General features: G+C 35.8%; 1 protein-coding gene and 1 long non-coding RNA gene across 2 annotated transcripts in view; both read left to right on the top strand.

The window, feature by feature from the left end:
- LOC135155965 (uncharacterized) overlaps positions 1 to 2,755 on the top strand; it is a 5,451-nt gene extending 2,696 nt beyond the window's left edge. The window contains exons 2-3 of the long non-coding RNA XR_010295100.1: positions 1 to 2,044; positions 2,406 to 2,755. The exon at positions 1 to 2,044 is cut by the window's left edge and continues 233 nt beyond it. This is a non-coding gene — a long non-coding RNA (uncharacterized LOC135155965). The remainder of the gene's footprint in view (positions 2,045 to 2,405) is intronic.
- A 15,915-nt stretch (positions 2,756 to 18,670) lies between these two features.
- Positions 18,671 to 62,987, top strand: LOC129271998 (solute carrier family 4 member 11-like). The gene is made up of 16 exons (XM_064107062.1): positions 18,671 to 18,680; positions 20,333 to 20,417; positions 27,791 to 28,008; positions 29,553 to 29,660; positions 33,068 to 33,189; positions 37,875 to 38,088; positions 39,254 to 39,367; positions 49,051 to 49,183; positions 53,501 to 53,574; positions 54,454 to 54,721; positions 55,376 to 55,482; positions 55,912 to 56,077; positions 57,155 to 57,328; positions 58,210 to 58,405; positions 59,378 to 59,547; positions 61,253 to 62,987. Exons 1-16 carry the CDS (start codon positions 18,671 to 18,673, stop codon positions 61,314 to 61,316), a joined length of 2,223 nt encoding a protein of 740 aa, XP_063963132.1. The 3' UTR covers positions 61,317 to 62,987.
- The last annotated feature ends 9,102 nt before the right edge of the window (positions 62,988 to 72,089 follow it).

The following is a 72,089-nucleotide window of genomic DNA, read 5'->3' as shown; positions in this document are numbered from 1 at the left end:
GAATCTTAGACCATTCAAGAATCCAAAGTGACCCTTATTCTAGCCAAGGTGTTGGCAGGAGGTGACCTGGAAAAGACCAACATGATCTTGGTTTAAGGTCAGGCTGCATTGATGATGGGTGATTTTCATTCTAGAATATGAAATTTAGCCCAATTAAAAATCAGTAGTGACCCTTCTCTTTTACATGATGTTGGCTGGAAACGAATGCTCTGATATGATCATGAAGGAAGGTCAAGCTGCATTGATGATCCATGATTGTGATTCTCAATGGAAGATATGAATTTTAGACAAATCTATAATCTTTAATAGTGACCCTTATCCTAGCCAAGGTGTAGGCTGGAGATGAAAGGACTTAGATGATCTTGATGGAGGTCAGACTACATCGATGACCCACTATGATCCTCAGGCTCGGATTTAAATTATGAAAAAGGCTTAAACCAGTGTACAAACCATAGTCTTCCTCTCTTTATAGTCAAGATATGTTGAGGATTAGGAATCAAGAATCTGACATGATAATGAATAAAGGTCATTTTCAGTCATTAATATGCTAGTTGACCATTTTTAATCCATGGTGACCCTTTGATGTGCAAGATCTTGGTTGAATATTAAAATTAAAGTAATTTATTAGTTGACTTTACTAAATATTTTTTTTTACTGCAAAGTCATCTTTCTCAGAGAATCAGCTACATCTCTGCTTTGTTAAAAGCACAGTACTTTAACCTTTGCTCACATGACTTAACTGACATTAAATCCTCAAAGAATTTGGTGAAGAATGTCACCAGAGCCACTCTAATGTTGCCACCCAATCAGTCTCGTCACTCAGAGGGGAACATGTGACGAGCCCTCGCCATCATGTTTCGGGTGACACAAATGAGCGTAGTGTTTACGTCATATTCCATGCAGATGTTGTAATTATATGTGGCGTTGAGAAGTTTGAACCGGCTTTATTTATATTCACCTGGGCTCCCTCTTTTCCATTCCTTCTGTTTCGGTTCAGAAAAAAAAATGAAGGAAATATGCCTAAGGCTCGACTGAGATTTGGAAAGGAGAAGGTGAATGCGTAAGTTGTGCTAATCGATATCACTCGCATTTGCATTGAAATCAGTGCAAATAGATCTGCCAATTTCAATATTTCCACGTTTTGTTTGCTAACCTCTCTCCTAAAACCCAAGTTGCTTTTGACCAAGTTAGAAGATGATATGGTTGATCACAATGTCAATGTTTTATATCGCCTTACTCATAAATATTCATACAAAGGAGTGTGGCCCCTTTGTAGATAAAATAGAGAATTGGCTGTGAGATTAGATTTTGAAAGAAACTTTTTTAAAGTGATTGTGAAATGTAGATTATAATGTCCTTTAAACTGAGTAGTGTATAGGATGATGTGATGTTATTTAGTCTCCAAACCAAGCTTTATGAACAATTTTATGAAACCAACCACCAGATGTGTCATGCAGTTTTCAGGCAAAAATCTTAAGAGGGCCATGATAGTCTATTTTCAGGCAGTAATTTATGTTATTTTTGTAAAGACGGAAAGAAGTTTTCTTAAAATTATTCATTTTCAACAATCTAGGCAACACTGTAAAGTGCTTTGTTGTATTCAAGTCTTATGTTTCCTCAAAGAAGATTTTCTGTCATCAATCTACTCCTTATTCATGAAAAAAGAGAGGGAGATGTGTACATCAAACATCACTTACAATACCTCTCAAATTGATATAGATCTTGCCCAAATGAACAGTCTTTGAAGAAAAGAATAAATTCATCAGTCCTGGTTATTTATAGCGGATTGCTTTCATGATAAAAGCATCCTAAGTGTAATAACAGAGAGATGATATATTCATTCATCGGCTATCGTTCTCTCTCTCTTGCGAATCCTCCTGCCGCCGCCGCCGTTACTCAAGAAAAAAGCTTCATAAATTTATTCACTATGTAGAACTCACTCATAATATTACTCTTCCCAAGGTGTTTATTCTCTTGATGAAAAACAAAAGAATTTGGTTGCTATGTATCTCAGTTTGGTTTTAGATCTTAAAGCCTTTATTAAGTTTGGATTTATAATAATAATACATAGGATTTATATAGCGTCTTTTCCATTTTGATTAAATGCTCAAGGCGCTTTAGGAGAGCGAAACATAAAAGTAAAGAGAACTAGGAGAAGTACCAAAAAAAAAAAGGTAAATTAAAAATGAGGAAAAATGACTGTCTTCAAACCTAGTACCTGCTGGTGAACAAATGAAATTTTAGGTTGCCCTTAAAAGATGTTGCAGAGTTTGAGTTCTTCAGCTCCTGTGGTAGTGAATTCCACAGGGCTGGTCCGGCATGAGCAAAGGCTCGATCGCCCCAGGATTTTTTAGATAGTGGGATTTGCAAGAGACTAGATTGGGATGATCGCAGTGTGCGTGCAGGTTGATAATATATAATATATAAAGGTTATTTACAGATGTATATTCAAAATTTGTGAATCAATTCTTCACTTTCAGATAAGATGAAAGAGTATACCATAGATCATGCACTATGGGGAAAAGATGCAATTGAAAATCTATTCTTTGTGGGTGATTGTACAATATAAATTAAAAACAAGGAGGGAAGGCAAACTAAAACATGAAATAGGAAAGGGGTAAGAATGAAAAAGATAGAGGGAGAGAGAAAGAAATAATAGAGAGGGGGCAGAAATTGAGGAAAAAGAATAGTGGGAGACAGTGAGAAAGGGAAATGAAGAAAATGGAGAAATAGAAAAATAGAGAGGAAAGAGACCAAAAGAAATAGAGAACTTTTATTGTTAGACCATGTTTTTTCATATATTTATATTACATATTTGTTAGTGAATATATTTATCATTTAGGGAGGGAGATAGAGAGGTAGATGAAAAAAGGCATGGCAGTATAGTCGAATTAGTCTGCTAGACATTTCATGAAACAAATCAGTTGGTGGAGACTTAGTATGTTGCATGTTGCCGTGAGCTGAGTAGCGGGCAAGTACGTAAGCAGAAAATTAATTCTGTTTTATTTGAGCCCAAGTTGAATAAGATCTTCTCATGTGCACAATGTGTTTTATTCCTGTCTTCCGACATAAATTCAATCAAAGCATTAAATGGTACACCTCATTTCATTGTAAATTTGTTTATGGCCTAATTTCCCAAATTGCGTTCATGTGAGAATAAGAAGCAAATGCAAGGCTTTCTTTTGGCCTGAAGTTGATCTGCATGAAATATATTTCATTGAAAACAAATTATGTAATCTCCAATCTAAAAAGATGTCATAAACACTTTTTTTTAAATCAATGTTTTTTAAATTCACTATACCCTGACTGACCCTTTTCCCAGTTCATGTTTTTATGCTCATGGCACTCCAAACAATTTTTTACCCCGGTCATAACCAAGCGACCAAATTAAAGGAGAATGAAACTCTTGGAGCAAGTTAGCTTTTGTGAAAGCAGAAAAATCAAAGAATAAGATCAACAAAAGTTTGAGTAAAATAGGACTAGCAATAGAAGAGTTATGAGCATTTGAATGTCGAGATCACTAATGCTATGGAGATCCTCCCATTGGCAACGCAACCAAGATCTATGATATCACAGATGAACAACTCTCCCCTTTTGGACACTGAAAATATACCCCAAAACATCTCTTTTTGCTCATTCTAATCATATGACAAACGATTCATCAATGATATAATGTTGTGAAACCTCTGTACTTGTCCTCTCATATAAAGAGAACACTTCACCTTGTGATATATTCTATAAAAGTTATAATATAAGTGAAATAAGTACTAAAGCAATGAGGGAGTTGTACGTGTGTGACATCACAGATCTTGGTCGCATTGCCAATGGGAGGATCTACATGGCATTAGTGATCTCAATATTCAAATGCTCATAACTTTCTTATTATTCATTCAATCTTCCTCAAACTTTCAACAATATTTTTCTTTGATTTTTCTCTTTGATATGGATTCAGCTGGTTTCAAGGGTTTCATTCTCCTTTAACTATGTTCAAAGATATATTAGGTACCCATTTACACCTGTGGAGCATTTCATGAACATTTTTTGTTCGACAAGATGTCAGATCTTACAACTTTTCTTGATTTTGGTTGGCTAAGAAGCTCTGTTACCAGGATAACTGTCCAATAAAGCAGGATCTTTCACAAGTCCCTTTCATGAAATGCTCCCCTGGGTGAAGAGTGGAATATGTAGACTAGTGTCCAGGTGGGATTTGAACCTTGGACCTTGTGGTTCTAGGTCCAGTAACTTACCCACTGATCCACACAACACACACATAGGTCCTGTAACATAGAGTTTTGCAATTGATTGTTATACTGATTTCTCAAATTGATTGCATAGATGATTATGTAATAATAATAATAATGATGATAATAATGATGATAATAATTATATAGCATTTATGAGGCGCCGATTTATCGAGTTGCCTGTTCAATGGTGCACTATTTATTACCCCGGCTTTGGCTCTAGCTGCTAAAGACGCTTGGTGTATTCTAGGAATTATTCCTGCCGGGTACCCATTCACCTCGCCCATTCACGTCACCTGGGTTGAGTGCAGCACAATTTGAGTAATTTGTTTAACGAAGGAAAACAAGCCATGGCTGGGAATCGAACCCACGTCCCTCTGATTAAAAGATGAAAGTCGTAACCACTAGACCACGATGTCCCCGCGTATGTAAATAGGGTCAAATTCACAAAAAAGTGGAAGATTCGTCTCTCAAGAATGAGAAAGTATATTGAAAGTGAATTGAAAGTGAATGGAAAGGGGTATTAAAATAATAGAAAGAAAATGATGAGGAAGGAAGTGCTTGCCTTCCAGAAATCCTACAGCTGCCAAAGATACAATATATCTGTGGCATTCGTCTGGACTGTGTTGTACAGTTGCCAGACAAGGAAACCCCTTTAAGAAAATGCCTGCAAGTGGTTGTAATTGAATCTTATGTGAGTAGCACTGGCATGGGGCCCTTGCTGTCTGCTTCTTCAGTACACATCATATGTATGCGCACTCCGCAGAATATGTGCTTGGCCCGTTGACACTGGAGTAAAAAAAAGTCCGAATTCAATTTATTGCCATGCTAAGCATTACAAATTTGTTAATGTACAATCTGATTTTTACTCTTAATGAAATATTTAGACATAATGGAGAATCGTTAAAAATTCTTGAATAAGTTTTCATTTGATTATTCTCAACTTTAGTATCAAATTGATAAATGATACAATAGAAATGGTCACAGTGTGTGTAAGACTAGTTACTTTTTTTTTTTGGTATTATTTTTTTCAAATTTTCTGCATCAAACGTCAGGCATTTATTACTGATGCAATAAAAATGGCCAGTTTTGTTGAATTATTTACTCTTTCTTATATATTTTGTATTACTTGCATGCTATGCAATGCATCATCATAAGTTATACATGTATGGCTACATACCACAAAATGTCACCTTTCTCTTCGACCTTCGTGACAATGGAATATTGATAATTGATGCAATAGAAATGGCCAGAGTTTGTGTAAGACTAGTTACTTTTTCCTTTTTTTGTATTATTTTTTTCAAATTTTCTGCATCAAATGTCAGGCATTTATTACTGATGCAATAGAAATGGCCAGTTTTGTTGAATTATTTACTCTTATATCTTTTTATTACTTGCATGCCATGCAATGCATCATAAGTTATACATGTATGGCTAAATACCACAAAATGTCACCTTTCTCTTCAACCTTCGTGACAATTGAATATTGATAATTGATGCAATAGAAATGGCCAGAGTTTGTGTCAAATTATTCACTCTTTCTTCAACTACTAATTATTTTGTTTGATTCTTAGCACTCATAAAAAGTCGGCAGGAAAAAAAAGTAAAATGTCACCTTTTTCTGTACCACCTTGGAGGCAATGAAAATTGATAATTGACGTAATAGAAATGAACATGAGTTGTGTTTAATTATTCACTCTTTTTCTTTCTGTATTCTTTACAATGGTTAGTGCTGTGTGTTAAAATTGTAGGGCGAAACCACAGAATGTCCTTTTCTTTTCAACCTCTCCTCTGCACGGGCCAGTGAAAAAAAATTCACTGATGCAATGGAAATGATCAATTTGTGTAAATTATTCAGTGTTTGTCTAATGTATTTTGTATTATTTCCAGTGCTTTGTATCAAAAGTCATTGGGCAAAATAACAGTAAATCACTTTTTCTTTTCAGCCTCTGGGACAATGAAATATTGATTACTGATGCAATGGTCACAGTTTTTTTTTTTTTTCCTTCTGATATATTGTGTATGATTCTTGAGGAGGACTCCACACCAAAAATTGTGAGGCAATTTCTCAAAATTTCACCTTTTCTCTTCAGTCTTTTAAATAATTCATGCTAAGAGAAATGGTCAGGGTATGTATAGAATTTGTCACTTTTTCTTCCAATATCCTTTGTATGGAATTATGTTAGTATGCATCAAAAGGTATAATGCCAAACCACAAAATGTTACTGTATCCCGAATCCATTGTAAGAACGACTGCCCCATTGCAAATTCTCAATGTCTCTGATGATCACATGAATGCGTAATGAATAGTCATGTGACCCGATGCCAAGCTGCTATATTTGAGGCTGTGGAGGTGCAAAGAAAATAATGCCAGACAACGGGGGAGTATAGTGGAGGGGGCGGATGGGGCGACATGAAAGGGCAGAAAGTTTCCTGACAGAAAGTTTCCTCCCCTTTGGCTATATTCTGTATCCGGTTTAGGAATAGCGTTGATTACACTTTGTTGATGAAGGCGCTGAATTGTAATGGTAGTGTATATAAGAATCTGGAGTGGAGTCATTCACACCCGGAAAATTGTTTTGGAAATGTAATTGTCTTCACCTTGCATCCATTTAACACATCGTTTTTGAACTTCTTGTGTTGAATGTAAACTTCTTGTCTTCTTGTGGAACATTCCTGCAAACCCTTAAAAGCTCAAATGCTAGGAATCCACATTAGCTTTCACATACTACCAGGTACCAATTTAACAAGTGGTGGAGAGTGGCAAAGTGTAGATTGGCGTCTTGACAAAGGATGCTATAGTGGCAGGATGAGATTTGAACACATGACCCTCGTAACACAAGGACAAGTCAGAATGACTACACCACAATACCTGTATTGATGTAGAAATAGAACACGTGTCTAGGTGTGTGTGTGTCTGTGTTTGAGTTTTAACATACATGTATCAATCAGATTTGATTAATTACATCTGGGACCGACATTTAACATCACTATCAGAAATATGTGACCTGGGCTCAAACCTCTGCATCAATTTGTACCTTCCCAAATGTAACTACAACCCCTTGAGACTAGGTAATCTCAGGGGAGTGTTTTAGAAACAGATTTAGTCTGTGATTTTCACTGTCAAATTTGCTCTGAGCCAATCAGCTGCAAGGATTTGTGCAGCTAAGAACAGTAGTCACTGAAAAATCATGGAATATTTGTTTGTTGAAATGCTCCCCAGTTCTCCAATCAGTCTTCCAATATTTAGAGAACTCTATCAAGATATTTACAATACAAAACTTACAGAGATGGAAAGAGGCATATCCATTTGTCCATAGGTGGCTAGGAAGGCGTGTGTGGGTATCCAGAGGGCCAATTACTGATGAAGTGCGCTTGATGTGCTGGCAAAGTGGCAATTACCAGGTCCTGTCAGGCTGAATTTACAGAGGCATTTTCCATTATTGCTTAGTGAGAAAACTAAGGGGGTGTGTCCTGAAACAAATAAAGCAATGATTTTTTTTCCACAGACATATTTTCACAGAGCCACTTACATACAAATATTTCAGTAGCTTTTAACATAATTCAGTTAAAATCACTATTTAAAAAAAAATGAAATGCTCCCCTAAACTTACCTCTAAGCATTGTAATCTTAATTGTAGCAGGCATATATGTCTCGTCCCTGATTTTAGTGGTTACTAGTTATGCATTATACCCAGGGTTTATTCGCTAATATCGTATAAAATAGTGTTTTTACAGTTCTAAATAATTATGGTGAAATACCTAGCAGACTCTTCGTATTCAAAAAGAGCGATATCATTCTCAAAGTTTTAATGATTTTACATCATTTAAAAACATGCACTGTCCAAGATGAATATATAAGACTTTTGCATTCGTCTGATTTTTTAAATCGTGGCTAAGAATTCAATTTCATGTCCAATAAAGACGTAGCTCATGTATATCCGGGGTGTCTGAATATTGTTGGAGCAATAGGGGAAGCAGAGTGAGGTTTATATTTTGAAAATGTCATTGAAATAGTTCAGTAGCATCAGTATTCTACAATAACACTATGAATTGATTTTCCAGTAAAACAGAAAGAAAGAAAATATGTAATGTATGGTTGCCATGGTGTAAAAGTGAGTTGTTTGTAACAGGTCATTCCAGAAACGACTTTTCTTTGGGGCTATATTTGCTCTTAGCTTCCCCGCCCCTGGCTCTGTGTTGGGAAAAAGTTTCCAGACATTCATCAGTTTTATTCTCTTGTGTGTATAGTAATGGATACGAAATAGGGTTTTATATGACCTCAATTTTTGTTTTACTTTGCCTCAAGAATTAAGAAGGAAAGAAATATCAAATGGGAATAGAGAGTTAATCTGTTTTAGCAATTTGACCAACAATTATCCTGTAGGAATTGAATAGCTTCCTTTGCACCTTTGATGCCCATACATAAAAAGTGTGGGAATAGAACTTAACAATGATATTGAGGGATTGTATGCAGGTTTAAGAAAAAATGAATATGACGATCATTTACTTTTGATTAAAAAGTTAACATTCAAGTTTATTGGTAAATAGTGATCATGTACAGGTCTTTGAAAAATAACAATAATTCTTTCCTTGTATGTTTGTATATAGAAGGCAGAATGAACAGACATTTTGAATAGTTTAACATTTGTCGGCTTTCTTTGTGACACTTGATGTGGAAAGATAAAAGAAACATATAATGTCTATCTACTCATCATCTCTACTCATACTTATTAATGATATTCTATGCTCTGGGGTCCATAACAGAAAGCTTAATAGCAATGATCGTAGAACATTTTTCTACGGAATCAATTAATGATATTCTATGCTCTGGGGCCCTAACACAAAGCTTAGCAATGATCGTAGAACATTTTTCTACGATTGATTCCATTGACTACAACGTACAATCAATCATAAAAATCAAGCGTACGTTTAATCGCTAACCTTTGTGTAACGGGACCCTGGTGTCTGTTTCTTTCATTGTTTTCACATGAATGTGTTTCCATTCCTTGTTATTGATGCATGTATCAGATAGTCTAGTCTGTTCAAAGCATTTCCCTGGCTCTTTTGCCTGTGGTTTTGCGGTCTCTTTATGCCAGTCAGATTTTTCGAGAGATAAATCAAATTCCCTGATCACCCACATAACAAAGTTTTGTAAATTATTCCAATTCCAGATTTCCTCTGTAATGAGTTTTTTGAAAAAAATCAAAATCGCTTTCATGTTCTGTCATTGATTTGATTAAAAAAAAAAACCTGTTCCCATCAACTGATTTAGCTGGAAATGAATGTATTTTTCTTCTTTTTAAAAAGTTTTTTAGAAAAATCTATTTTTTAATTTAAAAAATCAACCTAAGCTAGCTTGGATCCAATATATGTCATGTACAATCATGTACAGTGCATTTTAATATATTTTGGAGTGCAATGTATTGTGTTCATGTCATTTTCACCCTGGTCAGCACAAACATTTTGTCATTACTCATCTGGTTTCTGCTTGAATTTCCAAGGTTCCCTTGAAAATTAGGTAAAGATTTTTGTTTGTACATATTTGAAAAGCCAGTGACTGTGCTATTCTAGTCAAATGAGCTGTTTGATAACTCTTAATATCCAGGGAAGTCATAAACATTGCACATGTTTTTACTACCTCATTTACTTTGTAATAAATAACATGAAGAAAAACAAATCCTACCATTTAAACTTAACTTTACAGATATTCAGACACATTATCTTGGTGGTGCTGTTAAACCTCAATCAATCAATCAATCAATCATGTTTTAGTGAATATGCTCATTCTTCAGAGGATCCCTTTAAACATGAAAAGTTATAAAAAAAAGTCCTTTCATATCTAAATAAGATAACCTAAAATCACTCACATATTTCATTGTAAAGTCCTCCATCAAGTAGCCAGTTATTTCACATCTACCATAGATGATGATGTATAACAGCTTCTGTTATGCACATTTCATTAAGCCACATCATCATAGACAAGCGATATTATATCATATCAATGACATGCTAACAGAGCATGCCACATTATATTAATTAATTTTGCTCATGGTTTAAAATCAGTTTCTGTTTGCATGAGTAGTGTAGGGTATAAAGTGTTCATTCACATTAGAAAAAAGATTGTATTGGGTCTGTAAGTGTTACTTAAATTGTATATGGTACAGATATAGCACCAGACCACTGTGTTGAGTCAAATTGACTCTTAAGTTGGCTTCAGCTTATTGGAGTCACCTCAGGCACCAATGTTTTCAATGAACAGCTTCTGGACTGTGTCTTGAACACTTTCTCTCCTTGTTATCAGAAACATAAGCCCTGTTTCACAAATTTATGTTATTAATTTTATTTAATAATCAATCACAAGTTAACTACATGTATAGGATGTCAGCAACATCGTCATTAATACAAAATCGGGAAGAGCATACAAGATGAAGAAGTATGAGAGCTGGCTTTCTATTGTTGAGATTGATTGGATCAATCACAACTCTTTGTAAGACAGGGCCCTGGTATTGAATGATTCATGGGAACTCTTTACGTGTTTGGACATAAACATGTATGATTGATGTCTTCCTGAGGTATTTTATGGCTTCTCAATCAGTATTCTTATCTCATTCAAACACTTGCATGCATTCATAATACTACAGTCACACCAACTACTGGGTCCCGTTTCATAAAGACTTTTTCTAAAGACAAATGTACAGTTTCTATATCAAATTTGCTATCAGCCAATCAGATTTAAGTTTTCAGTAGCTTTTAACTGCTATTGCAAATTTCCAATTATAACAAGTTTTATGAAATGGATCCCCAGATTAATTAAAGCTGTAATCATGGATAGTTTGGAGTGGTTTTGGCTGGTGCAACTATTGCATGACAAAACCACAATTACTCAGGAGAGAGGCAGAGAGTTATTTGCCAAAATAAATGCTTAAACTTATATTGGTTTGTGAACTTGTAATAATTGGGGGATTTCAAATTCTGTGTAGAAAACTAGTATTTTTGTTTTCACACCAGCAAGACTCCAGATTTGAAATAATGAACAATAATTTGTGAGGATTTGGAATAGCGGTCCACCTGCACCCTCCCCCTCCCACAATCAGTTATATATCAGGAGAAGAGACCGGCGGGTCATAGTGATTCAGTTCACTTTTCTCCTCCCAGGCACAGGTGATGTCAAAGAAGTAATAGTAATAATAATGATGATAGTAAATAATTTCTGGAAACCTACATTTGGCATTAACGATGATGAAGCGCAGTTACATCCAACACCAGCACTGTACTTGAAATTTCCCATTGACTTTTTATAATACAAAATTCACAAAAAGTGGACAATCACCAAAATCCTAGGCTTGTACATTTCATTTTAAAATTGTAGATTAATAATGATATCTCATGATGAACATCATATTAATGGGCATCTTCAGTACTCTTACAGTGTGTATCGCTGTTTCTTTTGTATCATGGTCATTTGGAAGAAGAGCTATTCACCTGCCGTATGTATTCTACTAAGAATCTGTTAAGGTTTGAGTTTCAGAAATTTATGTCTTGTCATAAGCCTCTGTGACTTATTCTTAAATGAAGAGAAAAAGGGGAAAGGAAAAAAGAGAAATCATTTGGGGACACCTTATCAGACGAGACAGCCTGCTGATTGAAACAACAAGTTTGTTTTATTAGCTCGTTAGAGACAACTGTTTAGTCTGAACAACTTCGATACAGAAAGAAATGCACAGGTCATATAATGTCAACATGAAGGAGGTCACATGACTGCTGTGTTTTACTAGACCACAAAAGAGTCAAGATGGTGTAATCTGTAATTCTCTTTCATATCAATATGTGACTAACAGTTAAACATTTTTAATCTGCTTTTTTATCTGTAAAATTGGATGGGATATGGCCAGGAAAATGTGATATTTTTCCCTCCTGGGACAGTTTTTCTTCTAAGCATAATTCTAAATGGTGTTTCAATGTGAACCCCATTGAAATTTACAGGGATTGTAATCATTATTATTTTAATGTTATGGCACACCCCCTTCTGTCAGTTGTTGAGTTTGACATGATCGAGTGAATGCGCACTGTTCCATTTCAGTATTTGATTCTGAAAAAACAGTGATGGTATCAAATGCCAAAAGATGTTATCACCTGTAATAGAGTCACCTTTATCATAGGCAGTACCAGGCCCCTTTCTCTTTTCATTTTTTTATTATCGAACTCTATCTGCAGTCCCACATACCCAAAATAGAGTATGTATATGAATGGTTTGCAGGTGCGGGCCTAGGGGTACTAACACAATTATTACCACTGACAGTCCAACTGTATCACTTAGCATGTGTTTTTACTCATCTGATTTCTGGTGCACGGCCCCTGGCGATAAAACACTTATGACTTCTTGCTCGACTTGATGTCATGGAGTACAATGTATGCCCCATCGAAGGCTTGGATACATAGCTAGCATGTTCCGCCACTCATGCATGACACTGGGGTCTGTTCCCATAACCATGATGGCAGGTTGAGTTCTAATGATGATGCCCCATAAAATGCTTGGATACATTATTAGCATGTTCTGCCTCTCATGCATGACATTGGGGTCTGTTCCCATAATGATGATCACTGGAGAGTGTTTCATGAAGAATTTTGTTGGTGAGTTTCCCTGACAAATTTGCTATGAGCTAATCAGATGCAAGGGTAGGTTATGTCATGAAATGCTTCCCAGATTTTTTAGATGAGTTATGTACCATTATCAGCGATGCCAACCCTCCCAATTCCAATGCAAGGCTCCCCCAAAATGGCCCCATCTTCAGCCTTACTGTCAACATATTTTCTTCAGATAATTGTGTTTAATTTTTTTTATCCTCTACCTTCATTTTTGTTAAAATGTTTTGAGCTGTTTTATGTGTTTTTCTTAAACATGTTTAATAACTAATTCCAAATAAGGCTCTGATTGCACCAGAGAGCATCTTCCAACCCATAGCTCGACCGGAAGCAATCAAGATGCGTTCTATGCCCACATAATTTGATGTTAAAATTCTCCCCAACTCTAATTTCCAAAAGTTGCTATTTCTGCATCATCTCAAAGATATGATGCCGAGATACTGAGAAGTTTTTCCTCATCAAGATGAAAAATTAAAAGTGGCGGCAAAAGAAGGGAGACCGTAAGTTTTAACTCACATGCATGTAGGATATGTTAACAATTCTTGGCTTTGTAACTTTTCTATGATTGATCAGTCACAATCATCAATGCAATCAATCTTAGAAATCAGTCCCATCATCACCCAGCTTTATGATATGGGATCCCTGTTGTGCAATAAAACAAATGGGGGACCTTTTTGGCCTTTGAAGGAATGCCTGATAAATCAACGAGGAGTCACCCCAAGTCCTTATATTAAAAGCTTATCCAAGACCCTCAAAAGGCGGTGCTGCACCATCCCAAGTTTGCTCAATCTCGAGATTTTAGCCCGATCGGCCCTCTTTGCGATTAATCTCGAGATTCAAGAAACCCCGTCTCCACCATCGCAAGAAGAGCGATTCCTGCTCGAGCGAGGCATCAATGCATTATGGTCTGACGCCATGAATAAATAATCCCGAGTGCGTCTGCACCTGCGAATTAGCGCGATAATTCGTAAAATAGCGCGCAATTTTGCAAATAATCCCAAGTTGACCTGGGATTGCAATCTCGAGATCAATCCTACGAACTAGCGCGATAATTGCATCTCCATTACAAATCTCGAGATTGTTCAGATCGGGATAATTTGCCAGATCAGAAATAGCGCGCTAATTTGAAAACTCGGGATGGTGCAGACGGCCCTTTATTCAAGGTCAATTGATTTACAAGTACCACCCTTGGCTCTATTCTTTAATAGTAGGTGCACGCACATGGTGAGGCATAATCACCTTGGCATTGGGCATTGGTCTACAGCTGCATTCAATCAACGATTAGTTTTATACAAGAAACATGCTTTATAAGGACGTTTAGTTAAAATCATGGCTTCGCTCAACCCCTTTACGTTGATTGTAATGAAGTCTTTTAAAGTATCAAGATGTAGTGCTAAAGAATTTGAGTTTTGAAGGCCAATCATTCTCAACCATAGACAGCTTTAAAATTCATATTTGAAGCATATCCTCTAGACCTTGGTCAGAACAGTTGTCATGCATGAGTGCTCAGTCTTTTCTAGAAAATGTGATGGAAGGACATAAATTGCAGGGACTAATTTGCCTGGTTTCACATTGCAATTTTGCATTGCACTTTGTGAATTGATGAAATATTTCCCTAATATTGTAGCATAAAATGCTGATCAAATTTAAGAATTCATACTTTTTTTAACATTGAGGGAAAAGAGGAAAAAACAAATAAAAATAGAAAAAGAAATAAGGAAGAAAAGGAGAGGTGTCGGACATTTTGCTCTATAATTCCCCTATAAATCCATCAAGACACAACATGATGCCACACATAGGTTGTCTTGTACCCATATATCCCAGCACTGCCCCAGGAATACCACTCCTTGAGTTGGGAATAAGATCTGGCTTCCTCAGATCCTGAATTACTAATATCCCACTCTATAGACACATTGGTTCACTGTGCGTGTATCTGCTGTCACTGAGGCAGTATAAATGTATTGCATCCCAGTGGCCCATGAAGCCTACCTATAGGAACTGTCACACCTACAGGGTGTTTCACAAAGACTCGGGTGTGACAGTCATGCTTAATGCCGACGCCCACATCGGGGGAAAAAATTACACGGGGCTCAGAGCAATTTCTCCCCCAAAGAAATGCTCAAAAGAGCATGAAAATATAAAACAGAGCCTCAGAAAATTTCCATTTACGTCAATGTTACAGCTTATCCAATGTCTCGTATTTAGGCACTAGGTTGTGAAAAGTGCCCCCCCCCCCTCAAGTAAGGAATGAATTTTTGCCTGGCGCACACTATATAGCGTGTGTCCTATCAGCATGATCTGACCAATGATGTAATGTGTTATACTACATAGCTTATGTAGGTTCGAATCAGTGATAGGTCAATACGCCATCACGTGATCATAGCTGCGAGGATCGCATTTGGTATATTCGAGGTTTTGACGTCACCTCAGTGAATATAACTGCGTTGTATTTTCAATTGCGGCGTTATATTCACTAAGGTGACGTCACTCGCTGCTTACAAGTTGCGTAATCATATGTACGCGCTATAGTGTTAATGCGTCGATTGCATGAAGAACGCGCTTGACGTATTTTCTATTTTTTTCTATTATGACGTACACGGATCAGAGCTGTCGCAACAATTTCGGGTTGGGGCCAGATGATGAAGGCAATCTCTGATGGCGAATCCACATAGACTATATAATATAACAGATATTGCCTGGTCTATCGTTTTAATAAATAACATTTCAACTCCCCTCCGAAGCTATATTTTTCCCTCGGGAGAATATTTTCCCTCAGCGCTGCGCGCTTCGGGCAAAATATAATCCCTTGGGAAAAATATAACTCCGTCGGGGAGAGGAAATGTTATATTCAAACTCTAGGTAGGCAATATCTGTATAATATTCCACTCCCAACTGGAATGTAAGTTTACATGTATCTGTAAGGTTGCATTTAAATATTTATGAAACACCCTTATGGTGGGTGTTTCATGAAAGCGTTTGTAAAGAGTGAGTGAGAAAGACAAAAACACGAGAAATAGAGGTGGGATAATAATTTTGTCTTTATCATGAGCAGATGTGAATATCCTGATCCAGGTAGACTTTGCTATCCAAGCAAATTTGTACTCCTAAACTCTAACAGTTACTATTATGATAACTTTGCCATTCAATTTTAACTACCATGGTAATGCTGATTATCAGCCAATCAGAATCAAGGATTCCATGCAAGTTACCATAGTATTCCATAATGGTAAACTTGCATGCAATGGGGCCCAGGAGTAATTTTTGGGGTATAATTTTGAAACACTATACTGCAATATAGCATTCACACAATGATATGATAATGTGATGCATATACCAAATTCTAACCTTTTTATGGCACATCAGCACACCTTGACCTTGAGAAGATAAACAAAGTATCTGATAGAAATTCCACAAAAATTCATGAATTTTTTGTTCCCGCTTATCTGCATTAGATATGAATGTATTGTGCAATGTAAGCTGTATTCATGATTCATTTTTAAACAAAAAATCATGGACACACTTCCTAATTTATACTTGTATCTTGAACACTGTTCTGTAAAAGAGCACTCAAATAGTATACAAATAATGAATGTTTATGAGTGCACTGGACAGAATACTTCATGAGGTGAAAGATTGCAGGAATGAAAAGAACATTCATTATTTGGTTTATATGACACCTAAAAAAAGACTCTTTTTCGTATGAAATTAATGAATTTCGATGCAGAATATGCCCATGCAGTGCAAGCTCGCGGTCTGTCGCGTACGTACAACATGCACACTGCAAATACGTCTTTGCTTGTGGTGCCTGCAGTCTCGGTGCGTGTGTGCAATGGACAAAATCGTATGGATCCAAAATTGCACGATGAATGGATCCAAAATTGCATGGCTGATGACACTATTGTAAAATGGGCTGAATGATCGATATCAAACAACCAATCAAATGACAAGGATCTATCTAGGCGTCATATAAATGTTGATATGGTCCTTGCCAAAGTCTAACTTTTTTTAATCCAGCACATATAAATAGTAAATAGATAGATGATAAGGAATAGATATTGTGATTGAAGGCCTGTCTCATCATTCTGTACAAGCTTTGTGTGTGTGACTTGTGGGTGACTACTTTAGGGACAGTGATTTTCCGTTTCAAAAAATTGCCTTTTCCGTTTCAGAAAATCTCAAATTCCGTTTCAGCATGTCAGAAAACGGAAATTCCGTTTCCCCATAGACTTTGTACACACGGAAAAGTGACAATTCCGTTTACACATTTACATGCACACTCGCACTGGTCAAAATTTGTATCTGCTACTGTAACAACAACACAATAAAATCCGTTCTAATCGGATCTATGCGGGTGAATAAAATATTTTAACACACCCATTTTGCATGCATACATCCTCACCTTTCATATTATTAGCATTATTTCACGGTGAAATGATATTTGATCGATAATTTTGGGGGTTTTTGGACATCGTTATCATCAGTCATCGTCTTTTCCCAATCCGCCATCTTGGATTTTAAGACCACGATATCGTGCTGTTACATCTTCAAACGTAGAGGGCAGCAACACGCAACTGTGTACATGTAGTTGAACGATACATGTGTGCATGTGAAGCCCAACCCGGCCGGCCGGGTACGGGTACGGTGCGGGGTACAATCGAGTGTGCTGATGTCGAGTGCAGTCACGATGTGTGAATTGTCATGATAGTAGCGAAGTGAGATCGTGTTTTCTGGGTTTTTTTGGCCATTTATTATTCTCATTTTGTTGTGATTTTGGAGTAATTTCTGTTGCTATTCTGTGTATTTTGAAGGAAAATACGTTTTCCGTGATTTTCCGTTTGAAATGCCATTTTCCGTTTCAAAAGGCCCTTTCCGTGAATTCCGTCCGTTTTCCGCGATCGCGGAAAATCACTGTCCCTACTACTTTTGCTAATCGTAAGTCGCCCACATTGACGGCATCTCATACATATCTCGCACACGGTTGCCAGCAGGAGCACATTCAAGTCTGATTTGTCCACATAAAAGTTTAAGCATTTCGTTATAGGGGATATGTGGGTGATTGGCCGCAAATCACATGGAAGGATGTGACAGGGCCGTGTAACATGAACTCTTCTTTGATAGAGCTCAATGATTATTTTATCATAATATACATGTACAGTGGACTGATAGATCTTTAACTAGGATGATAGATACAGATAGAGAGAGATAGAGAGGCTTAGATAAAGCTTTGGAATGCATGCAGGCATGCACTGCTGATAGAGCAATTTAACATGATTACACACTTGGCAGAGCTCTGTTATGATTTCATGTCATGTTTTAGCCCCGTCAGTATACATGTAAGATGTTTGAAAATGTAATGGGTTCATCTCGGTCATTGGTATATATCAGCTCAGTGTATGGGGTTACCCAGGCCAAGTATAACACTACAATGCAATCTGGCTTACAAATATAAGTTCGATGTCTGCACATTTAAAAAGCGATATTAGTGCTTAGTTGTTAAGTTCATATGTTTACCAACCAAAATCTTATTCATTATTCAGTGTATACAACATACATCATACTTCAACACAAGAAGGGCATTAGATCATGCTAGTTAACATAGCTCTATCACCAACATTCTTTCTCTACCGTGATTAGGTTGGTTAATATATGAATTAACCTTATCAACCGTTGGTTAGAAATATTCCCACTTGCTGTGCAATATTAGGCAGTGGGTACAAACCAAGCACCCCTCTGTTGGAATGCACCCCCTTAATGACGTCAAGAGAAACTGAGTAGCTTGATTGATGGCAATGTGTAAGATCATCATGATGCCCGGACAGGATGGGCTAGCTACCCCTTTTTTTCCTGCTCCAATTAGACCTTTTCCCCTGTCATTTTCCTCTGTCTTCTTGATAACATGATTTTTTTTGTTATCAGCATAATGGAAATTTAGCCGCTAGGTGTGCTAGTGCAGAGTAAAAAAACTACCGGCAGGACGACAGTGAAAATGAAAACAAATTTGTTGACATTTTTTGTGGCTCATTTTACAGCAAAAGATACAAATTGTATTCTGTTCAAGTCACCCAGAAACCTTCCTCTGTTTTTTATTACTAATATCATGATAGATTTAAGATATTGTATGAAAAATGAAAATTATAACTGGAGATGGCTTCTTGTTGTCTTTAGAAGTAATAATTAGTATTCGTTTTTGTAAAACTATATACCCTCAAACAGCTTAAAAGTTGCTCAGATACTGCAGTACATCTAAACAAATCTCTTTGAGAGGTGTGACTAAATTTGTCATGATGTTGCTATTATGAAGTGAGTTATCACCTCCCTATCTAATACCTGTTTAATAATTACTCCTGTTCTCTTTCTTTTTCTTTCTCGTTTTAACTATTAAAGCTAGGAGGTGGAATTTATTGATATGTTTTTCTTATTCTGCTTTTATGAGAATGTTCATTACATCAGGGGGAATCCCTTTTATGACAAAGTGAAAGAGAGAGAGAAAGAAGGGAGTTGAAAGGAAAGATTAGGAAAGCATAGAAGACAGGTGAAGGGAGGGAGATATATGTGTTGAAGGGGGAGAAGTTTTTCCCAGGGGGGGGGGGGTTGTTTTGCAGGGGGAGAAAAAAATGAGGATTCAGTATTATTAAATAGAGAGGGGGGACCCATATCCAGGTCCAGTTATGGGAAGTTCTCATAATTTGCTTTTCAATATGAAGAATAGCAGATGCCTTTGAAAAATCTCTGTGAAAGTTCCCATATGTTTTGAACTGCCTACTAATCAGGCAATGTTCTCTACAGGGTTATAACAAACAATTTGCTATCATATTGGCAAAATTTATAGGAGTAGATACGGGTAGATTTCCTGATGAGAGAATACCAGGTATTCACAGTTTTCAAGTCTGTCTGAAAGCACCTTTAGTAGGTGATATTCAAGAAACTGTCCATTCGAACTTTTTCTGTGTTCTAATCTCAGGCATAGCAGTAGACAAATATACTTTAGCATTCAGAACTCAAACAAATTTGATACCCTCTATACACCTGTGAACAAATTTGTCTTGTGTCTTATAGTGCAATCAAATTTTGAATCCCATTTTATTTCTTTCTATCCCATTAAGTCACTTTGTCCTTCTCTTATTTTCAATGATTTTTCTTTCTATATTCTAATACATGAAAGGGTGGAAATTTATAGCATTTAAACTTATTTGTTCTCTCCTATCTTTGTAACTTATAATATATGGCAAATAGCCTTGATAAGCCTCTGTGACATTTGGTTACACCCCCATGTCCAGGTTTTCTTTTTTTATTATGAAACTTTCTAATATTTTATCATGTTTACCCTTTGAATTTGGTTTGGTGTGATTTCAATGCTTGTTTTCTTATCTTCTCATTTTAAATATGGAAAGTAAATGAACGAAAGTGAGATAATTGATCATATTTCTTTGCTCTTCTTATTCCAGTTCACGTACTTGCAAAGACCGTGCAGGGCACCAGTACAAGTGAAGGTGGTGGCTTTGACTATGATCAGTCATGGATATGCGCATTGTAAGTATTCTTCATTCATCACTGCACTTTCTTTATCATAAACATTCAGACTATTGTTTGTTTGCAGAATGTAGTCTCTTTCTTTTATTTCTTTCCTATCCAACTATTCTTATATGTCTGTGAACTGCAACCACAGACTGTAACTTGTGAAGAAATTATGAATATTATGAACAATTGTTAACATCGGGCTCACAAGGCAATATTATACCCCTTTCATAAACCCAATAAAACCAAATTATGCGGCTAATAGCAGCATAATTTGGTCGTAAAATCAGAGGAGGACAAGAGTTATCCGCATTATTCTGATGCTGCTATTATCCGCATAATAGCGGCATCGGGACAAGATTTTGAGTTTATGAACGTATTTCCAAATAATGCGGATAATTGCCATGGTGCGGTCACAAGGTCACCCTTTTCCAACACAACCGCATCGGAGGGGGCGTGTCCAGTTGTCATGACGATTATCCGCCTTTTTCAGGACGGGCGCTCGTAAAAATAATGCGGATAATTTTCGGAGTTTGTGAACGCAATTTTTATTGAATTATCCGCATTACTCTTAGGCGGCTAATTGGAGGATAGGTTTTATTGGGTTTATGAAAGGGGTATAACATAGCTCTGAATGGCGTGCCATCTGTGCAGCACATTTTGTACATGTACACATTCATTGAAAACAGCTGTACCTCATCAAATCATTATCAAGGTCGCTCTCTTCCATTTTTCCCCCTGGACCCCTTGATCAATCATCTGGGAGGGGAGAAAGTTCTCTGCAACCAGTTTTTTTACAAGATGGGGGGATTGATGAGGCACGAGGAAGCCTCCCCCCCCCCCCCCCAGTTAATAGTACATGTATGAACTCGGGATTATTCATTACATTTCCTGTATTCACGTTTATGTAGCTTGAAGAGTTCACTATTTTTATTCAGAGGTAAATGCAAAATCTACTTTTAGATATAGGAAGGATTGCAATTCACTTGGCAAAACATATCTGTAATTTTAGATAATGTGATGTCAAGTTTTAAGTATTAGGTTTGGCATTAGTATTTCAAAATTTAATCAGCATTTGTAGAAAGATTAAACAAATGAAAATTGAAGTCACAAAGTCTGGAGAAACAAGGTTTTATTATAAAGAAATCCTGATAAATAATTATTATTAAAATGATATTACATATAAATATTGATCATCCATGAATAAATATCAATTCAATCCGTTATGGGCTTGTTTCATTCATTCGTTCACATCCTTTTGATAACAAGTTGTTTTAATAGGTAACTACATGCAGTCGTGTACAAGCTGCACAATACAGACTGGGCAGTAATATTCAATTCATCCAATAATTTGTCAAAAGCATTTGCACTGAAGAACTCTAATCAAGTTTGAAGGTCATTAGTAATATTGATGGTAGACAGTGATATACAGGACAGTCTATCAGGTAGAAGGTCATGAAGCAATGACTTTGACATTTAAATTAATCTCTACCATACATGTATATTGCTTAATCATAAAAGCTGCATACATGTATCATTGTGTATTGGTGTACTTTTTGTGAATTCTATGTGGTATTGTATCCTTGATTTCTTTCTTTTTAAATAAGATATGTGGCTTTTTTTTAATCATAATTGAAGATATCAGACTTAAAAAACATATTTTGTTTTTCAGGTTAAGAATATTTCCACTAATTTCAACAAATTTGAGAAATACTTAATTCAAACTTTTTTTTAATTCCTGAATCTCCATATTAGATAAATATTAAAGATAGCAAATACAATAAATTTAATAGATATCAGTGATAATAGTATGCCACATCATAGAGTCATGGTTATGAATTTTTTGTACACTACAGGCCAACATGTATACCGCCATGGCTTGGGCAGTACACAATGGTTAGATTAATATGACCTCTATCTATGAGTATGTCTGAATATCTTCTCTCTATGGTACATTTATAGAGTTAGTTTCAGCAAATTGAGGAGCATTATATTCAGGGGCCGATCAAGGATTTACCAAAACGTGGGAGGTGGAGGGGGGAATATTGTTTTTTTACTTGAAAAGCAAACTCATGAGAGCATTTCCCCATTAAAAAAAATTGACAGAAAAGTTTACAAATTTGGCTAGGGAGGCAAGGTCCGCTGCCTCCCCCCTGCATCTGCGCCTGAGCATGTCCCACTCGGCAAAGTACTAAGACTGCCCCTGTGTGTTAATGCTAGTGCAAACAAGTTCAGTTGTAACATCATGTCACAGACGTCTAGATATCTATTGCTTGAGCTATGTGTGATGAGTTAGATTACTTTGACCTATGTTATTATATCTGAAAGCAAATTTTTCTTTCAGTTTATTCACTTAAATTAATTTCTATTTCTTTTCTTATATATTTTTTCTTTTGATTAGTATCTATTGAATTTAACAGAAGCAATGATTATACCTTTTTTAAAGCTTGAATAATGATCATTAAGCTTTCTTCTCCTCTACTTAGGCAAGGTTATTGTAATTTCTATTTTACGTGGTCTTATATCATGATTTCTACTGCATTTACATAAAGAAATCAGTCTCATGTATTCTTCCATTTTTTCTATCATTAACAATTATTCACTTAAATTGATTGGATTAATTTCTACTTTTCTGATATTTTTCTCTTAGTTTCTGTTGTATAGTACCTTTTGTTGAGCTGGCAATTATTCCTTTCAGCTTTAAAGAAAACAAAGTATATGTATGTGACACATTATCATGAAAAAATACCAGTTTTGTCTAGTTATGAAAAAGATTGTCAGGTGTTTGAAAATTAAATCCAAATTCTCCTCAGCAATAGGTTTATTTGAATAAGTAGAGAAAAATCAATCCATTTTAGTGCATTACTGATACTCCAAACAAAATTATATAGAGATATAAGAAACTTCAGAGTTTTCTTTAATTTCACTAAGCAGTTATCACCTGGGTGATATGCAAATGAGGGGTTCAAAATTGATAGAATTTTCTTTTTATAGTTCCATTCCATTACCCCAAACACTAGTTATTCATGAAGTAATCTCCCCATTATGAGATAACTTGAACATTTTAAAACAAGATGTAATTCATGTGTAATTCCCTCTAGTACCATATTGGTTCAGAATAGATATTGATGAATATTTCATTCCATTTTAGCTGCTGGGAGATAGGAGGGTGTTCAATCTATGCAATGTGCTATTAGTCAGAAGTGCGAATGGATGGTTTGGTCCCTTGGCTAACCTGGGAAGAATTTTATGAAACAAATGCACAGTGATTTCCACTGAATATTACAAGCTACCCTGGTACTAAAATCCTTGCATCTGATTGGCTCAGAGCAAATTTATCAGTAAAAATTCACTTATTTTTTGTTTCATGAAAGACTACCCATATGAACTGTATAAGTAGCACTTCCAACCTTTAAACATGCCACATATCGAAGGTTAGCAAATAAATCCAAAAGGGCATATCTTTCTTTTGAGATATTAATATCAAAAGATTTAGTAACAACTACAGATTCTGAAAACAACAAAGCCTTATTCTCGATTCAACTTCTTATTTTCCGTAAAGTGAAAAGGCATTTTACCACATCGTCATGGAGCACTCTAAGTCCCCCCCCCAAAAAAAAAAACACACAAATAAACAAACATAACTCTGAGTAACAACCTTCTGTGTGGTAGGAAATAATAATACATTTTTTTTCTCAAAATCTTTGTTTTTGACTTGGAAGGAAGAAAATAAAAGATAATGCAGAAGTCAATTTCACCATTCTATTTCTATTTTAGAAAGGTGTTAGCACAATTTTCCCAGGTCTCTCTTCCTCTCATGCTCGAAGTGGACTAATTCCCAGGTCATTTACTCCGGCAGATGGGGGCCCGGGTATCAAGTAATATCGCCAAATATATCTCCCTACGTGTGAAATTGGCTCGGAATCCCGTTTCGCGACGTCCCCCGCTCCCATCTACCGGTGGAGCAGTCTGATAAATGACTACTCTTCTTCACTGATTTGCTGTTGGGTCACTAGAGGATAACGAAAAGGGGGCAATTAAGGACCAATTGAATCATTCGATAGCAGGTGCTCCTTACACATGAGATTTCCAAAGCCAATACATCATCTGCACTCTTTAACGTGCGACTAATCGGCATCGAGAAGGGACACAAATTGCCACCGATTTGAACAATTGATCCAGATTTGAAGAATGGGGGGAAATGAAGCATGGTAGCATTGACTTTATTATGGTGAAGATATCTTAAAATTATCATCGCTAGTGGGAAATAGAATATGATGAAATATATTTGGCCATAATGTTTATCTTAATTGCATATTGCCTAGGGTGTTTATGTACTTTTTTGTGGCTACGAAAAAAAGAGGTTTTATTCTGATGAAGATAGCTTAATGGACCATAAAGACTTGCAGAAAATATATGAAATATTGCCCATAACATCCTACTTTAGTTGCCTTGAATAGGATGCATGGGTTATGATTTGGTCTGTACTGAGATTAATAGTCTTAATGATGAAGATAATTTAATGGATTGTAGTGGGTTGTAGAGGAAATAATAAATAAAATATTTTCCCGAATTTTGATTGCCTGTGAAATGATTGGGTTATTTGTATCTATGTTTATGGCTATGAAGATTATAGTCCTGTTATGAAATAAATATCTTAAAGAATTATAGAGTTGAGGAAAATGAAAAATGAAATTGTTCTTCAATTAATAGTTGCCTTTAGGATGCCTAGGTTGTTTTATTTTTATATAAAAAATAATGCAACAATGATGAAAAAAAATTTAGTAGCACAATTTTGGTCATTAATTACATGATCTTTAATTATTAAAAACTAAACCAACCATAGATTTATGAATTTTTAGTAAAAATGAAATTGGCAGAGAAGTTTGTACCTTTTTTGTCTGACCTGTGAGAACAAAAACTTGGGAAACATGTAATGAGATGTGATTGTTACAAATGTGGTCTTAAAAGAGGCAAAGTACGATAGGTGTAACTTTCATGAACAGCTTGATAAAATACCTTTTTAAATCCACCAACTCTATCTCATCTAGCATGTCTAGAGTGTTTCATCACTGGCTCACTACGACGTGTCACTCCCATTATTTACCCCATGAGCACACAACCTCGGCTCGTGTAACACGACATCACTGGGATGGCGACTGACTTGTTTACAGTAGAGATAGCAAATGTGTGAATCCTGCGCCTTTACTTGGTAGGGTGAGAGGATCAGGTGTGTTTGGTGATCAGCATGAGGGTCATTCCTACCCTGACTATATCTGTCTGTGTTGTTCTTCCTCCATGGCTTGCGGCCTTTCAAATCCCTCCGAAATTACTGATCAATAACAATTTCCTTCAACTTCCTTTCAATATGGTGCGACAAGCTCTGAATCATTTTTCATGGTGTTTAGAGATGATGAGAAATGTCACCCTACTGAATGCTACTGAAACATTGCATGCTTCAAATCTCAGAAAAAAAATGAAGTCTAGTGAACAAAGCAATGACAGCATAATGATTTCGCTTGATGTCATGATTCATCATAAATGATGTCATAATAATTTAATTATGATGTCATGAATTTGATTTTGCAACTTTGGACATAACTTTATTTGCACTTCTGTCTTTAGTCACTTGAGCTTTGAATGTGACATTTGGTACACTGTGAAAATGATTTTTGAAATTTCAAGCTTTTTTTAGCATGTCACTCTGAAAATTATATTGTTTAAACTTTAAAGCAGGTTGTTTGAACTTTTAAACAGGTTGTTTAAAAAAGTCAAATAATTGTTTAAAAGTTTAATCACTTGTTGTTAGAGTGACAGGCTTAAACAGCATGCTTTAACTTTTTTTAAACAGCATTCTTACAGTGTAAGAGAGTATAAAAGCCTGCTTAGGCACCTTCTTTGAATAGGGTGTGATAAAATGGTACCATCAGTAGGGTGTCTGGAGAAAAAAATTATTTTTCTTATTTCAAGAAAATATCATATTTTCTTTGTGAATTTGAAGAGAAATGACCTTCAGACTGACAGAAATGTAACATTTTTGAAAAAAATCCAATTATTGGCTGCAAAAAAGAAGAATGAAATTAGGTAAATTTTCAGCATTTCTCTGCCATAGACTGTGTAGTTAAGAAATGGACACACACAAATCCAAATTTTTAGCTTCCGAGAGCTATTATAAATTTATTATTAATGCCAAAAACTTGTCCATAAAGAGTCCAATAGGATTTTTTCTATCTGATGGTATGATTTTTATAAAGATTTGGAAACCAGATCACAATGAAAAATTGCGACAAAGTGAAAAAACTTGTGCAAAACAGAAATTTCATTTTCCCATAGAAAACGCATGGAGAAATTGCAATCTCAACACACACAAAAATAAGGGTTTGCAATTTATCTCTAAATCCTTATTTAAAATGATCATATAAACTTGTCCTTACTGTCAAAAGAAGCCCCTGAATTTTATCTTTCCATACATGCCAAACACAAGTTAATAATCAATTCAGATCACATTTTTCTAGTAGGCTGAACTTCCCCGAAAAAATGTGCCATATTTTCCCCTAAATTAGCCTGTTTTATGCTGACACTTTTCAGTGTGGCTTCAGACACCCTACCATCAGGGACAATTCCCTGGTACTGTAAAAAAATTAAAATTCACCAAAAGCCAGAGTGCATCTTACATTCTGGAGATGACGCTTCAGAAGCTTTATTACATAGTTATAATCTTGAGATGATTCTGATTAGGATAATATGCCAGGGCCCCATCTTACAAAGAGTTACGATTGATCCAATCAATCTTAACTCTATGGAAATCCATCAGTATAATAATTTTTTCTACAGGAAATTAGCACAATGTTTTTTGTAAACAAAGAGAAGCACAGCAAATTTTCAAGAAAACAATAAATGCATGAATATACATAATAGAAAATATTTTGAATAAACATGAATTGATTTTGCTGGCTTTTCATAGTTGCGATTGATCGGATCAATCGCAACTCTTTGTAAGACGGGGCCCAGATCACAAATAGCAGGATAATTTTGGAAACCTCAGGCTGACAGAGATGAATCTAATGACATTTTTTTGTCCTGTTGGAGATCCCTATTACTATCCTGACAGAGAAGCAAGGTTTTCCTTGCAAACCTGGCGGATAACCTTTATTCATGTTAGTGAACTTTACTCTTAACTCTTTACTTTTATCTATCATTTTCATTCAGATGCTTCTTGCCATCAATGCAAAGACGCAAGGTACATGGCCATCGCCAGGCTGAAGCACCCTGACAACAAGGGCTATACAAGCCAAGAGATCCATTACTTCATCTTAGTCATGTCTCCCATACCTATACTTATAATGAATCGCCATTTCTTGACATTTAATCTATTATTTTCCACGCAGATGCTCCTTGCCATCGTTGCAAAGACGCAAGGTGGCCATTGCAAGGCTGAAGCACCCTGCCAACTTGGGACGTACGAGCCAAGAGATCCGTTTCTTCATCCTAGTCCTGGCCCCCATGAGGGAGAAGGGGACCAAGAATGCCCTCGAGACAGCAAGGACGTTTGCAACACTCCTGGCTGACATTGAGTGCAGGCAGAAGCTACTGGAAGTCAGAACAGGTAGATTAAATTCTTTATTGCATGGAACTCTAATCTTACATGTGTACTTGAAACAGAAAATGATCCAATGTCTTTCAGGAGAATGCCTGCATTGATATAGTTCAGACTGGCTATTGATAAAGTGAATCTTCCTTTCCCAACCAAATATAGAGGGACATACTCCCTAATTTTGACCCAGTGCCAACTCTTTCATCACTTGTTTGGCAAAGGTTCAGGGATTCAGGAGTCAGTCCCTTTACATTAGCTTGGGAATGGGAGCTTCCCTCAATCAACAGCCAATCTGGACTAGAATTGATATTGCCTAGGCGAATCCCCCCCTCAAAAAAGTGGGAAAATATCATCTTTTATATGAGGATGGCCATATTCAGATCGGACGCCACACTGGGAGCTCTTGATGCCTTTCCCCCCACAAAGCAGTAATCGGTGCAATTTTAAGTTCTATGCCCCCTTCCCTCCCCCAAAATAATGAATTAATAAATAATAAATAAAGTGGGGACAAAGACTACCTAAACTTAGAATGTAATTCTTTTCCCCACATAGTGTAATATTATATGTGGAGAACCTCTATTTTTAGGATACTACAATGCCTAGCAGTATATTGATATTGAAGACAGGAAGGGTTGCATATTATAAAAGAAGGGCCTCTGGCAACCCTCATACATCATTCTAATCTAGAGTCAAATGGGGACCGACAGGGTTTTGATGAAGTCTTCGTCAAGAGAGGATTTCGTTTTCTCAAAGGGTATCGCTAGGAAAAGAGACACAGTAATTATATCTTGGGGCTGTTTTACAGATAGTTTAAGTGTGACTTAAAGTCCTGCTTAATCACCATTGTGCACATCATATTTGATCCATAATGTCGTTGATTAATATGTGGCAGAGCATGTCCCCTACTGTTAAATGTGGTCATGCGGTGTATACAATGCCCAATCAAGAATCATTTTAAGTAACAAGTACATTCTTTGTGAGACACCCCTTGGTAGCAACTTGTTTGCTTTTGTGACAAAATTATAAATCTCCAGTTTTTATTATTTCAGTTTATACTAGAAGTAAAGTGCCTTCATGTAAGCACTGGCTAATGTAGCTACATGGCACTAGTTCAGTTCAAAATGAAAAAATGCTATGTATGGGCCCCGCTGCATGAAATTTTACCCCTGTAGCAACTTGGTAACCAGTAGCATACGCAGGATTTTTTAAAGGGGAGGGGGTTCAAGCTGAATGAAATGTTGACAACCCCCCCCCCCAAAAAAAAGGTCTTCACCACCAAATTTAGGTCGTTCCTACCCAAAAAAAATTGACAAGCAAAAAAAATAATAAAAATTTAGGGGGGGGGGTTGAACCCCTTTAACAACCCCCAAGGTACATCACTGTTGGTAACTACCATTGTTACAATGCTACATAGCTAATCAGAATTTAAAAAAAATCAGGGAATTGAATAGCAAAGTTACTTTAATCATCAGACCCTGGGACTCTAGTAACAAAGCTTTTTAGTTGTGAAGTTGCCGAGTAGTTTTAGTGGTTTAAGTATTGCTTTGTTCAATCAGCTGTCGAGGATTGCATGTCTTCTTCATCTTCAAAGACTGACTCTAGGCAGACAGATAGTCTCTCTGTTCCTTCTAATCCTTCCGTACCAGAGACTGACATTGAAGCAGGTCAGCTAGCCTTTCACAACCTCAGTTCTAACATTGGTTCTAGAATTGAAGAGCTTTGTCTCAAATGTGATTAATCTCAATCTGAAACAAAAGTCTTAAACAAGTGGGAGAAAAAAATGTTCAAAGTGAAGAGTTTCATCTCATATGCAATTTAAAAAAGGGGTTTGAAACAAAGAATGCTCGAAATTGAGGATTTGTTTCAAATTGGCAAATCTAAGTATATAACCAAGAAGATTCAAAATTAAATTGTGATGATTTTGAGTCTGAAACCAAGAACATTATTGAAGAACCCTGTCTCAAATGCAATAGATTTGAGTCTGAAGCCAGTAAGACTCTTGAAGATATGATAAATTTGAGTCTGAAAACCTAAAATTCTCAAAGTCAAGAGCTTCAGCTCAACTATAATGAATTGTAGATTAAAACCAAAGTCTGATACTCAAAACCAAAAACTAAAGTCTGAAACAACAGTGTTCATATTGGAAAGCATAAAAGCTCAAATTTGATAATTCTGAGCTTAAAATAGATCTCCTTAAACTATCATCTTTGCCCTAAATGTGCTTACTCTTGAGTCTGAAACCAAGATTGCTCAAATTGGAGATCTTTACTCAAATTTGATAGATCTGAGTCTTTAACAGAACATTCAGAACTAAAAGGTTTCTCCTGAACGTGATAAATCTTAGTCTGCAACAAAGAATGCTCAAATTGAGGAGCTCTTTCGGGAGTGTTCTGAACCTGAGTTTGAAATCTAGAACAATCACACTAAAGACCTTTAAGTCTTTGAGTTGAAACCAAATCCACTCAATTTGAATAGCTTTGTCTTAAATGTGATAATACCTGGTAATAAGAAGTAGAATATAGTGTACAAATAAAAAACAACGTTTTCAAGTAGTATTTCTTTTAATGTTGAAAATTGCATTTTTATTGAAATACCGATATGCTACAACAAAGTTTAATTATATTTTTCCTTGTGAAGGATAGGATGGATTATTTGGGAAATAGGGCAATTTTCATTTACATATAGATATTCTGATGCAGATTGTTTGTGGAGGAATTGAGGAAAGGGGTATGTGTGTAGGTCTTATGTTCAGGGGGGGGTACTCTTTTACTTGTTTTTCTCCTCCTTCCCATCTCTCCCTCCCCCTCCCCAAAATCACCACAGTTGATGACTGATTCAAATGATCAAAAGTAACCCTTTCAGATTATGAAAAATTTATGGTCAATGATCATGGCATTCAAATTGATTTGTAATGTGGCCAGATATTATAGTGGCTGGTTCTGAATTATCTTTTGGAACACATATATATTTTATCTTGTACATTTATAACAAGAAATAATGATACTTCCATTTCATACAACAAAATGTATTTGGCCAAAGCTATTACTTGAGACAGAATTATCCACCATTTGCGATAAAGCTCTTCAAATGACTTGTTCTATTTCCCAGAAAATTTGGGTAATTTACTGTTCCTTGTTTTGAAAGTTTTCCAGCAAAACTTTTTTGCGGTCAGTTCTGTGTACTAACTTGATGCCAGCAACTCTTGTCCTAACAGAGTATCAGGAAACTTCCTCAAAGCTAAATCCATTTTCATCTGTTACTCTACAAGTCTATTTCTTTCACAAAATTGATTAAATCCTGAAGTAATTGTTACTTTGGTAGAATATTCCGAACTTTTCGCATTTACCACGGGGAAACTATACAACACACCGATTCCTTTGAAAATGCAAGTCAAATCACAATGGAGAGCTGAGAGTCTTTTGTTGAAAGTTGGTTAACCGGGACAGAAAAGGAATCTCTTGACTCTGGACAACATAATTGCAATTGTTCGTCCGGTGCAAATCTTCGGACGATCTGTTGTCCCAGTCCACCAACTTTTGACAAAAGCCTTTCAGCTCTCCATTGCGATTTTAATTGCATTTTCAAAAGAATCAATGCATTGTAGAGCGTTTCCCTTTAGTAAATGCGAAAACTCCCTAATATGTCTTTAAGACTATCAAATCTGAAAGTATTGATGTGGCCATGATAGGCCTTTAAAGTGGTATTCCAAGCTGAAAGTGATAACATCTCGAATAAGCAACACAATGCAACAATTAAAACACTGAAAATTCCATCAAAGTCTCATAGACAAAGATGGAGTTATTGAATTTTTTAGTATGACAATACATTATAAAATGCTGAAGAGTAAATGGGGAGATGACATCATCAGCTTGCTCCGTGCATATTAATGAGGACAGATAGATCCGTTTCACCAAAATAATGCAATCTTTGTGAAACGTCATAACTTATTCCTTGTTTAAGTTTTGATGAAATGTTCATTGGTTCATTTCTCTGATTTTACTAATCTGTTACAAATCACATAATTTTCAGCCTGGAGTGTACATTTAGGTCTGATAATGGCATATTCAAGGAAAAAGGATTGAACAATAATTATTTTTTAAATCATTCTGAAGTATTCACTGTCATTCACTTTTATTGTTTCTTTTTTAGGCAAGTGTATAAAACATTAATGAGGAATGAGCCTCAAGCTATATCAGGCGTAACATATGAAGTCAAAACTAGAGTAATAGATAACATGATGAAGATTTTGATGAAGGAACTCAATCCATTTATCATTTGGCCTCTGATTTATATTATATCAACTCGTATTTTTGGATCATAAAATATTTGCAGTTGTAACTAAGACTGTTGAACTGAAGGGCTACTAGACCCTGGCTTCGATCGGCATGTGTTTTCCATGTTTTTGTTTTTTTCTTTTCTTGTTTTGCTTATTTCCTACATTTATTTTCTTAATGTTTATGACAGTCATGTGTTTTCTTTTTGATGCATAAGGATTACTAGACCTTGGTTTCTTTGGACATGTGTTTTTCACTTTCCACGTTTGTGTTTGATCCATGTTATGCCTGTATTAACCTTGTTGACGTCTCTGCATTCATTGTCGTTATTTATGTACATGACAAACCTTTTTTTTTCTAACCTAAGGGGCACTTGACCTTGGCATCTTTGAGTATGTGTTTTCATTGTTCTCGGTATTTTTATATTTTTCATCCATGTTTTATTATAATTTTTTGCTTATTTAAATTATTTAATCATAAAACTTTTTGCTTTTTAACATATAATACTTGTGTTAATGCTGAATTATCTAAGCCAAAAAAACTTGAAATAAATACGACTAAGGATTTACACAATATTCTACTTTATAAAGAGAACTGTTGCATGAGCATCAAATAGAATGTAATCTACAATGCTTGCATAGATGTTTTACTGATTATTATTCTCTTTTAACCTACATGTAGAAAACTTGTGTTAATATTTAATCATGATGTCATTCTCTTTTAACCTAGAATTCTTGCACTTCTCTCTTTAATCTTAATACAATTTTCTTCAAATTTGAATCTGTTTTTTATTTCAGAGGAAGAATTTAAACAGATGCTTCATCAGCATGCCAAAGATCTTGCCATCCAGCAGAGCTACCCACCAAGACACTCACGTACCTCCAGGCCTAGCGTAGGACCCTTCGACAATTTCAATGAAGTAAGTAACATACACCAATACTTAATTTGATAATAAATGAAACTATGCAACAATTATACCGTGCTTGATACAAATGTTTCCTAGTGCTGAATATGAGGTAACAAGTCAAGAGTCTGTGTCATGTCTTTTTACAGGAATTCTACTAAGAAGGGCTATATAGGTGCTTTGGGTCTTGTCATAGCAGCTTTCCCACACAGTAAAAACGCTGTTTAAGATTTTATACAACGCTGTTTACTAAATGAACCTTACAGTATTTGTTTAACCGTTCAAACAATCATGTTTAATTTATTGAAGATTAGATATTGAAAATTAAACTTTGTTGCTTAAGATTTAAACACTTGTTTAAACTGTTTAAACAATTACTGTAAGGTTCATATAGTAAACAGCGTTGTATAATTTTTGTTTACTGTGCACATTCTCCATTATTTTGTTTATGCTCAAATGTCAGGATTTGGTAAAGATGGCAGGAATCCTGGCACAGGAATCCTGCGAGAAAGACTTGGCTGTGACTTTTGACAAAGTATCTTATTATTCCTGCTTTCGCATGGTTGCACATTTTAGCATTTCAAGGAATAAACTCCTGGGTACCCATTTACCTCACCTGGGTCAAGTGTGGCAATTGTAGATCAATGCCTTTTCATAAGACATAATTGAATCTGGATATGTCTATAGTTCGGAGACATATCCACAACACCTCTTTACCTCGACTTGCTGGTATGGCTAGAATTCATTCAATGATAATTTTTAAGAGTTTAATTGGAATGTACTTTTTTTGTTGCAAAAAGGGGGGGGGGGGATTTCATTCCTCTGCAACAGTCTTTGATTCCCTCTCATATCCCATTGACTTAAACACAAAAATGTTGCTGAAAGACTTTATTTATCAGTTTAACGCATCATTGGTGATGGCATTCTGATGCGTGAAGCCCGCTCGTAACTCTTGATATTCTTTCATTAACTGGATAATAGATTTCAGGTGACTAGCGCTCGTTGATGAAAACAGGTTGTCATCCTTTCCTATCTGGTCCATCTATTATGGAAGATAAGCCGTTTCTTCAGATAAGCATGTCCCCCGCATTCCAGTAGAAGATAAAGTTATATACAGCTCGCAATGACAGGGTTCCCACAGTCATGGAAAATTTTGTGGTCATGGAAAGTCAGGGAATTTGGAAAATTTGTGAAAAGTCATGGTATTACATTTACCTCTTGGCTATGGCAGCTTTCCAGTTTGTCGTGTCTCGCAACTCTCATACTCTGCTATTATAATTGGTGTTCATGATTTCCATTTTCCCCAGATTTTTTTTGCCATCCAAAATTCTACATTCCCGGGAAGTCATGGAAAGCAACAATTTAGTCATGGAAAAGTCATGGAATTGTGTTTTCAAATTTCTGTGGGAACCCTGAATGAAATTGGCATATAGTATCTTGTTGCTTATTTGTGCAACTTATGGGTTAAGGATGATTTTTTGAATAAAAATTCATTTACAGTTTAAAATGTATTAACGATTTGAATGAATACAAGGCCTTTGAAGGCAACGGCTTTGGATGCCCTATTGCTTGGCCTTAATTTCCTTTCATTGGTCTTAGAGAGTTTTTTTCCCCCTTTTCATTAATGAATTTTGGTAATATGAAAATGTGCTCTTTTGAAAAGTGGACTTGCCCTAATAAATTAAGGCCTGATGTGAATGTGATCAGTGATCACAAAAGAGTTAGAAAAGAATGCTGGACATTATTCAATGACACAAACTACTGCCATTTATCACATTTTATAATTCAGGTGCGATGGTCAGGGATGCTATACCTTTCTAAAATTGACTCAATTCTACTAGGAGTCAAATGCACTGCATGCAGAATACATTCATGGGGCAATGCACAAATATTCAGTCCAATCATTTTAATTTTTGTAGGGAAGATGGGGATCACCTTTTGAATGTAACAGCATCTGAATAGAAATCCTCTGCAATGGGCCTTTTAATTATAATATCCCTCCTAACATAAAAACAGTTTGAATGCTCTCAATGATTATCTCCCCCTTTTGCACACAACTAACTTTTTTCTTTCCCGGTGCATTTTTAACAAACAGCTACTGTATGGTGCTACATACTCAGAAGGAGAAGTATTTATTTCTAAAACTACATTTCGGATTTCCCTTTGAGTGTGTGGCCATAAATTAGCATTGAAGCATGAAAGTGACTGGCTGGAGATGAGCAGTGTTTTATGCATAGGCTTTCTCCCCTCTCTTCCTTTAGAAGTATTGCCTTTAGTCCCATGTGTGTACATATGGATACATGAGAGCCCTACTCATGAGGCCCCACTATCACAGTGAGTGCCTATACTCATCACTTTGGCTTCCTCTTGTAATGTAGAGATCGCTTTGTGCTCTTCTTCTCTTTACAATTTTTCTCTATTCTCTTTTTATTCCAATCACAGTGAGCGATCACCATCTCTTGCGTCCTCTTGTCATAAAGTTTGCTCCCTCCCTTCTCGCCCCTCTCTTCATCTCTCACTCTCTTTTCCTTACTCTCCAGGGGCCCGTCTTACAAAGAGTTGCAATTGATCTGATCAATCGCAACTATGGAAAGCCAGCAAAGTCAACATATAAAATGCATGTTTGCTTTTAAAAAATTCTAGATATGAATGTATATCCATAAATTCATTTATTTCGTGACAACTTGGTGTGTTCTCCTTTGTTTACAAAGGACATTTTGCAAATTTCCTGTAGAAAAAATTATGACACTGATGGATTTTTATAGAGTTATGATTGATTGGATCAATCGAAACTCTTTGTAAGACGGTCTCGCTTTCCTTTTATGTTCACTTATATTTTTTTCTTTGTATATATTGTACTCTTCTTCACACTGCCCTCTTCTACTTTATCTCCAGTTCTCCTTTGATCTTGTCCTGCTTGCTTGATATTCCCCCCTTAAAACCCCTTTCTTTCTTTTTTGTGTGTTTTATCCGTCTTATTCTTTACTGCCCTGGCGCAGGCCTCGCGTATGTAGTTGTAAAGTTTTACTCTCATGCTTTATGGCATTTGAGCACGTTATGCAGAAAGACGCTCGCCATTTACGCAAATGTGTGACTGTAGCATTTAAGTAGCACCAACACTTCTGGAGTCCAGAATACTGATGATGACCATTTTGAATCAATATATGAGTGTATATTCTATTTGCTCACACTCTCCATCCGCAAAGAGCATGACATTTTGTAAATGTCATTGTTTGCGACATCTTATTTCCTTTCTGCATTTACACTCTTTGAGTCCCGTAACACAACACTTAACTGCAGGTCTGATATAGGTGCTCGATTACATTGGTCATTATGTGCAATCAAGCAAACAAATCAACTTTACGATTGATCACTGTGCTTTGTGTTACATGCCCCTATAGTGACACGACATTTGATCCTGTGACAATTGCTCTGGTCTTAATATCTCAGAAGATATAGGATTAGAGTTAGGATTGTAATAGAGTGTTTGGTTCAGAATAATGTAAAGATTAGGATTAGGGTTTATTTAGTTTTGGAGGTTAGGTTTTATGTTTCGCTTAATGTGCAGATTTTCCATCGAAGCAATTGTCGCCGAAGCATATGTCATGGAACCACCCCTATACTGAGACTGTTGATTTGTTACCCCCCCCCCCAAAAAAAAAAAAAAAAAGTTTAATGTGAGCCTTGTGAGCAAAAAAGGGTTAGGGGAAATACATGGACATGTGTTTGCTTGAATATCATGTATAAAAAAATAAGTAAATAAAGAGGAAAGGATGGAGAAAGAGGGAAAGCAGAGAGAGGGGATGAAGAGAGCAAAAGAAAGCAAGAATGAGAGAGGGAGATAGAGGGGAAGGCCAGAGAAAAGAGCAATGGAGAGGAAGGGATAAAATAATTTTCAAAACTAGTCCCTGAATAATGATTGACAATATCAATTCCAATCCTGAGATTAAACATCCTTTCTTCATTATTACTTTAACAAAAAATAATATCTTTGTATGATGTCGCTATGCTATCCGAATTATGCTTTAAGATGTTATATTTAATCTTCAAACAGTATTTGCTTATTTGAATAGCTTGTCCATGTAAACAAGACATCTTATAGAGATAGGTTTACAAAGATAGGTTAGAAAGTCTAAGCTATATTTATTTAGCCAACAGATTGTGGGAAAATGAAGCTATAATGAAATTATTGTATTTGTAAACCAGAGGGACATCTTTAAGGCATTTTTCTAACAAAATTATTCCTGTTTTGGTAAAATAGTTTGCGGAAAGTGAGAAATTTGCCCATAGGAAAATGAGGCACTTAACATCATTTGACTCAATTCCTCCTGGAATTATTTTCTATTCAAATAGTTTTGACAAAGGTATGAATTGCTTGTATATATGTACTTCGAAGGAGTGTCATTTGGTCTGATATACATTCATATTTATATGCTTCTCGCTCTGAAGTCAATATTTACTTATGCTAGAAATTTGCTTTTGTTCAAATTTGATTAGCTTGACTAATGGTATGATTGATTTTATTTGGGTCAGCCTGAAAGTTAGAATATTTCTTCTCATTTGTATGAAAGCAAAGTGCAGTTCTAGCATATTCATAATCTTATTAATGTATTGTGTCAATCATGATTAAGGCAGAATTGTTAAGATGAAAATTGTAATTGTCCTCTAAACTTCTTCTTTTATCTCCCTCTCCTCTCCAGGGCGGTAGCAGTCACAAATGTTGTATAGGGCAGGGCCTGACGTCGGACCTGAAGAGGAGGCTCCCTCATTACTGGAGTGACTTTCGTGATGGGGTCATAGGTCATAAGACGTTACAGAAGGTCATATCCACGACATTGTTCCTTTACTTTGCCTGTATCCTTCCATCCATAGCATTCGGAGTACTCAACGACAAGAACACCCATGGTTTGATCGGTGAGTTGAAGTAGCAATTCAGGTTGATTTTTATTTGGATTGCAATAAGGAGCCACTTTGTTTTCTAAATGGATTTTTTAATATTTTTTTTAATAGCATTTTGCTTGACATGATAATTGTGCAAAAATTACGCACCGTTAAGGGGAGAGGGTGTTTCACGAAGAGATTTCAGTGCGACTTAGAGTCATGCTTAAATGCCGATGATATTTAACAAGCATTCTTGTTGATTAATACACGGTAGAGCTTATTCTTTCAGCATGGTCTGACCAATGCTGTGATGCCTTCTATACCACATGCAACTCGGAATGTCAGCATAATTCTAAGTCGCACTTAAATCTTAGTGAAACACCTCCCAGATTCCTGTAATGCAAAGCCTAGTGATTTTCGGGGGCTCCTCTTTTATCTTCCAAGGCTCCTTTCACCATTTTGGGGGCAAAATCGTCCAGAGCCCCTGTGTAAGCTTTCCCCTGGTGCTGCTTTTAGGAGCACAACGCATGGATCTGAGAATTAATGGAACAAGCATCATGAAAGTATGTGCTTAAAGTTTCTGACATTGTCAGAGTTCACTTGTTGAGCGTGCATGAAACCAAGCTGAGCCCATAGCTTCCCATCATGGCCTGCGGAGTGTTTCATTGATCACCTCAGTGATTTTCATTGACCAATTCATTCTGAACCAATCAGGTATAAGGATTTCTGTAGCTTATAACAGTTGTCAGTGAAAATCCTTCCTATATGTTTCATGAAATGCCCCCGATGTATCGTGTGCAATTGCCATGACGGTTGCTTCCTTCTTGACTGATGTATTGAAATGATAGAAGCAAAATCTACTCGGTCCAGACTATTTAAGCGAGGCCCAAAAGTAGAAGTACTGAAAAGCTTCAGATTTTTTACAGAGCTACATGTATTTTGTTCAACTTGGCAAGGCAAGGAAACTTGATCATGTGAAATAACCTCTCTGATAATTTGGAATGAGCAAAGAATATTAAGGGAGGCAAAAAATGAAAATTAAATTGATTGAAAGATATTTGATTTTGGAAGAAAAAAAATAGTGTGGCATGAGGGGGTTTGTATGCAAGGATAAATAGGAATGGATTTTATATGAATTTACCTGCCTTGATCTTTAGAGAGAAGTTGTAGAAATTTTATTTTTTATTTTTTAATCTAGATGTGAAAAAGGTGATCATCTCACAGACGATGTGTGGCATCTTCTTCTCATTGTTTGGAGGCCAGCCCCTTATAGTGATGCTGACTACCGCTCCGCTTGCCCTTTACATCAAGAGTAAGTACTTCTGCTTTTATTCTCGGTGACTTGAGTAACCATGGATTGTGGTGTCAGATGTGGTGAGAGTGATTATGGCAGTGGTGGTGGTTGTAGTGGTGGTGGTGGTGGTGGTGTTGATGATGAGTGGTAGTGGTGATATCGTGATGGTGGTAATGGTGAGTGTAGTGATAATGGTGGTGATTGTCGTGATGGTTAAGGTTGTTTGAATGATGGTGGTGGTCGTGGTGATGATGTTAGTTGGTGTGGTTTATATCACAATATGTGAACATAACATTAATAAAAATGTTGCTGAACTTTGTTGCAACATGTATGAAGAAATCTAAAGAGTAAAATTCATGTTGGATTGTTCACTACGTTTTACAACATTAAAAAAGTGCAGCATCAATTTAGTAAAATCAATGAGAAACTGTACGTGACAAACTAAGAATAGATTGTAGTTTTGTGAGAAATTCAGTATATCGACAAAACACCTCGTAGCTTGAAGTGACAAAAGAGAAGTCATTTCCTGTCATCAAATATCACTCTTTAGTTGTATTATTTTAGAATAACCCGTGATGTGTGGATCCCATTTGGGGCCTTCAACATTAATATAATTGACTTCACCAATCAATAAGAATGTTTTGGTTGAAATGAAAATTGAGGAAATGAAAATTGATTTGTATGACAGACAAGTTTTTCAAAGGTTTACTCTAAAAACAAAGCCTCCTTCCCACTTGAATTTAGTCTTTTGTATGGAAATCAATTGTTATTCCAAATATAGAACGACACAATGACTATAATGAAATGTACTTATTGGTATTCTGTTTATGTCCTTTCTTGGGATGCTATTTATAACATTCAAAAGAGGAGGAAAGGTTGTTTCCTATATTGTTTTTTTTTTCCATAAAAGGAGAAAATTAATATTTTTTGTGTGAGAGCCATATTTCCTGCTCAAAATTGATTCCAGGGTGGAGGGAGGGGGGTATTTGAACATTCCAAAAAAATAATTCACCTTCTGCCCCATGTGTTTCTATGTTATATAATTAAAGACTTCAGACACTTATCGACTTTCCTCTTATTATGGACACAACCCTCTTAATGAATGTGCTGATATTTTGTTCAATTTAAAAAAATTACAAGCAGTCAACAATGTTTGTTCTCCATAAACTGAATGTACAGTGTAGCACATCACAAGATTCATCACAAGCAACATCATTATTAAACAAGCTTCTTTCTTCAACGCTTTTAATGAAGATTTTGATAGCTTTCATGAAATATGCATCGATTTAGAGCAGCCTGCTAAAACCAAGTCCCACAAGATTACACATTCCCTTTAACCAAAGAATATTGACATTGAAACTAAAGTATAGCTGTAACTTGTCATATCCTCTCCATCATGTCACGCTGCAATCAACTCATCGCAACAGCTCAGGCATCTCAAGAATGCCTTATGGCATGTCAGTTTCACTGAGCTGTTGATAGTTTACAAACATCTTCATTAAAGCCTTGAAAAATAAGGACAATGTCAATGTTGCATGAATAGGTTCTCGTCTTACATGCTATCTGGACATTCATCTCAAAGTGATGGCAGATAGTGCTCCGAGATGTGGGTCATTTATACCTGAAACGGAATTGCATATCTTCCCTTTGATAACAAAGTGAATGAATCTATCCCACCCCTAAATATTATTTAGTCCATAATGGGATGTGATAATTAAAAACTAAAAATTGGTAGAATAGTGAAGCTGTTAACACCACAGAAAATATGTAGTATGTTTATTGTTTATCACGAATAATATGACCTTATAAAAGATTTTAAAAAACAAATTGATAAATTGATGAATTTCTAAATTTTGATATTTTTTCAAGGGTGTTGGGATACTGACACATTTTCAATGAGTAATCATTTACCAAGTGAATAAATCCTATTTTAACACTCAAGCACTAAGATGCTGTTCTTGTAATTGTTATTAATCTTTCAGTTGTTCTCTGTGCACACAGGAAGCGGTGTCTTACATCAAAAGCTTATTTCCGCATGGTCGGGAAAAGACTGAAGGGGTACTTTAAGTGTTTAGATGGACAGATTGAGGACAAGCCTCCCAAGTGAAGTAGGCATAGAATAATGTAGAGTCCCCAGTACCTTGTTCAATAGGATGAATTCAACTTTTAAAGTTAAATGTGACAAACATAAGGCCTCATATGTGATCTTGTAAGCAAATATAAACATTTGCCCAGTAGAAACATGTTGGATTTTCTGAAAAGAAAATGTTTTGCCTTAAATATTTTGGAAAAAAATCACTGTTTAGATTTAAAGCATTCCATTTAAAGTTTGAAATCAGGTAAACCAAACTAGTTTAGTGATGAGAATTTTGTCTTTTATTTAAAATTCATATTTGAAATTTTGCTATTCTGTTTTCATTCTGGTTTTCTAAAATAATACCTGTGGTTTCAGAAAACATCAGCATTTTGTCCATGTTCCTTCAATTGTCTATTTGGTCTTCAAGTTGATAATAATCTGGAATATTTTTTTAGCAAATACACATTTCAACTACAAGATACTGTAATAGAAACTTTTATGCAATGGGGCAAAACGTGACCTACCTTTAAAGGTTGTGCATGTTAAATCAATTGCCTTGCTGTAATGAATGCATGTGGGCCTCTATTGCCAGACCTTGCTGTGTGCTTGATTCGAACAGGGTAAAAAACAAGAAAAACAACGGAGAAAGTGGAAAAGGGCAAGGAAAAGATTGATGTTTGATGTGAGAAAGTGATTTAGATCTGACAGGTACTATTCATGATTAAAAAGAGTTAAAGGTCAATTTAAGAAGCTGTAAACTAATCAAATGACACAACATTGATCTTATCTTGTTAGAAACTCAAGTTGATATATATGCCAGATCACTTTGATGCTTACACCATTAAAACACAGGATATCAAAGTTATCAGCTGTCTTTTTATTTTAATAATAGGTCAGAAAATCTGTGGAGTCACTCATGCATTGGCACCATATATTCCATTCGCTCATAAAATTTCTCATAACTGGATAGCTTTTATGCATCAGAACCTTGATTTAGAAGGTTTTCACTCACCCTGTTGGTGATCAATTGCTAGAAATCTGGTTTTTCACTAAATCACTGTTATCTTCAGTAGATATGGACTTAGCAGATGTCCAGCCATTGTGAGAAAGGGTCAGTTCAGTTCCTTCCCATTTATCAAGATGACCATAGATGCTCCTGCACTTGATTGCACTCTCAATATGGTCAGAATATTCTTGGAGGAGTGGTATATAATACTCATGGGCAATATCCCAATGCCTGTTATCTGCGCAATGCATAATAATGATGTGATGATGATATAGGTAGCACTCATTACAACAGGTTAATGTTTGCCTGCTTTACAGATATACTCCAGTATGACTCACTGGCCTGTATTCTGAAGTCGGGTTTAACTTAAACTCAGGTTTAAAGTTGTGGTTTAAGTATGGACAGCCAGTTGTTACATAATCACTAACAGTAGAGATATCAAACTTCAGCTCATTCGGCTCTCAAATCATTCATAATTGTGTAGGAAGTATGAGTAGATGATTGTCTTCACTGTCGATGAATCAGGAAAGAGCACAGTAAACATAAGAAACATACAACTTAATAAAAAATTTGATACTTTTTGCTGTCCATACTTAAACCACAACTTTAAACCTGAGTTTAAGTTAAACCCGACTTCAGAATACGGGCCACTCAGTTTATGGAATGAGGGTTTGAGCTATGTTTTAAACAAAAACCTTTTTTTTGGGGGGGGGGTGGGGTGGGGAATGGATTGGTCCATTTATGTCTGGATGTACAGTGTCATAGCTAGTATGGCTGGAAATTGCAAATGTAAGCATTCCTTATTAAGGAAATTTGAGAAGTAGAATTTTTACTTCTTTGCTGCTTTTTATTTTTTTTGCAGAGTTCAGTTCTGGGCAGTGTTTCCTTTCCAAAGGTTTAATACGTTTCCCTCTGTTGAATTTCAAAACAAGCATTTTTTGTGTGTCTGAATAGGGTGTTTGACGTAAGTAGTGTCATATTACCCCATTCCACCACTTGTCTCTCATCTCTGATGCATACCCATCAAGCTTCAGTGTGAAAATTTCCAGAATGAGGATTTTGACCTTGATATTTCTAGTGATACATAAAATATTTATACTAAATTATTGCTCTAAATTGATGTAGCCTCCTTTAGAGCAGTTTTTAACCTTCACACTTTCTCATTTGATATAACTAGCTACTGTTTATGAGAATTCCTCTGTCATTACCACCGCATTGCTGTACTTGTGAGTTCTACATCATTGATATGTCTCATGTTCATTATTTATTCTCTTCTTCTCTATAGTCATTTCTGCCTGTTTTTTTTTTTTTTTTGTCTGCCATTCTCTCCCCTCATCTCCCTCTCTTTTTCTGTATTATCTCTTTTCAATTTTTCTCTCATCTCTTTCTCTTGCTTCTCTCATTTTCTCCTCTTAGTTCCTCTCTCCTTTACCCCTTTTATCCCCTCCCTATTTTCTTTCTCCTTTTGGTCTTATTGTTATTTTCTTTTATCTCTTTTCTTTTCCCCCTCTCTCTCCTTTCACAATATCTTCCCCCCCCCCCCTTTCAATAGTTTTTACTTGTTTATACCTTCTTAACTTTCTTTCTTCTCCTTTTTACCCAGCTCGTGTAGTTACATTTCAAATATCTTCTTTTGCTATGGCTATCCATCTCTTTCTTGAATTTCTCCCCCCCCCCCCCATGCCTCTTCCCTCTACCCTTTGACCTGTCTCTCTTCCACCTATGCCCCATCCCCCATCACTTTCCCTCTAGTCAGTATCACCTCCTCTGTCAATCCATATATTTTCCATTCTCTATGTCCCTTCCCTTTACTTCAGCACATTCTCATACCAAAAAAAATGTTTTATCTGTTATTTCTCCTTTCCTTTCTTTAAGTGCCTCCTTCCTTCCCCCTTCGACTCATCTCTCACATCAACCCATACTCCTTTTCCACTTTCCTCCCCCCCCCCTCATCTTCACCCCCCCCCCAATCATGTCTCTCTCTCTCTCTCTGTCCCACCTGTGCCCCTCTCCCGTGCACCCGCCTCCCCCATCACCTTCCCTATTTACTATAGCAACACCTCAAGAGCAAATCGCTTGATCTTCTTTTAGCGCACTCCGTGCCACATTTCATTAGCAGACCACATGTATGCGTGATCACATGTCTCTTCATGTAAGATACACTCCAACACTTCCCGTGGAACGCATCCCTTTACCATGCATCAAACAAACACCCCCTATGCCACAGTCGCACCAACAAGATACACTCCACACCGCTCAAAATTTTTACATTGTTTCCAATGGCTTTTGATCGGTCAGTCTCATTGGTGTGACTAGACCTTTATCTTGACACAGCGACCCAACATTATACCATGTCATGAGAGGCTATTGTCAAAAATCCAAGACAGTGAGATTAAACTGACTTTAAAGGGACAACCTACACTGATAAAATGGTTTTGGTAGAAGATGATTGTCCCTGTAAAGCCATTTTTAGGTCTGTGAAAGTTTGAGAAAATACCAGCTAGAAGATACATTTTAACATTATACCATGTGAGGCCATTGATAAAAATTTGAAGACAGTGAGATGAAAGTGGCTTTAAAGGGATGATCCACACTGATAAACTGGTTTTGACAGCAGTTGTTTGTCCCTTTGAAGCCACTTTAACATCACTGAAAGTTTGAGAAAATTCCTTCTGAATCATTGTTTAATAATCACTTACAAAATGTGGCAAACACATATTCTTTGCTCCTAGCAATTGATGTTCGTTGTTGAGAATGTCAGCATAACATTTGAAGAATCAAATTATTGAATTAATTGAAAAACCTATTTGACTTACATTACTCAAGTTGGTCGTAAAGTCTTGCATACCTTTATGCCCAACTTTATGAAATAGCCACCAGAGAGAAAAACATTTTACAAATGTAGACATGTATCCATGACTCCCACTGGTTAGGAAAAACCCAGAGAATTAAATGCCTCGTTTAATAATTCCAGCACAGCATGATGCTTTGGCTGCAGAATCACGTGCATGACCTCCTAACTAATTACCCACCATGTACTCTAATCTAGTTCAAAGACATTCATTATTTAACAACTTAAACATTAGCTCCAGCAGCATATTGTTATCCTGTTTCTTTGCTACAATTTTAAAAATTTCACACAAGTAATTGTTGTTACAAAAGGAATGAATTGATCGTGAAAAGAAAATATTTTTTCCTTTTGTTACTCTGACCGCTTTAGATAATCATTAAAAAAACTTCACTTTGACATTGGCTTTCATGCATGCACCAAAACCTTCACCTTGCTGATCGCTTGTTTCACCCTGTTTTCACATACAACAGATACAAGCCACTTAAGGGGGTGAGTGAGTCCCCCCCCCCCCCCCCCCGATAAAACCCTCCATCGAGTTACCAAAACTGCTTTTAAATTACGAGCATAAACAGGTTGTTTTTATCAGTAAAACAAACAAAACAAATTATGTAATCCATACTCTGGATATCGGCATGCATGGCTATATACGCGACAGCCATTAAGTGATTAAAACACAGGCTTCATTAGTCATCATAATTAGATATTAGTTTGTGAGGTTAATGAATACAGATGCCCTACCACTGTCTATCCATCAAATGAATTAAATCAATTAAGTATTATTTGTCATTCAAGTGGGGGCATTTTACCTGTCGATGTTCTTCTAACCACTCACTAATCAGTCACATTTGATATGCATGAATCCAATTAATATTAATTTTCCAATTACCTGTGTTGGTTTTTGCCGGTATTGTGTTCAGCTAACAATCTGTTGGCTTTCCTTATCAGTATGCATGAGTGTTGAATATGAAAGTACTGTGTGACACTTAGCGAGATGTGATGCTGAATAATGTAAAATGTTAAAGCAGTCTTGAGTTGAATTAGAAAGTAAACGTTCCTTACTTTAATTAAAAGTGAGTTACAAGTTTAAAAGTCGATAGGGTACTTAATATTTGAAAATGATAACAAGATTTATTACTTCATGATCTATATACTTGTGAAAGAAATAACCCAAAAGTCCTTGTTTTGATTGTTAAAGATGATTTATTTTATTGTACTTTAGCAAGAATGAGGATTGAAAATAAGAAAATATATAAGCAGTAAAAACATAATTAATCATTGTTTGTAATTTTGTACAGTAGGCCAACTGTGGAAAAGTCATCAAAAATAAATATAGTAATGTTTTCACTTACTTCGTTCACATTTCTGAGATCTTTCAAGGTATTATGCCCGGTTGACACTTGCACTCATTGTGGTGCCTGCATTGATGCGCGCCAGTGCGGGATACTTTATGGCATATTCATGCATTGACCAGACTAGTTCATGCAGTGTTCATGCACTGTCCCGACGTGCTTTCAGCAAATATTCTCAACACCCTACTCTGATGTATCTAGCAAAATTCAAATATTCCAACGTTCTGGTGTTGACACACTCTATGTTCGTTGATTAGGACCACTTACGCTGATCTCGTGGTCTCTACTCAAGATTTTGTGCATATCATTCGCGAACTATGCGTGAAGTATGCTTAGCCTATGCGCAAAGTATGGATGACCCTGTTGTGAACTTGTGTGCCACTACCCTGGGGGTGTGCCTACTATTTTTTGCACCACAAAATTTCTATTTCGAAACCATTCAGTGGCACGACTAGGTTGCTCAGAGTTTGCGCATAGTTCACGCACCTATCCGCAAGCTGGCACGCATAGTTCTCGCATTGGCCCGCATGAGTGCGTGCCCATGCACAAACTATGCAGGAACCACAATGCGTGCAAGTGTCAACCGAGCTTTAGCCTCTACTGGACCCTGTTGCAAGGAGAGTTGCATTTGGATTTAGCTACAAAAATCAAGTGCAAAATCTGATTGGTTAAAAATCAAGATGTGTTTGATCCTTGTTTGATTGCAACTCTTTTTGCTATGGTCCCTGGGCCCTGTAACACAAAGGTAAGCAATCAATCGCTAATTTGAAAGAGCAATTCTGATTGGTTCCTATTCAGTCTACTGAGCAAAATGCTCATGCAACGATGGTCTTGATAGGCCATTTCATTTAGTGATTAATTGTTAAACTTTGTGTCACAGGGCCCTGATCTTGTAATGGTATGCAAAATAATTTGCTTTGATGATTTAAAAGCCTTCTGAAGCTCTATTTTATTATACATGTAGATTATGTGACTGAAGACTTTTTTGATTGTTACATGTTCTAAATTTGCTCTTATATTTAACCAAGTTGGTGTATACAGGGGCTCTTATGCAACTTATTACAGGGGCTAATTTTACATTTTTGATGCATATTGTTCCTGGCCACCATTTATTTTGTACATAAACGTAAATTTATTGCAATCTAAATTTTTGCCTATGTTATTATATTTGGAAAAGAGGATAGCTTGCTTCCAATTAACACATCCCAGACGTGACATTCTCTATCCTTCTAAAAACACTCTCAGGTTGAATAAGCCAGAATTCTTTAGAATTCTATCTTACAGAGGAACAACTGAGCTCGATCCTGCCAAGCTTTCGGTTTCATTGTCAATGTTTCTCCCACACACATGAACCCCATAAATCGCAGTCGGCATAATGTCTAAGTGAGATGCAGAGTTATTTTTAGCCAAGCCAGGCCAGGGTAACCCTGGGAGCAAGCCCCCAGCGCTACGGCTTGCCTCGCAACATCTTAGCCTGCGTACTAAATGCTAATGGAGCGTGTAAAATGAGCAGTTGGAAAATTATCATCCAATGGAATCTGGGGGGGGGGGGGGTTCATGAAACAAACTGTGATATTCACTGACAAAATTTGTTCTTAGCCAATCAGATGCAAGAATATGGCAGCTTATAACAATAAAATCACTGACTGTTTGTTTCTTGAAATGCTCCCCTTTTTCAAGTTCCTGTCTTCTCAAAATGGCATGAAAACACGCAGGAATGTAAATAGAGATTGTAAATGCCTGAATTTTGAGAATGGAAGTTGGAAGCAGGAAATTAAAGCGAGGGTACATTTTCTTTATAAGTTTGCCATGGTGCTTTTTCTAATCACAACGTTTATCTTCATGTTTATATTTTTGTCACGAAAATAGTAAGAGTGAAGATGAGATTGTTTTGTCATGCATTTTGATGTTCTCTGTTTTGGGAGCGAGTATGTAGTAATGTTAAATGTTTTTTTACATTTTTTTTCAAGTAGAGAAAAAGATTATGTTAAAGAGTTTTACAAGTGAATTGGGGTTTTCAGAGAGAGACTGGCACTAATAGCTTTCTGTGCAACAGCAAATCCTCTCGTCCACTGCTCATGTGCATCACATGCAAAGAAAAAATAGTTAAAACATAACATTTTATGTGAAGAGATATGCCCCCCCCCCCCCCCATTAGAAGAAAATTTGTTATGAATGAAAGAATGGATGGATTAGTGAATCAATTAATGGATAGATAAATGATTAAATAAATAAATAGATGTGTGCCAGATCAAATAGCTTGTTTTTCAACGGGGGGGGGGGGGGGGGGGTTATTTGGGGATGACAAAACATACAAAACACAAGAAATCTGGTTTCCTTCTTGAAAGACATGAGCAGATTAAAATAATCTATATTGATTATTAATGATTTTTTTTTTATCGTTTGTTTCTTTTTCAGTACTGTATACGATATGCGAGGACCTGGAACTCGATTTCTATTCCATGTATGCCTTGGTTGGGATCTGGAACTCAGTGTTTCTCCTCATATACTCTTTCACCGATGCAAGCAAGCTTATGAAGTGGTCTACAAGGTAAGTTGATTCATCTTAGAGTACTTGCCCCAAACACACTCTAAATTCCAAGGATTTAAAATAAATCCAAATCGGCTGTGGATAGTGACCAGCCAAATGTTGGATTTATTTTTAAATCTTCAGGATTAACTTCCCAATCTCAAAAGATTTAAATTCAAATCTTTCAGGTTTATATTTAAATCTACAAGGTTTAAAACTAAATCTAATATTTGGCTGGTCAATATTCACAGCCGATCTGGATTTATTTTAAATCCTTGGAATTTAGAGTGGAATCTTATTGATCAATAAACAGGAGTGCGCGTCCTCTTCACATGATCTGATCAGTGCGGTCATGCCTTTTATAATGCATGCAACTAGGCATTTAAGTGTGACTCTAAGTCATACTTAAATCTTTGTGAATCACCCTCTGGTGGATATTTGATATTAATATTAGTTGATTATATTTATATATAAATATCGTTGATAACATGACATATTGTCAAGTCTGAATAATGCATACAACTAGGCATTTAAGTGCGACTCTAAGTCATACTTAAATCTTTGTGAATCACCCCCTGGTGGATATTTGATATCAATATTTGTTGATTATATTTATATATAAATATCGTCGATAACATGACATATTGTCAAGTCTGAAAATCCATCATGTATGATCATTATGAGCTGCAATTCTGTGAGAGCAGGAAAGGGGAAATAAAAGTTAGGCTCATCAGTGCTTTCCATGAAAAGCGAGCATTTGGGTACCAACGTTAAAAAGTTGATTTAAACCATACTGAGCAGCATTTTTTGGTCAATAGATAGTGATTAACTTTCATAATTGACAACATTTTGCTCATATACATCAACTTAATCATAACACCATTATCGAATATTCAATATTTTTATATAATTTCAACATCCAAATATCGCCCTGCACCAGGAGCCCCAAGCCCTGCCCTCTAAGGGGAAAAATCCAATTCTCGCCTATCCAGAAACTGATATGCTAAAATTGACTGGTTTTGAATCATTGGTCTGAAACCATGGTTTCTTTGGAAATGTATCCCTCCCATATTAAAATTAAAGTCAAACATGCACTCAGATGCATTATCAGTACACATTTGTCCATGAATTTTTTTTATGAGACTTTATTGCAACTAAATGATTGGATTTGAATAACATAATAAAAATGAACATATGAATCTTACAAATGTAGAAATATACAGAACATAATAGTAGCCACAGGTGAAAACCTATCAAAATGAGAAAATATGAAACCTACATTAATGCTCTTTTTGATAAGTAATAGAAAGAACATTTAGAAATTTGGTGTCAACTGAAACATTTATTATAATAAATTCAGTACACTGTATCACAAATGAGTCCCTGTATCGTTCTTAGTGTTCAACCATTACAAGGAATATCAAGCAAAAATCTACTTCTTATTCAATAATAACCATTACAAGGAATATCAAACAAAAATCTACTTCTTAATCAATAATAACAATTACAAGGAATATCAAGCAAAAATCTCATTCAATAATAACCATTACAAGGAATATCAAGCAAAAATGTCATTCAATAATAACCATTACAAGGAATATCAAGCAAAAATCTACTTCTTATTCAATAATAACCATTACAAGGAATATCAAGCAAAAATCTCCCTCTTATTCAATAATAACCGTTACAAGGAATATCAAGCAAAAATCTCATTCAATAATAACAATTACAAGGAATATCAAGCAAAAATCTCATTCAATAATAACCATTACAAGGAATATCAAGCAAAAATGTCATTCAATAATAACCATTACAAGGAATATCAAGCAAAAATCTACTTCTTATTCAATAATAACCATTACAAGGAATATCAAGCAAAAATCTCCTTATTCAATAATAACAATTACAAGGAATATCAAGCAAAAATCTCCCTCTTATTCAATAATAACAATTACAAGGAATATCAAGCAAAAATCTCATTCAATAATAACCATTACAAGGAATATCAAGCAAAAATCTCCATCTTATTCAATAATAACCATTACAAGGAATATCAAGCAAAAATCTCATTCAATAATAACAATTACAAGGAATATCAAGCAAAAATCTACTTCTTATTCAATAATAACCATTACAAGGAATATCAAGCAAAAATCTACTTATTCAATAATAACCATTACAAGGAATATCAAGCAAAAATCTCATTCATTAATAACCATTACAAGGAATATCAAGCAAAAATATACTTCTTATTCAATAATATATCATTTCTTTCATAGCACACAGGTTCACCTTTCAGTGCCCATGGCAATAAAGGAAAAATACAACATTGAAAATGGGAGGACAGAAAGAAACAACCAAACAAATTCTTGATTCTGTGTGAATTTAGACTTTGCCTGTTTTTCAGTGAAAATATGTAAACTAAGCATAAATCCAATTCAGTCACATTTCACCAGAATCAAGTGGTATCTCTTGGGAAATAACATCCATATCAACAGTAAAAAATATTTTTTGAGATTGCATAAAACTGTGTAATGAGCTCTCATGTAAGGGAGCTTCCTAAGGGTCCGCTGGGTTTATGCTACCATCTTTTAATTAGCGTGATATTGATTCTCCACAAACTAACACTTGCTGGTGCTCTTTGAATTTGTAACAGTGAGCATTTTATTTCATTTCCCAAAGCTAGGTTTTAGTAGATTTGGTCGTAAAGGTGTAGAATTAACTACTTGTGTGTATTCCACATTCTTATCGATAAATCTGATGCTTTTGTTTTCTCCTATCTTGGCAGCATTCGCAATACTTTAACTCACTTGCTTGACAACGTCATGTACTTTAACTAAGCAAATAGGAATAGATAAAAGATTTTATGCGGGTTTTGTTTGTTTCTGTCTCCCTGAGTATAGGCTGAAATGGTAGTTGTACCTCTTGATAACTTCAGACAAAATCAAAGTATAAATACTGAAAATACCAATAGATTAAACGCTTATCTATAAACAATAATGGCGGAATATATACACGATTTTAGCTTTCATTTTAATTTTAGTTTACAATAATATTAATATCCTTGGGAAATAAAAGCATCAATGCATATCTGCAGTTCATTTGAAAATGTTAGTTGTACACCAGTAAATATCTGTAACAGGACAATGACCTTTAACACTCTTTGGATACTATTTATTATTATTAAGATGTAGGATTTTAGAGGCGCAGATATTTTTTGACGTCTTGCGAGGTTGTTTCAAAGAGACAAAATATGAAAACTGATTTTTAACGTGCATGCCTATGAAAACCATCCAATATTGAAAATATTGGACGAAATGAATATTTTGCCCCGCCCACAAGCTTATCATTGGTTAATAAATCATTGTGCGCTTTAAGCTATTGTTACGTCACAATGAAATTGCATTGCGTAGTAGTTGCCAGGAGGTGTGGTAAAGGAGCATCAATTTATTGAATTCAAATGCGCTTGCACTATACGCTAGCACATCTTTACTTTACTACATAGATTTCTTTTTTTTAATGACAATACTTAGGCACCATGCTCATGATTTACAGGATTGCCATAAACATGATAAATGATGGTTACTAAAAACATTTTTTTTTTGCTTCATAATTTGTGGGGGTATCTAAATAATAATATTGGATGACCAATTTTCGTGGGATGCGAAAAAATATTGTTACTCACTGAAGAACAATGCTGGATTCGTCTCGGACTCATCCAATATTGTTCTTCAGCTCGTACAATATTTCTTCGCATCCCACTCAAGGCCATCCAATATTCCCTAAATATTGAAACTCTCCAGGTGCAGGAAAGCTCCCTGTGGAGAAACTCACTCCAAGTGACATTTTCTGTGAAGACATCTAACCCTTCCAAACCCTAAGGAGAGCTATCCTACCAGAATCTTGTAATATGGATGCCACTTTTCAATTTCAAATCAGGGCTCCGTAACACAAAGGTTTGCAATCAATCGCTAAATACAAATGACCAATCAAGATCATCGTTGCACGCGCACTCAGTTTAAAATACTAACCGGGAGCCAATCAGTGCGGTTCTTTCATATTTGCAATTCATCAAAAAAACCTTTGTATTACGTAGCCCTGAATTCAAAATTTATATACTTATTTTCATTAAGCTAGAGAAAACACATTTGTGTCGCTCATTATAGATGAGTTTCATACTTATTTCATTAATTCTGAGCGGCATCCCTATCATAAGGCATATTTCTGTATAGTCAATGGATACTATAGCTTAAACATATTATTTATAGATTGATGTCTTTCTGCATAAACTATTGAATAAATTTCTATATGTGTGTGTTTTTATCTTTTGTCTTACAGATCGACAGAGGAGATTTTCTCTCTTTTTGTATCAATAGCATTTTGTGTAGATGCTTTCAAAGATTTGGCTGCTGGTGAGTATTATCTGGGGAACAGGGGGACAGTTTCATAAAGACTTACGATTATTATAACTTTGCTATCGTAATTACTGTGGAAACAGTGCTCAACAGCCAGTCAAATAGAAGATTTCAATGTAATCAGTTGGCATTTTGTAAAGATACTTTCAAAGATATGGCTGCTTGTGAGTAGGACATGGGGACAATTTCATAAAGAATGATGATTATTATGAATTTGCTGTTGTAATTACCATGAACACAGGACACATGAGACCATATAATAAAAATATCCATAATATTGATAGCCCTTTAAAGAATGGTTCGAAAATCCCTGCAATCTGATTGGTTAGCCCCTGTGTATTACTTTTGGGAGTGTCGTGGTCTTGTGTTTAAGACTCGCTTTCAATCTGAAGGATGAGGGTTCAATTCCAAGCCATTGTGTGTTTTCCTTTAGCAAGAAATTTACCTACATTGTGCTGCACTCAACCCAGGTGAGGTAAATGGGTACCGGCAGGAAGTAATTTCTCAAAAAGCTGTGTGCACCGGAATCGGTAGACTAGCTTAACCGGGAGCGCCTTGAGCACCTTGCAAGGTGGATACATGCGCTATACAAATTGTATACCGTATTATTTTATTTTACTGGGCAGGTGATCAATTAAATTTTATGAATTTTAGTTAGTCAATTTCTACAAGTGATGTAATTTTTTTATTAATATTCTTCGTTTTTCTAAACTGGAGAACATAAAATATCAGTTTGGTTATGGTTGACTCATGGATTTTAGTATGATACTCAAACATGAATTAAAAGTTAGCAAATGAATACCAAGTTTGTGTTACTTCTCCCTGAAAGAGCTATGATGAACTAATTCACCATGTACATTTTAATTTACTTTGTAGAATTTGACAAACATTACCATGCAAGCGAGTGCACAGGTGTTCCCGCCGCCGGTGGCCTCCTCATCTCAACCCAACCGTCCATGACAACCCTCAATGATAGCAATACCGACCCCACCACTACACTCTTCAGCAATATCTCAAGCCAAATCTCCACTACCCTCGCCTCATCTTCCACTCCGGAGTGCCACAGGGATTCCAGTATCCTCTATCTGCTTCTAATGCTTGGCACACTGTGGCTTGGTGTAACGCTTTATAACTTCACAAAGAGGTGAGTTGATTAATAGATGGTAAGATGGACAGACAGACAGACAACAGACAGACAGAATAGATAGATAGATAGATAGATAGATAGATAGATAGATAGATAGATAGATAGATAGATAGATAGATAGATAGATAGATAGATAGATAGATAGATAGATAGATAGATAGATAGATAGATAGATAGATAGATAGATAGATAGATAGATAGATAGATAGATAGATAGATAGATAGATAGATAGATAGATAGATAGATAGATAGATAGATAGATAGATAGATAGATAGATTTTCCAGTATCTTCTTTCTGTTTATCATGCTCGGCACACGATGGCTAACTCTTTGTGAAACAGTCCCTGCTCTTTATAGTTATGCATTTCCCACAATTCCTGAAACACATTCTCTTACCATTCATTGTGACCGCATTAAAACTTCATGTGATTGTGAAATTAGGCCACTGTATGATGCAATCACCAAAATTTATGTGGCGTGATTCGTCTTTGAACTATTTTTACTCAACTTAAAACATTCTTCACCTTGAAACACATTCCCTCATAATTCAATGTAACCGTATCACTGAGCTTCAAATGAATGTGAAATTGGGTCAGCATATGATGTGATCATCTCAAAATCAATTTACTCATCTCGTTTTGTCTTCACAGTCCGTTTCTTGATGCAAGCAAGCGAGAGGCTCTAGCAGATTACGCCCTTCCAGTGGCTGTTCTTATCATGTCCTTTGTCGGCTCCTACGTCTTCAGGGGAACTGAAGGTATGGATCCTTGATAAAAAAATATGAATTATCATTCGGTAACCTTGATATCATTTTTTGTTCAATGATCTTTGAATTGGCAACTTTCTCATTTCCTGTTTATTTTATAAAAACAATATTACTCACATTTGGGTTCTGAGCAAGTAAATATGAATAAATATCAATAAAATGAACAGCAAAAAGAATAGAGACAATGGGGGAAATGAAAAAGAAAACATTTTCTTCATTTAAAAGAAGACATTTACTTCATTTAAAACAAAATGAAATTCCCTTTTTTAAGAAGAAATTTTCATATTTACATCCAAACTTCTCGTGGAAAGTGGATATATCCCTCTTGTCTTCACCTGTTTCAGCCCTCATCAATTCATGTGCATATGATGTTCATATCAACAGAAGGTATACAATAACTGTTTTTGTTGTTTTTCTCAGCGGATATCTTCAGTTATAATGATGGTGAAGCCCTCAACGTGACCAAGTTTGAAGGTATCTCTATTGGTATGGTGGCCGGCTCCATGGGACTAGGATTCTGTCTCTCTCTCCTCTTTTTCATGGATCAAAACATATCTAGCGCCCTGGTTAACAACCCAGCTAACAAGTGAGCATACTCAACTCATTTCAGTATAAAGAACATTTGTCTCTGAGATTACACATATACTTAAGGTTCAATAAGGATGATTTACTTGGCTTTTTGCATTCAAAAGTGGCAAATTCTGAGACGAGTTTTAGCACGCAAGGATTTGCCCTAATTCTATTTACCTGTTTTAATGAAGTCTCTTGTGAGTAGTTTTCTGGGTAATTTGTGTCCAGACATATTATACTAGCGATTCCACCCTGGGTAAAAGCGAGTGAATATATTAATGAATAAACACATACATTGTAGTACAGTAAGTTGATGTTGTAGAGTATTAACGCTTGTGGAATATTGAATATTTCATGGAGTGAATATGTCTGCAAGAGAAATATTTTTATTATTATTTATTATTATTGGGGAAGCTTCAAACTTTATGATATGTCAGTGTTTTTTTTAAGAGGCTAAGGGTGTTGTAAAGTAAGAAAATAAAATTTGTGTTGAGGTAATCACACCTAATCATAAGTCTGAATAATATACAGAGGAATTGTTATCATTTGCTTTTAGGAATATTTCCAGAATATATTATACAAATAGCGAATAGGCATGAGTGCGATGGTGCGAGATTTCGCATGAGGTGAAAAAAAGATGCTCTATTCAACGAGGCGTGAGCCGAGTTGAATAGAGCGTTTCTTTCTTTCACCGAATGCGAAATCTCGCACCATTGCACGAATAAGAATATTCGCTATTTGTGTTGTACAACGCCTCGGAGTTTAGCGAATTTATGAAAAAACAAAGAGTTTTTCCTGCAGTAATCTATGAAAAGCAAAAAGCAAAATCCCACAAGCGAACACCTCGGGCAGCATTGCGCATTAGCCAGCAGGCTATACGCGTATTGCACCTGCATTTTTACTGAGCGCAATGAATTGAATCGTATTGTGACGTCACCTCCTAAAGCCGTGCAACGGTACATTTTGGATGGTATGTCTTTTGTGCAACGGTACGAATGTTTGACATTCAGCCTCCCATTTGCTCGCGTACAACAAGCTAAGTAGGCGTTGTACAATACATACTATATACCATTCCTGAATTTATTTTTGCTAGATTGAAGAAGGGGACAGCGTACCATCTGGACCTGTTTGTGGTAGCCATCATGAATTGTTTTGTATCAATCGTTGGTCTACCATGGGTCCATGCGGCTCTGCCTCACTCTCCACTCCATGTGAGGGCGCTAGCAGATGTAGAGGAGAGAGTAGACCAGGGACACGTCTATCACATGTAAGTAATATGATTGATTGGTAGATGATAATACACACGATTGAGGGCGTAAGTAAGAATTATATTCATAACCTATTGAACGTTTATGTGTTTGGACTGTTTCAAATTTAACAAGAGCGGGTAATTCTACTAACGAAATGAGCGTAACGATGTGTATTATGTGGTTCATATTATAGTGATGTGGATTATTATTTATAAACTATTCTCATTTCAAAACCATGATCAGTCATACTTAACTCATGACCATTCAGCACTAGTCATTGGTAAATCTATGACCGGTCACTTGTGCATGCACATAACTTATCATGTTGGGATCCACTTCTTCATCTTATGGTAGACAATGATGATTAATGGTGACTATTTATAAAACATCTTTTTACTCCCTGCAAACTTTGTTTGGTGGAGTGTATAGTAATTAGCATACAGTCTGCGGTGGTCTGCCTGTTGCAAATCTTGCAGATCAAACTGCTGCCTAAGTTTGCACCCAGTGCTCATGAGACTTGGCGCTTGCATTGGTCTTGTAGATTTCTGCAGACAAATAAATGACGCCATTCCACATGGCTCCTGACGTGGTAATGAAATCATGACATATGACGTGAGTTGTAACATAAAATGGAATCTTTGTCATGAGTGAGTCAGCGCAACTTTGGTCAATTGTTTTTAAGACTTGACTGCCAATACCATGACATCATTCCACCTGACTCTTGACATGATAATGAAATCATGACATTGTATGACATGAGTTGTAGCATAGAGATTGAATCATTATGATGTCATGAGTTTGTCGGCGCAACTTCTAGTCCATTGTTTCTAAGACTTGACCCCCTGATGCTTGAGAGTGATAATTATTCCTAATGCTTCTCATCTCTGTTTCTTTGCAGTGTGGTGAGAGTGAGAGAGACCCGTTTAACAACGCTCTTCTCACACATCATGATAGGTCTATCCATCATGATGTTACCCACCCCGCTTCAGTACATCCCCAAGGCTGTCCTCTACGGTCTATTCCTCTATATTGCGTATACCGCCCTCGATGGCAACCAGCTCTTTGAACGCATCGTTCTGCTCATCACGGAACAGGTAAGGCTGATCAGAGCTGCCAATTAGCAGCATTTTATCTTGTTTAGGAGAATTTTTAGAGGGAAAAAGGATACTAAATAAGATTTTTCCCCTTGAAGTAGGATATTTGAAACTTGTAAGAATGATGATTTTGGTATGTTTTTCAAAATTTTGAAGGAAATTGAATTTTAAGGTTGGCAGCTTTGGATGATTGCCTTGATGTTTTCTTGCTGTGATTTGAAATAGTCCCTTCAAATCAGTCAAAATTGGTTTCCTATTAAATACTCGGGGGGGGGGGGTTCAGGTTAATGCATGATTATTATTCAAGAATTCAAATGAATTGTTAAAAAGTAATAACTTTCATGAAAATTGACAGGTCTTACAAATATCTTTCCTACCCAATTTTTTTCCCATTTTAAATAACTAATGCATGTGGAAGTGTTTCACATCGCATTAAATGTGACATAAAATTGACACTTACAAGACTGTTATCATATACCGTTATTGAAATTCAACAGTAGCACAAATATTTGAAAAGTATCCCCAGGCTTATTAACCACTCAATCTACACTATCTGCAATACCAATTTTATTATATGTGTACTATCAGATGCAAGTAACTAACAATTCTAGTCATGATAAAAGCCACTTACTATTTGATACATAAAATGCTCCCCAGAACCCAGTCTTAACAAAAAATTTCAATTGATCCAAACAACCATAACTATGGAAAGCCAGCAACACCAACATCTAAAATGCTTGTTTGTTCAAAATGTTTTCTAGATATGATATGTAATCATACATACATCACATAGTCTTGACAATTCAGTGTGCTCCTCTTTGTTTACCAAGTACATTTTGAAAAGTTTCTGTAGCAAAAATTATGACAATGATGGATTTCCGTACAGCAGAGGTTGATCGGATCAATTGTAACTCTCTGTAAATAATCCCCAGAAGTCAATCTTCTATGACTTGTCTTGATATCTTGCTACAGGCTGCGTACCCTCCCAACCACTATGTGAGAAGAGTACCTCAGCGTAAGATGCATCTCTTCACGGCTGTTCAACTCTTACAGCTTGGTATCCTATGTGGGTTTGGCTTCTCTCCGTGGCCCTACCTCAAAATGGTCTTCCCTCTCCTTATTCTCACCTTTCTACCTATTAGGTAAGTAGTATGGATGGCTCAGGAGGGAATACCAGAAATATTCCAAGAGTTATTGCACATATTCCATGAATCGCAGATGAGTGGAATATTGGACCTAACGAGTGGAATATTTCTGGTATTCCATGAAATAAAGCCATTCAATATAATTATTATTATCTATCCCACCCCGGGAAAAATCAGTTAATATGGCCTCACTTCATAAAGTCAGAGAAAATGCAACTTAAATGTAGTTCATTATGACATCATTAAGTATCATTGTGCTGTATGCTGCGTATCTCGTTTCATTCATTGTTGTACAGGTTGTATATTTTGCGCATTCGTCCATGCGCTTTATACTGTTGAATACGGTCTCATATTGAACAGCAAGTTTTGTACAGGAGCCTATGGGATATTTGTTGTATTTCGGTCCTTTTAGGAATACGTTGTTGAATACGGTCTCATATTGAACAGCAAGTTTTGTACAAGAGCCTATGGGATATTTGTTGTATTTCGGTCCTTTTAGGAATACGCTTTCGTATTGAACAGGCAATTAATGCAGACAAATGTACATGTTTTTGCTGCATCGCTCTAGATAGATAATAATTATATCATATTGTCTGGCCTGAGGGGAACATCAAATATATTGCCCGCAATAGAATCATATTGGCTCTGTCGTTACACGAGGGCAATATGTTTTTTTAAGGGCAATATATTTTATGTTCCCAGAAAGAGAAGCCATTCAGTATTTTTATTATTATCCAAATCAGACATCTAGAGCAAAAATTGTGAAAATTTAGACATTTTACAGTTTAAGAATGGGAATCTATTTTGTGATTTTGAGCAGACTGGGCCTCTGAACTTTACCATTGTGACGTAATTAAAATGGCGCGTCCTTGGCCTGGGATGCAGTATCCAGTGTTGTCTCAACGTGATTAATATTATGACGTATAGCACTGTGCGGTTCAATAGGTTTCATATCATAGAGTTGTAGATCCTTGTTGTTTGATAACCATTCTCATCTTAAAATCATTACCGGTCGTGATTTAATAATGACCACTCATTACTGGTCATTGTTGAATCTACGCATTTAAGCCAAATTAATGATAATAATAGCCAGTTCTTATATAGCGCATAACACATTATTAATAACGTCTCTATGCGCTTCCAAAGGACTTGGATATTATTACCCCGGCTGTAGCTCAAGCAGCCTTCCAGTGCTCAGTGCATTTCAAGGAATAAATTCCTGCCAGGTACCCATTCACCTCACCTGGGTTGAGTGCCGCACAATAAGCATAAATTTCTTGCTGAAGGGAACTACGCCATGGCTGGGATTTGAACCCACAACCCTCTGTTTCAAAGGCCAGGAAACTAATCCACTGGGCCACAACGCTCCACATGTGTGCACAGTATCATTAGGATCCATTTTACCATCTTATAATGAATAATGTTCTGGGGAGGGGGTGGGGCTATTCATAAACTGTTCATAAGTTTTACACAACTATACTCAAAATTGGTGAGCTTTTCTTGGGTGTGTTCAATCAGATACTCAATCATATTTATTTCAATCAGCTACAGTTCAAATCTCATCTACATGTTTGTGCCACATGTACATAGAACAGAATATTATCATTATCATTACTATTTTGTTGTTGTTTTTATTATCATTATTAAAATTATGAAGGTGGTATAAGTTTAAATGGTATTGTTTTTATTTTTAATTCTCCAGGCACAAGTTAGTACCATTCCTTATCGACCTCAAATTCCTGGATGCTCTGGATCGAAGCCACTAGGACGGTCAAGCGTCAGAAAGGCCACTCGTCTCTATCGCCGATGGTGACAACAACGACTACATCCAAGCTCCATGTGTGACCATTGCTCGTTATTTCTTAAGCATTATTCATGATTACTCATGCATTATTCATGATTATTCGTGCGTTATTCATGATCATTCATGCATTATTCATGATCATCACCTCGGTCTCCTCTAGAGACGGGTGGGCAAGAAGTCAACGTGCAACACCTTATGATCGTAGTTTCTTAGACAACCCTTCCTGTGTACCTATCTGTACAATCACTTGTCTGTCTGTCTGTCTGTTTGTATGCTGTTTACTGTACATGAAGCACAATCTTTCTTCTGGGTAGGTCAGCCCTGAAGAGCAGCTTCAGGCTGTTTCGAGCCAGAACGCTATACCGAGATCTCCAAGATCACATTGGTTTTGCAGCTGAATAGAGTTGATTAATTGATTATAATATATAGCATTTATATAATGTCTATCTAGTTATCAATTTGTAGGGGGCGCACTGTGTATTACTCAGGCTAAACCCCCACCCACCCCCCCCCCCATTCTGCTACTGTTGCCAGCATTTGGTGCATTTTAAAGATTAATCCAGTTGGGTATGCTTTCACCTCACCTGTGTTGAGATCAGCAGTGTGGATGAATACCTTGTTGAAGCATACTAGACCCTAGGTGTGGATTTTTTGTGATGAATATACCATCCAATGACTTTTGTCTTAATGAAAATTTATCGAATAATTCTTGGTAGAACCCTTCTTCCACATTTTGAATTGAAATAAAAGTAGTAGTAGTCCAATTTTGTCCCAGTTGAAAAGGGGTCGCTAGAATCACCCCACACTCATGGCAGTCACCATTAACCCCTTCCCCGCCCCCTTCACTTTGTATGATTCAGTGCATCCTCCAACCTTGACCAAACCCTCGTACTTTCCTCCCCATTCACTTGCCTCTTCCATTGTCTTCTTTAGCCATCCCCTCCTTGAATCACCAACCTCGAGCCCTTCTTCATACATGCCCGCCATCTCTCCTCCGCATATGCCCATACCATATGCCTTTGTGCATAAAGCGTCGATCTCCGGCATATTTACACAATCATTGTATTGTTTGCACTTGGCCATCTGTTAGATGAATTGAATGAAAGATGAATGAATTTGATTAATATTCTATTTCCATCTATATGATTTTAAACTAATTGGAAGGTTTTTGACTCTATAGCATATTCTTGAATGAGTAATAAGCCACATATTGAAAAGGCTTTCCTCATTATTAAGAACAAGAGGATAATGCATAAGTGTAATCGTGTTGATAAAGTTGATATATGTTGCAAATGTTCATAACATTTCCCATGTAATGCCTGGTGGTATACAAAAAAGTTGTAAATATTTTGTTGTTCATTTCAATGATCACTGACATGATATGTACCTTGTTCTATGCAGGAATTTTTTGTAGAATTCCCATGAATATGTACATATGTTATTAAAAATATAGAGTTCAAACATATTTTTGCTCTTCTTTGCTGTATGCTTGAAAATACGGGTGAAGCATTGGCATATGAATGAATAAATGTACTATCAACGAGGCTAAAGATATTATTCATTGCGGATAATGATACTTGCTTCTATTCCTATTTGTCTCACAATGGCTGGTCAACAAGGAAATGAAAATCACAATGGGTGATTTCAAGTCCGGTGTTGGCCTTGGTGTTGGTGTTGAAATTTTGATCGCTTCCCCTTGCTCCAAAACATACTCAGAGTTTGTGAATTTGATTCAGATCACATTATTGACATCTCAACAACTAGTGAGTGACTTTTCGGGACCATCTTCATTTTATGTTTGGTGTTATAATCGTGTAAAAATTGACCTAACACCAACACCAAAAGGTCAACACTGAACTTGAAATCACCCAATATCATCTCTGACTCCTTGTTGACCACCCATTGAGGGACAAACAAGAATTATAGTTGCAAGTAATGTTCTATTATTGGCATTAAATAACTAGTACTCTAGAAACACCTTTATATTTATTTGTCCTTCAAATGAACTGCACTCACTCTCATATTCATTATAATCAATGTCCTTTGACTTGTGATATAAAATATGACATTATTTTTGTGTCTATATCATGTATTTGTTACTTGATGTGTTCTGACTCTTCCTGTTTTATGCAACTTACATTCAAATCTCTGTATACAGTATATTTGATTGAAAGGGTATTGTTGTAATCAGCAAAGAAACTGTAAGGAATAGTGAAGCTTGTATATAGAGACCGTTCGATGGACACAAAAGTGGTCTTTATGGGCAAGTTCCAATAATACATGTTTTAGCAAACACATTTCAAGGGAAAGCAAACTATTTGTAGACAGATGGTCACTAAAGCAAGTTCAACTGTAATTGTATTGCATTTCATTACCCAGCAGGGATGCCACATCTAGTTTCTACTTATACCTTTTAAATGACTATTCAACCTGGGGGGTGTTTCACAAAGATGCAAGTATTTTAGAGTCGCACTTAAATACAGAGTTGCGTACGGTATGAAAGGCTTGACCACATTGGTCAGATCGTGTAAGTAGGACGCGCACTACTGCATATCTATCAATAAGATCGCACGTTGCATATCATGTACGCGTTGGCATTTAAGTGCGACTTAAGTCATACTTAAATCTTTTTTAAACACTCCCCAGCACTATGGTGACTTGAAAATAAAAGCATGGAGTAAGGCCAGCGTTCGTAATGTAAAAAACACCAGCATTCCTTCACAGGGGATAGATGTCGAAGACAGGTTCTATTAATCTTAATCTTCAGGACTGACTTAAGCTGCTAAATGATGATTTTGTCAGAGTCGTGACTAGTTGTCCATATCTTTTCAGCAAAGACCTTAACAATCTCTGCATGGAAATGTGCTCGCTCGTTCCCACCTCAATTGAACATCCATGTATGAATATGTCATAATGAGAAGGATTATATTTCATATTTTTTGGCAGTTGTTCCTGTCATGAATTACAGAGCAATTTCATTATATACATACATCTTAAATGATTTGCCATTGCTTGTCCATTTTTACTTTTAGTTCTGTGGCTTGCAAACCCCAAACCTTTAACAATTAACATTCATATTTATTCAGATTTTTTTTCCATATTATATATAACCTATCTTAGTCACGTGTATAAGTGGACAAACTTATGAATTTATGCGATTCTGATTGCCGGTATCAAAATCAAATTTTAGAAATTAATTACAACATGTGGTTAGCTGCCTTATTCTTGATGCAACAGGGTTCATTTTGTGCAATGGTCTAACATCAGAATCAGCATTAATCGACATACAAATAGGTTAAGCTCATTTATTTATTGAGGTGGGAGTGAAATTATTTTTTTGTTATTCCTTGGCATGCTGTTTTTATTTTTCATGTTTTCCTGTTATACTTTATGCTATCAATTTATTTTGTTGCTTCAACATCTAGTGTAATACTTTTCCTTATAAGTTGCCAAACTGTTAGTTAATGTTTTCTTCTTCTATTGCAAAATAATGAAGTAGAGGCTTAGTTGATGTTAAGTTATTCGTTGCCAGCACAAATGCTCATTATTTGCACAAAAGTTTGTATCTAGGTTTGTCATATTTATTGTTTTACTCAGAATTTTACTTTGTAAACAATATAGCACTTTGAATTGTACTCATTTTGTAATGCTCAGACATACTGTTAAGAAGGTACCAGTTATCAACTTATTTGGGGTCAGTTTTGATCTATTTATTCTTGAGTATGATTGAAGTGCAAACTTCTCAAGAAATGTTTGTTGCTGCGACCAAACATAAAAATTTTGCGTGCAATTTTATCAGGACCAGATGTAGTGTGACCTGCTTGACCAAGATAAAATCGGCATTAAATATAGATTAAGGTGCATATATATATAGTATACTATTTATGGTTATGCATTTATATAATGTGGCTGCATTGGTGCAAGGATGGCATATTTATTACTAACCACTGTTGTGACATGGTATATTATTTACTATCCTAACCAGGGACTTGGAGGTACTTAATAATGCTACCAAAGACATTTCATGAGTTAATGGGCATTTAGAATATGCAGTGCAATCTGTCTGTTTTGTTCAAAAGTTGATTACAATACCATCTGAAGTGAAGTGCGAGACATACACAAGTTTTATAAATGGATATCATCAACCAAAAACTTTCACTTCTTTTTTTTTTCAACTGTTGGTGCGATATTATGACGCGATTGTGAGTAAAGTATGCTATCTCAAATGTTTGAGTAGTACCTATAAAGGTATTGAAAACAATTCAAAGTACTTCATATTTATTGATATATGTTTGGGGATTCTCTTTGGAGAGCTGAGACCAATCCCGTACCATAGAAACAGGTGCTATTATTGTGCTATCAAATGATGCAAAACATTTATCATGAAATAAGATTCCATGGTCAGTTATTTGTTGTTTTGAAATCATTCTTGTGCATATAACAAGTCTTGTGGAATATGGTACTGTTTTAACTACAATGGCGTAGTCGTGGTTATTGATATACCTTCTGTACTTGGCATAGTACTGCAGAATGATAATATGTCCAACAAAGTACTGCTTTGGTTTATTTCATTCTGTAAAACAAAGTTCATTCTTTCATTGTTGATACAACTCTGGAGAAATATTCAAGTGAAAGTGTGCTCTTTTTTTCATAGTTACTGTGAACAATTTTGTTTTGTTGATGTACATGTAAGGCTGAAAACCAATTTATCAATTCACCAACTTGATAACATACAGTGCACCTTGAAAATCACTATTATCAGCCACCTTTGTAAGGGGTCCTACAAGTCCTAAGGAGGCCTCAGAGTGAGTGTAAACATACATACAAAGTGTCATTTTCACAGCTGCACTGATATAAAAAGCACCCCCAGAACCTTCTCTGTTATAGATATTATTCCAAATATCTTTTGAATGAGAGTTGATTTGAATTCCTTGTCCAAATGCTTATCCATGAAGACGATACCTTTCTAAAATAGAAATTTGTTCAGAATGATATAATTTTGATGATTCATTTTAATCTTATAGGTTTACATAAACTCACAGGCCTGTTCTTGCTTTCTATAAAATGGTATAAGCTGAGCAGAGCCCTAAAACATATACAGTTGAGGCCAAAAGTTTACATACACCCATATACACCCATGGAATTCAGTGAAATTTGTTTGCTTGCTAAACATCGTAAAATTTACTATATCTTCAGAAAGATAAATACTACCATGACTACTTTGGTATCAAATGAAAGAACATATTAAGCTCTTTCACATAATTGGGATGCTGTTTGGATTATAGTATATTTCAGGTGGAATTTTCTTTGAAGAAAAAAAGTAATATTCATGCTAAATGTATGCTATTGTTTGTTAGTATATTTTCAAACATCGTTTCATAGAAATATATAAATGTCAAATCTATGATTTATATTAAAGTTTCTATCATGATATGTCTCCACTGAACAAAAAAGTGTAATCTGAAATGTTTGTGTTGAGAAGTAATTAGCAAAAATATGAAATGTTTTTGTTAATTTTTTATTTTCAATTTGTCTAAAATATTAAGATTTTTTGGGGGGGAGAATGACATCTAAATATTTTTCAGCCCCTGATGACAAAGCAATGTGATGAAGGGGCATGATATACGCATTTGTTTGATATCAAATTCGTCATGATAGCACAAATATGCACAAATATTTTATAAGATACAGAAATTTTTATGATGCTTGGCAAGTGTCAACTTTTCTTTAAATTTCCTGGGTGTATGTAAACTTCTGGCCTCAACTGTAGCTTGATTGATTATAGAGCTGTTTTCTATGATTGATTGCATTGATTATTGTGATTGATCAATCGTAAAAGTCAGCCCCATAATAATTTCCAAAGCTTTATGTTACAGGGCTCAGGGCCCCTTCTTACAACGAGATACGATTGATCCAATCAACCACAACAATGGAAAGCCATCAACATCTAAAATGCATGTTCAAAAATATTTTCTAGATATGATGTAAAGTCATACATTTATTTTTTTCTTGAAAATCAGGGTAGTTTTCTTTGCTTACAAAGGACATTGTGCAAGTTTCCTGGATAAGAAATTACATGTATGACATTGTTTGATTTCCATATAGTTTAGGTTGATCTGATCATTGGTAACTCTTTGTAAGATGGGACCCTGATCCACTGGCATACATGATATTGGAATAATAATAATAATAATAATAAGCATTAATTTATATAGCCCAGCTTTTATATGGATATATTCAGCTGCGCTTGTTCAGAGCTCTTTTTGCTTATGTCTACACAGCATATTTTCTTAACTAAAGAGATATGTTTTTAATTTTGATTTGAAGAGAGCCAAGGATGGAGAGCTTCTTATATCAATTGGCAGGCTATTCCATAGTTTGGGGGCAGCAAATGCAAATGCATGATCACCAAGTGTGACTTTTGTTTTGTGAAATGGGATCTGAAACAATAATTTATCTGTGGAACTTCGCAGGCTTCGACTGTGTGATTGGGTTTTAAGTTTGAGTAATTCTGTAATGTAATGTGGGGCTTGACCGATTAATGATTTATATACAATTAACAGAATTTTGAATGAAATTCTTTGACGTACAGGCAACCAGTGGAGTTCTCTCAGAAGAGGTGTAGTGGAACTGAACTTTGGGACACGGTAGATTAGTCTTGCACATGAATTTTGGACTCTTTGTAGCTTAGAAATGAGACTATAAGGGTCCATTCTTGAGTTTTTATGTGCCAAAGCTAGAACTAAATGGGATGTCAAACAATATTTCAGATCCTGATAATCTGATTTCATGTTAATTTATTTTGTAAGTATGTTTTTCTTGTAATTTGAGTGTTTTGTTTGTGCTGTGATCTTTTTCTTTTCATTAAGATAATCATCAATTATCTTGCCCTACGTAGACTAAGAAGGCAATTCTCTGAGGTATGCATATGTGTGCATATGTATGTGTGTGTGTGTGTGCGTTTTGCTACTTGTTCTATTGCACTATTGTTGTGTGACTTGCATTTCATAACTTGTGTATTATATCTACATGTATATTCCTCATAAACATGTATAAATACATATATTATATCAAATTGCAAATTATATGAGAATTAAGTGTATATAAACTGCTCTGCTTCGTAGAGAAGACAATGTACATTGATGTAAATTTCACATTTGCAGATATTGTAGATTTCAAGGCAAAGAGAGAATGAGGCGGAAACAAAACAAATTTCATGTGTACAGACTATTGTTGACTAATCATTGAAGTGTGTGCATTAGATTAATTTGAAAGAAACATTGTAAGAAAAGTGTAGGAAACACCTGAAGCATGTGCCCCAAATGTAATATATGAACAATATAAGATGTATGTTCGAGTTTAAGGTGAAATGATATGTGAACATTTATAAGCGATTTTTGAAAGCTTCCATAAGAATTTTGCAGTTTCACCTTCCTAAATTTATAGATTTTTTTTTTCATGCACGTTGTAACTGAAGAGAAACTCTGAAATGCATTTATTTCCTAAAAAAGAAAATGTATACTTTGTAAAAAGACAATGAGATATATTCCAGCAAGTTTAACTATTTGATGAGTGTTGACCATCTGGGATTTAGCTTCCACTCTCGGTGCTATTTGAGAGATAGCAGGATATGTATTTACCGGGGACGTTTCATGAACATTGCCTGACATATCACTTATGCTCTCTAATACTATACTTGAGTCATTTCTTGGAGCAATCAACTCTCCAAACCTTTTAAAAATTGACTGAGATTCACTCTTTAATTGGGAGGATAATTTAAGGCTTATTTCATTGAACTTGTTTTCAATACAAATGCAAAATTTGTATGGAAATTTTGCTATCATACCAAGTTGAATGAGATCCTGACTATTTCAGTTAATTTTAGCATTTGTGAAACACCCTCATTGACAAGTTGACATTCTCTTATAGTTACCATGGTAACAGTCACAAACCAGTCTTCTTAGTCAATCAAAACCAAGGATTTCACTGAAATAGAGCTGACATTTCGTTCAGTGCCAACAACTCTCATGAAACATTCTTGATTACCTATATGCTAGATTCACAAAATAAAATACAATTATTGCAATTGCACCCATTAAAATAATATAGATATGGGCATGTCTCATAGAGCTGTTCATACAGTTAAGAATGGCTGTAGTAACAGCTGTACTCTTACAAACCAATAGGGTATCCAGATTATGTTAGTGCATTATGCAAGATAAATTAGCAGATATGGATCAAACAGCCATACTTTAAACACACATTTTCAGTGCCAAGGTATTATATTTATGATTTAGGTGAAATTAATAAAAATTCAATTGTACACTGTTAAATTTCAGAGGTTTTGGCTTACATTGTGGCACATTGGGATCCGGTTGTTAATAAAGTCCTCTACATTACAAGCAGCTTTGTGAAACATGCTCTTGTGAGTCAATTGTAAACCATGATATAAAGAAATTTACAATTGACTATAAGATTAATTATACCTACATTGCATCTATATTACAGGACACAGAGTTGAAAATAAGTGATTTCTAAAATGATGTGATCCACCATGTTTTCTTGTGATATGAAAATGAATTTAAACAGCAAATTCTGGTGATGACTGTTAATTTGATTTTGTTTTGGGTACATATTTCTATAATCAGACTAAACAGATTTGAATTTGAAAATTTGACAGTAGTGTATTCAGTGGTCTTAAACACTCTTGAAATAAAAGGCAAGTTTTATGTCAAATATTTTTCTTGCTTGTTTTTTTTCCCTTGGTATTGAAAGGGAAGTGCACCCCGTCAAAAAGTTGATTTGAATTGATAGAGAGAAATCTGGCATAGTGCTGGAAATTTCATCAAAATCAGATTTTTTTAAATAGTTTTTTCTGTTTATCAAAATCAACTTTTGGTCGGGATAGACAGACCTACACTTTAATTCAGAGGTCAGCTACTATACAGTTCATCAAGATTATCTTGATATCCAAACCTTCCTTTATGTGATTATATCTCAAATTTCAGAATGAAAACTTGATATTCCTATAATGTAATTACTCAAAATTGAATGAACTAAACCTGTGCAATTGCAATTATATGCAATCAATATTGGGAAAGATTAATAGAATGGGATGTACCAACATAGGAAGACAAATTAATAATCCTGTAATTAAATAAACTGTTACTATTGTAGTGAGGAATAACTAATGTACCTTCTTGTTTATACCATACTACTTTGTACCAAAGAGTGAGGCGTTCTCTCAGTGTTTACCAGTTTGCTGTTTCTGCGTATGGGAAGTGACACCATTTTTCTTACGTAATTTATTTTTGTTTTCCATTGGAAACTGAAATACAGAATTGAGATGTGCAGAAATTCATGTGTTCCAGTGTTTGCTTTCTTTAGTACTGTGTAGCAGCAAAAAATAGGGGGGGGGGGCATTGAGCCCAAAAAGTCCCCAAATTAATCATCTGGGGCCCATACACAAAGCTTAGCAATGATCGTAGAACATATTTCTACGATTAATTGCATTGATTACAATGTACAATCAATCGTAAAAATCAAGCATACGATTAATCGCTAACCTTTGTGTTACGGGACCCTGGATCATTTGAAATGAACAGGGGAGCAATACATTAAGATTTGTCATTGATTTTCACTGACAGAGATGTTATAAGCTACTGAAAATCCTTGCATCTGATTGGCTGAGAGCAAATTAGTCAAAATTAGTTGGTGAAAATCACTGAAAAAAAAGTTATTCATGAAATGCTCCCTAGCTCTAAATAAAATAGCCCGATCAATTTGGTCTAACTTTGGTCCAAAACAGACATATGGGGTGTTGGAAGAAACTTGTGATGAACTGCTATTCGTTCCCTGAATCAGTCATAAGTTTTGAAAACAATTGTGAATTTACATTCGATTGCTAATCTGCTTCTTAACCCTAAAAGGGGAGACGGATTCCACCCCCTCTACATTTTTCACGATTGATCCGCCGTGCGAAATTTTTCAACTGCGCCTCTTGCTGACTTTTTACTTTCAAATCTCGCACAACTTTTGAGACCAAATTTGCGATGCCCGGGTACGCGTTTAAGAAATTACGCAACATTATGTAAGTGCATGTCAGACCTAAACTGCTCAAAAACGGTTATTTATGCAGGGCTCCACACTAACCTTTTTTCCTACTGGTCCAACCTGTCCATGTCGGACCAGTAGATACCCGGTGTTTCAATTTTTTACTGGTCCGAACCTAAAATTTACTGGTCCCCCCCAAAAATAAAGAAAAACATAACATTAAAAAATTGAGAATATTTTGCTTTCTTTTATTGCTTTTATTCCCCCCCCCCCCAAAAAAAAAAAATCATAAAACCAAACAGTACACAAAACATAATTCATGAGAGCCATTTTTTAAGATGCCAGAGACATTTATATGATTTACAAAAGAGATACAAATATAATTTGTATCAATTTGATATATTTTTTACTGGTCATGTCGGACCAGTAATTCTGGCTATATCTGAACAATTACTGGCCCAACAGCAATTTTTACTGGTCTGGGACCGGTGCCAATGTCGCGCATTGATTTATGTACAAATCCAATGCAAATTGTGTATTTAGCCAAAATTCATAAATGCATTCTACTTTTACTGATTAAACTTCATTAATTTTGTCTTGTTTATGATCAGAATTAAGTCTGCAACAATTTCCATCGAAAAAAAACAAAGTAAAAAAACAAAGAAATACATAAGAAAAAAAA

The sequence above is a fragment of the Lytechinus pictus genome, chromosome 11 (assembly GCF_037042905.1).
Source record: "Lytechinus pictus isolate F3 Inbred chromosome 11, Lp3.0, whole genome shotgun sequence".
Classification (NCBI taxonomy): Eukaryota; Metazoa; Echinodermata; class Echinoidea; order Temnopleuroida; family Toxopneustidae; genus Lytechinus; species Lytechinus pictus.
This window is presented reverse-complemented; position numbering and strand designations above follow the sequence as displayed.

What these genes read in the sequence shown, in the direction of transcription:
- LOC129271998 (XM_064107062.1), top strand. An exon ending in AGAGACTGACATTGAAGCAG is followed by an intron (nt 29,661 to 33,067) that starts GTCAGCTAGCCT and finishes TTTTTATTTCAG; the next exon opens with AGGAAGAATTTAAACAGATG. An exon ending in GCTTGCCCTTTACATCAAGA is followed by an intron (nt 39,368 to 49,050) that starts GTAAGTACTTCT and finishes TTTCTTTTTCAG; the next exon opens with TACTGTATACGATATGCGAG.